This window comes from Diabrotica undecimpunctata, chromosome 7 (assembly GCF_040954645.1).
Source record: "Diabrotica undecimpunctata isolate CICGRU chromosome 7, icDiaUnde3, whole genome shotgun sequence".
NCBI lineage: Eukaryota > Metazoa > Arthropoda > Insecta > Coleoptera > Chrysomelidae > Diabrotica > Diabrotica undecimpunctata.
Window position 1 is genome coordinate 45,412,873 of NC_092809.1, and position 72,089 is coordinate 45,484,961.

A 72,089-nucleotide genomic window follows, 5' to 3' on the forward strand; every position below is an offset into this window, starting at 1 on the left:
TAATATGTTGGAGAAGAAATTATCTAAGATCCATACGAAAATTCCGGGCTGAAGGAAGGCCAATCTTCTAGCAGAATGAAACATAGGTAAACTCAGGTCATACTCTAAAAAAAATTTGGTCAGATAAAAATATTTATATTAAACTCTAGGCAAGCCTTTATGGAAGTTTGGTCTACTGGTATCTCCCCATCTTCTGGTAAATGCAGTAGATTAATAATTTCTCACGTTGGCAGTGAAAAAGGATTTGTTAAGCATGGTTTGTTGGAATTTCAGTCCAAAAGCACAAAAGACTATCACAAGGAGATGACAGCTGATGTTTTCGAAAAGTATTTTGAGCAGATGATTGAACACATACCACCAAATTCAATTATAGTATTAGATAATCCACCTTATCATTCACGACTAGTAGACAGACTTCCAACGACTGCGTGGAAGAAACAGGATATTCTTGATTGGCTGCGGAATAAGTACACATAACACACATAATAACACAAATCTAAGTTCAAGAAATACGTAGTTGACAAAATGGCGGAAAGGCGAAACATCACAGCCCTTAGACTTTCACCCTACCACTGCGAAATAAATCCAATTGAACTCATTTAGGCACAAATGAAAAGTTATGTGGCTAGAAAAAATACGTCATATAAAATACAAGCTGTACGTGAATTGTTATACGAGTCTTTAGAACATATTACAGAACAAAACTGGTAAGATGCAGTGGGACATGTAATAGAAGAAGAACAAAAAATGTGGGATCTTGATAACATAATTGATGCGAGCGTAGGGACACAACCGCTAATTATTAACCCTCAAGAAGACTCGGATTCCGAAGTTGATCCTATTTATTTTGAATTTGAATAGTTTTCTAATCGTAATTATATACGATAAGTAATAGTAGTTGTAATCGTAAGGTATTAAAGGGAAAAGGCGCAAAATGTCGCCTGTCAAAATGTTCAATGTGTTTTAAATGTATCCATTTTTTTTCAATTCCTGAAAAAACTAAAAAGCATTTTTGAAAAATTTAAAGGCAGAATGAAATATTTATTAGAATAAATAAAAAGTTTCTTTTGCATGAAATATTTTCAATTAAAAATTATAATATATTTTCTCTTTTATTTTCACCCTTGTTACATAACATATTAAAATAAACATTGTAGAAGTTTTCAGGGACTTTCTGCCCTCAGTAATAATGTAATCTTTCATTCTGCGTTTAAATTTTTCAAAAATATTTATTAGTTTTCACCGGATTCGAAAATAATGGATACATTTAAAACACATTGAAAATTTTGCCAGGCGTCATTTGGCGCCTTTCCCCTTAATTAAATAAATGTGTCTTTTACAAATGGCAAGAAACTTTTTATTTTTGAATAAAATAAAGTTTAATCTTTGTTTGTGTTGGCGCCGCTCTCTTGGGTGTGAAGTATTTCATGATGATGACAGATAAAATAATCTGTTATAGAGCTTTGTCCACGGATGTTATTGAATGTATTTATATTTTGGTCTTCGTGGTCAAACAAAGTGTCGTTTATTCTAAGTTCATTATTCGTGCAAAAGTTTGTCATCAGTCCTACATTTTTGTTTTTAGCATTCTCATTATGTTTTTGCTTAATTCCGGCTATTACTCAATTGTCTATTCAAACGTTAAAATTCCCCAATATTATCATCATCTATCTGACTTGATCTATTACTTGTTGTAATTCGTCATAAAAAGCTTATTTTCGTTCAAAATATTTATATAGTTTCAAAATGATATGGCGTACAACACGTGCAAATAATAAAATTGTTTTATCAAAATGGATCTTTTTTTCGGGCAACTCTGCCCCCCTTTTACGGTGGCCATAATCATCCTATCTAGAGAACGTCGCTCACAAGAAAACGGCCTATCACAGATCACAACTTAACGAATTTTGCTTCGTAATTTGGACCTATAACCATACCAAATGCAACTGATCCAGGAGCTCAAGATAACGACCATAGACAATGACATGTGTTCGCTGATAGGCTCTGGAGCAGTTGGAAACTGACACTAATTTTCGTTGAAAACTCTTCTTGAGCGATTAGGTCCATTTTTCGGTAAATGGGTACATCATCAAACAGAATTGTTAAATTTCGGACGTTACCAGTGCACCTTTCCAGAGCATCCAATGCATCTTTAACCCTAGATTACCGGACATTCGTAAATTTTACGATCCGCATACTTCTTTAAGTATTTTCGGCTACTTACGGTTACCTCTCGGCCTTGGGCCGCTCGTTACCTTTTAATTTAGTCGTTAGCCAGATAGTGTCGTGTGCAGTTGTACCATTTCAAATTTCTACAATATAGTTTTCATACCTTCATCGTCAATTTTACGAAGCTCCGGTATCTACGATAGTTTTATTAGTAGGTGTACATTTTTTTTGGCTATTTCCATCGTCTTCGAATAAATTTCATAGAGGTAAGTTGTTAGCTAATTATTTTATTTTGTATTCTTGTATTAAATATAAATTTTGGATTTCACTATTTTACTTGGGAATACAGCCAAAATTTTAGTTTGAAATTAATTTATTTGTCCTTTCGACTTTCACTTTGGAAATCATTTTTTGTAATCGGTATTTTGATAACGATTTTCCAAGTGGAAGTCGAAACGTCAAATAAATTAATTTCAAACTAACACTGTGGCTTTATTCCCAAATAAAATAGTAACTACATAAGATGCCCCAAAGAAATAGCTTCAGGACAGTATATATTGGATTTCAGTAAAATGCATTCCAAAAGGCCACTAACAGAAAAAGCTGGAAGAAGAGGCTGCGAGTATTATGAATGGTGAAGACTTTGACTTAGATTTGATTGTATCTCCTTGTTCTGATAAACCGACAGGGCAAGATGCCATTTCGAATATTGAAAAAGTATCTACGTCGATATATGCAAAATCAAAGTATGTAGTGGTCCCAACAAAAAAAAAGTTTTAACGGTAAGAATGGTCATAAGTGGTCGATCGAAGTTCCCTATAAATCAAGAAGGACAGCTGCAGGGAATTTGATTCACTTCGTATCAGGTCCCACAGGTACCGCTAAAAACTGTAATACTTTTAATGAACACTTCTTAGATTTTTTTCCAAACACGCTACTTGAAATTATTTTGCAACATACAAATGCAGAAATTGTAAGACAAGCTGAGAAACATAATAATCATGAAAATGTGTCTCAAATATCAATTGAAGAATTAAGAGCCTTACTTGCAATTCTTGTCCTTTCTGCCGCAAAAAAAGATGACCATTTATCTGCAAAATATATGTTTAACACCTCCATTTCAGGAACGTTTTACAGAGCGTGTATGAGTTGTAATCTACATCCACAATAAACCTTCAAAGTACGGGATTGAGATTGTTACGTTATGTGGTTCCTCTAGTAAATATATGTAGGATGCAAGTCCCTATTTAGGAAATAAAACTAATACCAATGGTTTGCCACTAGCAGAGCAATATGCCAAAGAACTAACAAAATCTGTCCATGGATCAAATCGGAATGTAACCATAGACAACTGGTTTACGTCAGTGAAACAAGTCGATGAACTATTACAGGAGCCATATAAATTAACAGCATTAGGTACTCTTCGTAAAAACAAAGAAGAAATTCCCACAGATATGTTGGCACTAAAAGATCGAAATGCAAAGTCTTCGATGTTCTGTTTTGATCAGAAGAAAACTTTGTTATCTTACGCCCCTTAAAAACAGAAATTAGTTTTACTGCTTACAACTTAAGAAACGGCAGAAGTATCAGAAGAAACAGGCAAGCCTGTAATTATAAAAATTACAATAACACAAAAACAGGAGTAGATACTTTTGACCAAATGTGTTCCAACATGAGCTGTAACAGCAAAACACGAGATGGTCGTTGTGTGTATTTTATGATATGGTTAATATAGCTAGTATTAATTCCTATGTCATTTACACATACAACACATTAAAACGAGGTAAAAAGCCCGTCTCTCGGTACCAGTATATGGTTAATTTGAGCCAGTCTCTTGCCAAATCATGGATGAGACCAAGATTCGCAACCGCTACTTTGCGTCGAAATATTCGTCACGATATAGCTCACATTTTTAAGATACCTGCTGCAGCAGAAGTTCTCACATATCAAAGAAGAAAAAGAAAAATTTGCTTTTATCGTCCAACCAAAAACGACGAATGACAACTACATATTACCAAGTATGCAAGCATGCGATATGCGGTGAGCATCATGGAAAAATTTGCACCGAGTGTTTAAAACATTAACCAATTCTATTTTTTATTCGTTTAAAATATGTTGTTATAGTGATAAAAACTCTCCTGTCCAGATTTTGAATATACGTTTTATAATTACAAGGCATTTTTTATGGGTAGTAAAATAGTCCGATGATCACGTGCGGCTAAACAAGTCCGGTAATCTAGGGTTAAGAAGTCTCTATTTAGTGTGTTTTTTAAGCTGGCGGTATCGTGAGTCGATACTTCTTTGAGAACAACGTTGAACAGGCCGTCACCGTCAACATCGAGCGCTATAGGTCAATAATTACCTACTAATTTTGAATTGGCTGACATGGCTAAAACGACATGCGGTTTCAACAGGACGGCGCTACGTGCCACACAGCTTATGCCACATTGGACAATTTAAGATCATATTACGTAAAGGTGATATAAACTGGAATTTAACCTCGTTATAATTGTTCTTGTTATTGTTTTAAGCTCTATGCAAATATGCTACAAACCACAGCGGCACTCTAAGCTGCCATAACCGATGTCATTTACCAAATTCAGCCTAATGTATGCATCAGAGTCATGAAAAATTGGACATTTCGGATAAGCGTCACCTATCGAAGAAAGAAATGAATTTAGGGATTAAAATACTAGATATGGTACAGCTTAAAATGAAACGAATACTTTAGTTAGACAAATAAAATGGGAACACTTGCAGAACTTCTCAAAACCGACGGAACACTACTTCTACAGAACACAAAAAAAAAAAGAAATATGGGAAATAATCATTGGACAAAAAAAAAAGAACTAATAAAACCAAAACACATTCAGAAGATAACATGTGCAGACTGCTTTCGATTCCTATTTGCTAAAGGTGACGATAATGAACTACCAACATCAGAAGTGACGACAAACGAAGAAATAAGTATTGAGGGGAAAGAGGTAAAGGAAGCATTAAGCATATTAAAAAATAGAAAATCACCGAGAGAGGACAGAATACCAAACAAACTCATAAAATACGGAGGATCAGATCTGACCAAACAACTATTAAAACTAATCAAAAAATATTAGAATAAAACAGAATTCCCCAAAAATGGAGATCATGCATTCTAATACGTCCCTTTAAAAAGGAAGACAAATCAGAAAATTACAGAGGAATTATTTTATTAAACACAACATTAAAATAAACAAACAAAGTGATTTACTAAGATGTAAATTGGAGCTGGAAAGTCATATAACAGAACAAGTGATGCAGCTTAAATAGCTAAGCATTACATTATCTAGATACGAAAAGCTCGAAACTGAAATGGTAGATCAAGTGAATAGAGCAAACAGAGCAGCAGGTTGTCCAAATGAAACAATATGGAAAAATACAACTATCGGGAAAGAAATAAAAGGCAGAATTTACAAAACAGTCATCAGACCAATAGTGACATACGCGGCAGAAACATGACCTGACACATAGAAGACCAAAAGGATGTTAGAAACAGCAGAGATGAAAACACTTGGAAAAATTAATGGTAAGATACTATGGGACAGAGTTATAAGTAAAGATATACGACGTAGATGCAAAGTGGAGAACATCAAGAACTCTATAAGAAATAGAAGAGTAGATTGGAAATATTATATAAGCCGAATGACAACAAATAGAGTACTAAAGCGGGCAAGATGGCAAGAGACGGTTCTCCAATTGAAAGACGATCAGTAGGAAGACCACGAGAACGATGGAACAACTTATTGGAGGAATATTAAAAAAACAGACAGTCGTGTCTACATAAAAAGAAGATGATGTAGAGAAGAAACTTAAAACAATTTTGAAAAAAGCAGGTTAAGATAATGCAGAGGAAAATTAATTATTTGACAGCAAGTTATTTTCAATGTAAAGTGGTTGAAGGAGAAAAAAGTTTAATACACAATCTTAATCCCAATAAGTATTACTACTCTACTATTTGAAGAATTTTCCAATATTATGCAAACCTCGAAATGCTACGCCCTATCACATAACACTAAGAGTAATCTATAATATTTACTAGAACCAAACTGCCAACATTAAAGTACATGATAAGTTGACAAGGGCAATGTCGATAGATATGGGTGTAACACAAGGGTGCATGCTGTCTCCGTTGTTATATAAGATGAAGAAGAATAGTTTTTAAGGTTATATTGATTAGGTCTACCATTTTATGCAAATGTCTCTTATTGGGTATAAACAACATTTATTCGTATTTATTTTCAATATGTTTTATTCAAAATATTAAAAAAACTATATTGACAAAATATTCAACAATTTATCCAAATTTGATGCACCTACTCACATATTTTATTAATCAGTACTCAAAACACATTAAAATTTTCATTGATAAGGTTCGTTTACTCACTCAAGGTATGCAATAGTGAACATAATCTAAGGAATATAATCTAATTTTATTTGAGTGATGTTGCACTTTATTATCTCACTGTCTTTGACTAGTTTATTATATAAAGTGTAAAGTGTCGAATTTGTGTTAGGTGAAAACAGGTAAGCAGAATTTTATTTGATTTACGTATAAGCATTAGATAAAAACTAATTTAATCTATTTAAAATTGTTGGTATTCTTTACTGCTTAGTCTGTTTATAACGTAATTAATAATTTTTGTAAAATATATATTTTTTTTAATTTTTAAAGGTGTCAGACATTAATAAATGCCTTGTTTTTTATCACTGTAATTTTTTATACCTTGTTTTTTAAAACGGCTTGCAATCTTAAAAACTTAAGTTGATAGTTGATAGTTGTAGTTTGACCAGCGTGGTAAATTCCCTTTATTATATTAAAGACAAATTAAAGAAGTAAATCTAAGTATTGAAACTTCACCTTTTGGATAATTGATTTATTCACCTCATTTTCCGTCTCAGGCGTCTCCTATGTTATCATACATTATGTGTTAATAGCTGATACAGTACGTTAAGTTTTAAATAAATATACACCCTATAAATCGCAACACTGCACCCCGTCAACTTTCCGCGAACCTCTGTTGACCGGTCGCCAATAATTTCGCCTTCAAAGCAGTTCAAAGCAGTTCTTTAAAGCAATAATAGCGTAGATTTTTAATTTTTTTTTTTTTTTTTATCAACAGGTCTTTCCGATTGTGGCTCACGTTTCTCGGGCAATCGCGGTTGTGTTTTATTTTCGGCGTATCCCTGTGGGGATTTTCCGCACTTCACTCGCGTCGTCTTGGCTGCTTAATGTCCGTTTGCCACTTTCACGTACCGCGTTAACTATCTTCTGTCTTCATTGGGTTGCTCTTGCTGGGTGGTCGTCTCGGATTGATACTGCTTTGCTTTGTCGCGTTATACTTCTGATAAACTGGTATCTGGTATGCGTTTGCTGCATCTCTTTGTCCAATGTTCATCTTCTGATTCTGGTTTCTCATCGCTTTTATTCAGTTTTATATTTTTTTCATCGTCTTTTGATTTTTGATGTCGGTGTATTACTAAGGTGGTGAGGTTTGTCCATAACCCTGCTATAATTATGTAGCTGCATCCTATTGTTTGATATATTCTTAACCCATTCAGTATTATTTCACAAGCATATGTAATTGTTCTATATATTAAATATACACCAATCAGGCCACTGGTGATATTTCCTAGTGTGGATAACCATCCTCATATTCTATTGAAAGTGGAGTGAGCGATCTCTTTTAATTCATTTTCGTCAAACATTTTGGTTAATGTATACCCTTGATTTATTGTGTCTTGGCCTGCTGTCCTTCTGGTGATTATGTTCTCTACTGCTTTTCTTTCTGATCCGAAAGTGACTATTCTTTGTGGTTCTTATATTTCTTGTTGTGTGTATATTCCGCCAGCTGCTAATGGTTGTAGTGGTACCATGTCTATTAATGATTCTGTTTCTACTGTGATTTCTGTTGGATTGACGGCCTTGGTTGGGTCTTGTGTCAAGCTGATCCATTGTTCTTCTACGTAGTACATCGGAGGTGTTAATAAATTTTGATTGGTTTAGTAGTGAGATCGGTAGTTCATGGAAACATTTGTTTGTTCTTCGTATGGTCACTGGTTTCGGTGTGCATTGCATTATGTAAAGTACTTCTCCTAGTACTCTTCCTGTGTACCCTGGCATGGTCTGCATGAGTTCACTGAGAGCGTTAGGTAGGGATGGTGCCATTAGTAATTTGTTTTTTTAAATTTCTCTCTTTGTTTGACATCGTCGCAGTACTGTGTCTAAGTATAGATTTTCTATTTCTCTTTGGTAGGCTTGTTCGGTGTAAAGGAATTTGCTATTAATATAGGTCATTAGGTCTACGTTTTGAGGAAGGAGTGGCATACTAGGATTTATTTTGTTGTTTACAAGGAAATTTACTAGGATTCGGGGGTGTTCTGTTTGCCATACTTCTGTGTTACAGATTATAGCCCTTTTGTGTAGCGTTAAATATGTTTTTATTTTGTTCTACTATTACCAGCTCTTCTAGGGATTGTTTATTAGTGATCTTTTCACCGTGCCCTCTATAAAGTTGTGACAATTGACTTTCACAACTGTTGTCTTTGTATTGTTCCCAGGTTATTTCGCCTATTGTAGAGTCGAAGCAATAGCCATTGATGAATGGGCATGTTACTCCCTCTCGTAGGTGGATTTCATTGTCTTCTATGCTTACTGTAGCTTGGTAGTCGGATACTGTTATTTTTACTGTTACTAGTATTACTACGTCTTTCAACGTTCTACCATTTTCTTGATATAGTATCCCGTAGCATTCGCCGTTTTCTTGAAGGCTGCCATGTGCTGTGATTGACGCTGAGGTGGTCCCATTTAATGTTATTTGCCCTATGGTTTTCTTGTAAAGTTGTATTGATCGGTAGCGGTGTAGATTTCGGCATTCTTCTGCTCCTATCTTCTCAATGTAATTGTCTAGTCCTCCATCGACTATGGAAGTGTGGCTGTACATCCCACAGTGGAACATGAGTCTATCCACCGTGATGAGGCAGGTCATTACTCTTTGCGTCTCGAATGCCTTCCTTTGTATAATCTGCACTGTGACATTCTCTTTGTTGTATGACGTCTCTGGTGGTGAACAGGGTTTGACTTCCCTTAAGGATATGGCGGTAATGTTTGATCTGTGGTCATTGCAGTCGTAAGCTATTAGTCCTTCTGCCTGGTTTGTTGTTTCTGCTGCCAGGAATATTATAGTTAACAATGTAATCGGTTTTGGAACTGTATCCATGGTTTTCTTTGCGGTTTCTGTAACAAATCGCACTGTTATTACTGCCCGAGCAGTCGCACTCCCGTAAGCAAACTTTAGCTAGCATTAGTACCTTCTACGCGTAAGTCCAAAGCGCATCTTAACCTATAATTACAAGTATAGCTGCTGATTGCAGACAGTTGTAGCGATATCTTTACATAGATCTGACTTATAAACTAATATACATTGTATTGCACATTAGTATGCCTTATGAACATAACTAATAAATAAAATTGATATCTAAGTACTTATTAAAAGATTATATTGATAATTGGGACTTTGTATTTTTAAACGATTACAATATACTATATATGGTCTTTCTGTTATATATACACCCTGTATAGTTGAGTCTTAATTTTCAACTTGTCATCACTTATTGTTTACACTATCATATGTGTACTGAATTCTGCTTTACCTGAAGAATATTTTAATTGACCCTATCTTCAAATGTATTCCTTAAAATTCAAGATTATTACTTAACTCTTTCCTAAAATTTTAAAATAAACTTTAATTCCATTTCCGAAAAATTTTCCTTAATATTTCCTAACAAATTTTGGTTTCCCTTTAAAATAATTACAAGATAGAATTGAATGAAACGTTATTCTCAATTTTCAAATGATTATGATATTTATGTTTCAAGGCTATTTAATTACATTTTGCTGTGGCTGCTAATATTTTATGTACTCACGTTATTGAAGAAATTTGATACTGACTAATATTATGAACTCTTGGTGTTTGTTATTAACTACATTTTTTTAATTGTTGACGATTTCTAAATTTGACCTTTAATTTTTCAGTGTTTTATAACACTTCCGTTCCTAGAAATAATGATACTTGCTATACGGTGGTAATGTGAATGTCATTAAAGGAAAGTTTATTTATAATAAGAACACAACAGACGAACGAGATAATCAGCTGAGCATATTACGTTAGTTTATTATTGTTGTAATGTATATTTTTGACTTATACCTAGTAATGATATCCCTCTATATCGGATTTCTTACTTTATTGAATTCCTTGTTAAAATTTTAGCATTATTCGAGCGGCCGTCTCTTGTAATACCAAACTTTTAACTTTTCTTTCTAGATAATCTGTTACGTGGTGCGGGTATTTCCGCAAAATTACTTTTTCTTGCATTCTGAGGTGTAAGATACTGTTTATTCGAAATCTTATGTCCTAAGAGTTCCTATTCTAGAAAACATGAACATATTTCTGTTCATCGATTTTTCTTCTCTTTTAAAAAAATTTCATACTTGTTAGTTCTTCTTGCATCGTAAATAAAATTTTAAATATACGGATCATAATAATAAAATGTTTAACCGTTTCTTCATTTTAATCCATTATGTAGTTACTGTATTGTCGTGCTGGAGCCTCAGGACTCTTAGCGGGTTGGGATTCAAGTACCACCCTAGCTTATCCTCTTAGCAGCCTCCTGCTCGACGTAGGTTTCAACATTAAGGTCGAACCATATGCAGTTTGCCTACATTCCTGTTAAAAAAATCTACTTCTGGCACTGTATTCGTATTCGCATGCGGTGCGAAATATGCTCTCGCTGTGCCTCTATTTCTGTGGCATCTCACCTGTGTCCATTGATTATTCTTTCTTCTTCGTTGTGATTGCAAATCTCCTCTGTTTCTATAAAATCTACTACGATATATCCTCGTATCATGTCTTTCATATTCACTTATATTTCCATTATGCGTTACTGTTAAAGGTCCTACTATGTCCATTGACGTAATTTCCCATGGTCTAGTAACTGCTGTAAATTTTTGTAATGGCGCTTTTCTGAAATGCGGGGAAGTTTTCCTTCTGTTACAAGAATCGCATTTTTGACAATAAGCTCAGCTGCAGGCCAGACGATATTTCCTCTATCTTTTTAAAAATTCGTCACCAAAATACATACAAAAAAGACTCCAACTGTTTAACAACATTTGGTTTTCCCAACAATTCCCATCACTATGGAGATAATCCTTAACGATTCCTATCAAAAAGACGATCAATCTCCAAACACGTTAAACTCATACAGGACAATCTCTCTCAATTGTACATTATGTAAACTTTTAGAAAAAATAATTAGTAAAAGATAACTTTGGTATATTAAACAAAATAATATTCTCGACAAATTTTAATCAGGCTTTAGACCAAATCGATGCACCATGGACAATCTTCTACTTATTCGATCCACAGTTATGCATGCACTATTCAACAAAAATGAAGTAATTGCAATCTCCCTTGATATCGAAAGCGCTTTTGACTCTATACCGATTTCTTTAATACTAAACAAACTAAGTCAGATCATACAACCTCAAACATCCTCACATCATACAACCAAAAAAGGGTCTGTTCTAAGCAGCATACTATTTTTCCTTAGTATAAACGATTTAAGTTCCTTCATAAATGATCCTGTACAATATGGAATATATGCTGACGACATAATATGAGTCTGTCATGGAAAGGTCACATCCACCACAAACACTTTACTACAGAACACGGTAACTAAGATAAACAACTGGGCCAGTCAATCTGGCCTTAACTTCTCCCCATCGAAGTCCAAAGTTATTCATTTTACCAGAAGACAAAACACGCAATCTCCAACCATTTCTCTGAATAAAAATTTTCTCCAAGTAGTAGATCAAATAAAGCTTCTCGGCATTATTTTCGATAAAAACTTTCCTGGAGACCACATATTCGAGAACTTAAGGTCAGCTGCCTTCAAAAAATAAATCTCCTTAAATCACTAGCTCATTATAGTTGGGGAGCCGATAAGGAAACACTATTAAAAATATACCGAGCTGTTATCCGTCCAAAAATTGACTACGGTAACAATCTCTACATGTCCTCAAGTAAATCAGTACTACGTTTACTAAATATAGAATACACGAAGAATGTTTCGAACTTCTACTTCATCCAAGACGACAACAACTTCTACTGCTGGTTTTCGCTAGAGTTTCAGCAAATCCTACAAACAATCTCATCTATAATAGACAACTACCAGTTACTAATAATTCTAGAATGGTACCGTCCACTATACAAATGTCAATTCCGTATTTATAAAATATCAATCTATTGTCCACCATCCCTTTCAGGGTCTGTCAAACTTCTCCATGGATATGCAAACTTCTGAATCTTAATATCGAGTATGATATGGTAAATTTAAGAAGTTAAAGAAAATAAATATATAGAGAATATAACTGATTGTTAAATAAAATAAAATTAGAATTGTAATCTCAAGTAAAATCAACTGTTAAAATAAGGTCTTAGTTAGTACAGTATTGCCCAAAATAAACATTACTGAAACTGAAATATAAATTTTTCTTTGTGCGCGCTGTCATATTCATATTAACTAGTATAGACCTGTCAAGTAATCCTTAAACAATTAATTATTAAGGACTAATTATTGTTAAAAATTGTGTTAAGTACAGAGGAGAAAGTGTTTCTTGTGGAGCAATATTTTTGCTCATACGGAATCGGCCGATGTAATAGTGCAAGTCTGCAATTAATACGTGTGTGATCAATTCACACAACGGTTTAATAAACGTTCTCCAAGTAATGCTGTAATTTTGAAGGCTTTTGAAAAGTTTAAAAATACGGGTAATGTATTGTGCCAATGAAAAGGAAACTCAGGATGTCCCAGGACAGTTAACAACAACGATAACCATGAACGTGTTTTTGAGCGAATCTTGAAAAATGCGAAAGCCATCCAGACAAGAACAGAGTTGCATCTTGGCTTAAAACGAACTTCCTTGCAAAGAATCCTGAAGGAGCTGAGTGCATTTTCGTATGTGATTTAGGTACATCAACAATTACATCCCAGCATATTTTCATTTGTCAGGCCATGAAATCGTCGCACAAATCGATTTCTGGGCTTTGTTATGAAGCTATTTTCTCGCGATAAAAAAAAATCTACTTGCTACAACAAGATTTGTGCTACAGCAGAAAAAATTATTTTGTACTTGAGGGACCTGATGGAAATTTTCCAAACTGATTTATTTGCTTATACGCTAAAAAATTTTTCAAAATTTATCTAGGGTCTATATGTCTTGGGACGAAAACGTCACTGGTGAAAAAAAAAATTTTCTTTCAAGAAAAGAAAATCCTGCACACAAAAAAAATATTTACTGGATACTTTACGCTGTTTTTTGGAATGCCACTAGCAAAAGCAAGATTTCAACGATATAGAAAAACTCGAAAAAGCTTACAGAAAAAGTGCCTTAATCATCACTATCTTCCGATATTTTTTCCTAAACCGGAACCCGCTGTCACCACTGTAATACTGCCGGGAACGACCGCTGTCACCACTGTAATAAACGCTGCTGTTAATAGTTTAATATCCACGTCTAGAATGTTAAGGGAGACTTAACTCTGGGAGCGGAGGAAGGCTTACTGGTCCAACTAGTCCGAACGGTTGCGATTCTGCCCTCACGGATTTACAATGGGGTAGGAAAATTTGGATAAGGGGATGAGGGACGTTCAGATGCAGGCTCTGTAAAGAGTTAGAGGTTATTGGCTTGAGTTAGAAGCCGGAGAGATGTACAAAGCGAAAAGTGTGATCTCTTCTAGTCTCTACCTGAAACGGGCCGGGAAAGAACAAAGCCAATTTTCAAACTTACTATATATTAATAAATCGTAAATCTACAACTAAAACAACAAGATATACGAGATAGCTAATTATGGTTTTATCAAATTTTGCGAAGGGAGACGAGAAGAGACTTTACCAAAGAGTATAAAAGGCGGACAACCTACTATTAATTGGTTTTTCCCATTGGTTAGTATTTATGTTTCGTTACCTTAGCGTATTTAGGCCCTAGCTAAAGAATACGCCATGTAGTCTGAGTGAACTCTGGGAGTACTGTACGCTATCACGATTTTAAGAGAGACGAAAATTCGGTACTTATATTCTCTACCTTCCCGTCGGATACGATGCCGCGCTAACTGAGCTGATTCACACCGGGACGGCTAATCGATTAACACCTCCTAGGTCGCCTAGCACTCCCTGTCAGGCCCGGTCGTCCGAACACTACTCCCTGGTCCGGTCGCCCGAACACTACTGCCTGGCCCGGTCGTCGAGCACTCACTGCCTAGTTGCGTCAAGTACCCCCTGGTCCGGTCGCCCGAACACTACCGCCTGGCCCGGTCGTCGAGCACTCACTGCCTGGTCCGGTCGCCCGAACACTACCGCCTCGTTGACCAATTTTTTTCCTTTTTATGTACCGCGAATGCGTACCCTCAATTACCCGTCACAGTCCGAAGTCAAGCGTCGCGTCTTACCGTTTTCCCCTAGAGTTTTTGCTGATCGTGCCATCCAATTTTTAAAAATTCGGAGCTTGTGTTAAACTAGGTCGAATTGTTATTCTTTGTTTAATTTGAAATGTATACGTTAAACTGTGTCGAATTTTTTTATTCTTTATTTAATTTGGAGTATATAATGATTATTTAATTAATTATAATTATTTTTTCTAGGCTAACTACCCCTTATTTTGTTTCTTTTATTTTCTTGCTATGTTGACTTGTTACATACCGGGCTAACTGATTAACGATTGCGTTTGGGGGGTGGGGTTGTTTTCCTTGGGTATGTGGCTGATACGTTACAGAAGCGTTGCTAGAGAGTTAGATGGTACTGTAACAAAAAAGTGGAAAAAGCACGGCACAAGAATTTTAAATATTCGAAAACGCAGCAGCTTTATTCAGACGGCTGACTACTTTCGAAGAATGAAGTTTTGTAAAACTCTAATAACGAAGGCTAATGATGAACCAAATTTTAGTGCGAGAAAACCAGCACAGAAGTGTTGTTTACCGAACTCAACGTCCTCAAAAATTAACATCTGCACTGGCATTTAAGGAGACCACATAATAGGTCCATTTTTTATTGAGGACAACTTGAATAGTAGAGTATACCTTGATTTGTTACAGAATCGTGTTCTTCTCACTACTCTCAATCTTCCTGATGTAAATCTGGAGAATGTTTGGTTTCGTCAAGACGGCTGTTCAGTTCACAACGCTCGAATAATTAGGGAGTATTTATAAAATATACTTTATCAAATCGAGTTATTAGTGAAACATGCGATATTAAGTGGCCTGCGTGATATCCAGATCTTACACCCATGAGTTTCTTTTTTTTTTACGACATTCAAATACATCACCGACGATCATCCTGAGGCTAGAGCCCAAAATTTGGATAACTTAAAAAATCGAGTAAGAGAAGTCTCCAATTCTGTTACAGCACAAACTCTTTCATCTGTCTGCAAAAGTTTTTATAATAGATTTGGATACTGTTTAGTAGCAGAAGGTCAAATATTTCAATTATTTCTGTAGGGCATAAATAAGTATTTCTTATTTTATTAGGAATTATTTTTTATTTTCAATAAAAGTATTTTTTTGTTTAATTTGTTTAAAGAAATGCGCTTTTATTTTTTAATTCAACCACAAAAATTGTTTCACCTTATTAAGAACCGATACAAATGCACCGCTTTTTAAAGGTCAATGTATTTTTATCGAGTTTATGTTATAACATAAGAAATGAACCGGGCATATTGATGAAAACAAAAATCAAAGGACGGAGGTGTATATCATATGGATTATGTGTTACTAACTGTCACATTGTCGTTCAGGACGTATCGACAAATCTGCCGTCGCCAAACACATGTTGGGAAGCGGAGAACATCGGATACTGTTTGAAGAAACGGAGATGCTGGATATAACATCTCAGTACTACCAACGGTTATATCGGGAAGCGGTGGAAATATATAAGCATCCAAACAATCGGATAAAAGAAGGACTAAGAATTAACAAAACATGGATATTGATATTAAAATCCGCAAACAACCCTCCCACTAATCACGAAAAAAGAAAAGCTACAAACGACGACAAGCCCCTTCACGCCGAAACCAGTGGAGGGGAGGCGAGTAGTAAATATAAATATGACCTCCGTAGTACAACACGGCGTCAGTTTCAGCTTACAAGCGAAGCAGTAACATCTCCAGAAGATGCCAACCACTAGTGTTGGCGAAACGTCGTGAACTAATCCCAGAATACAGCCGCCTAACAGCCCGAACAAACAGTCAAACATTATTCCATGTGTTCTATCAAGAGCTGATACGTGGGAGTCTCAGTCATTATTTTTTTAATTACTTCTTGATTCTAGTTGACAGTTGTGCGGTAGTTTGTCCTCCCTAAGTGTACCAGTAGTCTTGTAATTATTTAGGCACAAAAAATTGAACAATGTGACACTCGTAAATAAATTGTCCAAATAAAATATTTACGGCAGACCAGGATTTGGTAATATTTCGAGCATTATAACAAAGAGCTGTATTTTTACCAAATAGCTCTTTGTATTCAGACACAGTATATCGATTCTTTCCCTTGTACATGTCAAAATTTATCAGGTATCTATCGCACGTATATATCCACTAGATCTTAAAGTCAAATCTAATCGGTTTTTCTCTGATACATTACATAGCTTCGCTAACGAGAGTATTTTTCATACCTCCACGTAAATCCCAATAGTGTGTTTTTGAAGGTTTAACGTCGTAACCGCTGACAAGCAAAATCCCTATGAAACATTTAATTTCTTCAGAATTTAAATAAGGAATCAGGACAATTCTTGAAAGAAGCATATTTAGTTGACTCGGTTTGTAGTAGATTAATTACATCATTATCAATAAATTCTTCGAATGTATTTAACAAGACATTTCACGACAATTTTTATAGTTTGGCTATAAAGAGTTTAGTTTGACACCCTGATAAATTGTCCACAGTACCTCCAGTATCCTCGTCTGCAGAATCTTCGTCTGTCAAAACATGACTTGGTTTGTGATTTCTAACCGGTGGTTCTATGAATATTTCCTCTGCGTACTCAATGTAATTAAAGCTTCGTGCTATATATATATATATATATATATATATATATATATATATATATATATATATATATATTAGAATTATTTCGACCAAAAATTAATTTATAAATAAGTTCGAATTATCGGGTAAAGTGGTCTGTAATGAAAATCTTTCGTTTTTCTAAATTACTCAATATTTCGCCATTTATTTAACAGCTTCTTCAGGAGTAAACTAAAACAATTTGAACATTACAAAAAATGGCGTACAAATACATTTTAAAACACTTACAGAATTTAAAAGATTTCACAAATAAAAAATGACATTGAAGTATTTGAAATATTGAATGTCAAGGTTAAATTGTCTTAAGCACGTTCGTTACAGCTATACGATAAAAAATTAAAATTATTTCAAATGTAAAAATAAAAATAACAATAAAAGAAAAGTAAGAAGAATAATATTTCTTTGATGAATTATTAAGGTTAGTTGTTATTAAGATGAATGTTGGCTATTTTGAATATTTATAAATTTTTTTCAATATGTTACAATATATGTTACTTAACTGTCCAGTGTCCGTTTTATAATTTAAAGTGTTTTTATTTTTGTTAATGTAATAATAATTTTTATTTCTTGAGATGTATTACATTAACAAAAATAAAAACACTTTAAATTATAAAACGGACACTGGACAGTTAAGTAACATATATTGTAACATATTGAAAAAAAATTTATAAATATTCAAAATAGCCAACATTCATCTTAATAACAACTAACCTTAATAATTCATCAAAGAAATATTATTCTTCTAACTTTTCTTTTATTGTTATTTTTATTTTTACATTTAAAATAATTTTAATTTTTTATCGTATAGCTGTAACGAACGTGCTTAAGACAATTTAATCTTGACATTCAATGTTTCAAATACTTCAATGTCATTTTTTATTTGTGAAATCTTTTAAATTCTGTAAGTGTTTTAAAATGTATTTGTACGCCATTTTTTGTAATGTTCAAATTGTTTTAGTTTACTCCTGAAGAAGCTGTTAAATAAATGGCGAAATATTGAGTAATTTAGAAAAACGAAAGATTTTCATTACAGACCACTTTACCCGATAATTCGAACTTATTTATATATATATATATATATATATATATATATATATATATATATATATATATAATATATAATATATATAATATATATATATATAATATATATAATATATAATATATAATATATATATATATATATATATATATATATATATATATATATATATATATATATATATATATATATATATATATATTAAATGGCCAAATATATGGCCTAGGAAGACAAATTCGTTAAACTTCCCGTGCTCGAATCGGTATCAAGAAAGTGTTATAAATCATTTCAGCATATCCCAGCCTCATCAGACACTTGGGCTGATACAAATTCAAACCTGGAAAGTACAAAGAATGTCTCCTAAATCTTCACCACCGCAGTGGTTAGCGTACAGAGGAGCCACCTGCTTTGGCGGCCATCAACGAAAACGATATAATAATATCGTTTCCTGTCCTCTGTGCTATGTGAAATATGTAAAGGATTAAATCTTCTAGTGTCAGTCCAGTTCTATTTTTTCTAGAGTTGCCGTGAAAATCTTTGAAATACCTAATTTTCATTTATTTTCAAGACTGCATCTTTTGAAGATTTGTTTCTGATGTATAAGGAGCAATATTAGCTTCAGAAAGTTGTCGTTCGACAGCGGGAGTATTAGAAAGGGTGGAAAGCTAAAAATCTTCATCCGTGCAAATATTTGGTCCCTATGGAACAATGCCACTTATTTTAAAGCCCTTTTGAGCTTTTTTTATGGTAGGTACATGAACAAATGCGCGATTAAAAATTCCAGATACTTCAAATGGTGTTATTTTCTGGTGAACATTTTATCTCATAAAGAGTGAACATTTATTTTAATAGGCAGATTTTAGCGGCCCAAAAAATGTCACATCCAGTGACATAAGGATTCCATTTTCACGGCAAAATTCATAAGCATATAAAGAACAATGACTGCTGTGATTATCAAGCAACAGCAATGCTGGGCCTTTAAAGTAGATGCGTGTTTATTAAAATCCTCCTCCTCCGAATTGCCTTCTCTGTTGAGGTTGGCGATTAATATGGCAAATTTTATAGCATTTATTAAAATGCTTAAGCCAAATCAAGAATAACTCTTCATTCATCCAGCCTTTGGCTGAGCATTCATATATTGCGCCTACTGGTCCATTGCGTTTGAGCTGGAAAAACTATATTTAAATTTGTAAAAAAAGGCCTTCTTTATGTTTCCATAAATTACCCGCCAGATAATTACACATCCTATGGGTATTTTGATTACATAAAATTGGTTGAGATGACCCAGGTGAAAGTCCTAGTGCAGATTTCTTTGTCAAATACGTTTAAAACGAGTAGAGAAAACGTAAAATGTTATCAGATAAAATACCTGCTGCGTCAATAATGATGGAAAACAGGCACCCTATCTTTAATCAGCCCTTTAAAGACCTAATGCACCTCCTTGTGGAGGTGCAATAGGTCTTTATGAATGCTACAAACGTCATCAGCACAGCTAACCTAAATTTAAAAGTTGTACATTGTGATAATTGAAATAGCTAGACAATCTTTTATGTACTTAATTGCTCATTATCAAAATTTTTAGGTCACAGTCAACATGTCAATCATTACAACCAGCTCATTAATCAATTTTCTTGTAATAATAGCAACGATAGTATTTACTGCTATTATATACATAAAATATAAATATACATATTGGAAAAGGAAAGGTGTAGTACAACTAAAACCCACATTTCCTTATGGAAACCATGGAAGTACTCTTCCTCAAGGAATTGCATTAGGTAGGATAGTACAGAAGTTCTATGATGAGTTTAACAGAAAAGGACTGAAGTTGGGAGGTATGTAGATATAAACTAAACGAAATAAATTACTGAATTATTTTGTAAATGTTTTTATTTAGATAAAACTTTGAATAAAACACATTGATTTGTATTAATGAGTAAGGGTATGTTCTTGCGTTTAATTTGTTATTCTCAATATTGTAATAATATAAAAGAACAGAGTTTTACCTTGTCGAAAACTTTTTTAATATCGATATACATGATACTCTACTGATTTCTTATTAATTTGCTTTATGGCGAATGATGCATATCTAGGTACACGATATTACAGTATGAAAACGTTATTGTTCATCTGCTAAGCTTATCCTCTGATTTATTCGTTTTTGCCAAATTTAGTAGGTTCAGTAGTTTCAGGATGCTATTTAACAAGTCTAATCTATCAATCTAGCCTTCTTCGGTCTATCTTTCGACATAGGCCTCCCCAATCCTTTTCCATTCTTCTCTGTCTGTTGCTACAGTCATCCACCTAGAGCCCACGTGCTTCTTGATATCATCTGCCCATCTCATTTGGGGCCTTCGTCTGCTTCGTTTATATTCCCACGGTCTCCAACGTATAAGAATTTTGTTAAATCGGTCTTCTTTTTGTCTTATATTGTATCCGGCAAATCTCCATTTCAATTTTGCCACTTCTTGTCTAACATCCCTCACTGTTGTTTCCTCTCTTGTCCACTCGTTTCTCTTTTTCTCCATTAGTCTTATGTGCAAGATTTGTCTTTCCATTGCTCTTTGGGATTTTATAATTTTGTCGATGTTTGCTTTTGTAAATGTCCACGTTTGGGAACCATAAGTGAGAACAGGTAGTACGCATTGATTGTATACTTTGGTCTTAAGATGCTGTTGATATCTTTTGTTTTTAAGAATGTAGCTTAGTTTGCCAAATGCCGCCCATGCCAGTCTAACTCGTCTTTTTATCTCTGCTGTTTGGTTTTCTTTGTTAAGTTTTATAGTTTGACCCAGATATATATAATCCTGAACTTGTTCTATTTCATCTTATTCGATCCTCATTGTGATGTCTTCATCTGTGATTTTGGTGATGATTATGATTTATGATTATATGATTATATTATTATTATGATATACTTATGATTTTGGTCTTGCTGTAACTCATATTAAGGCCTATCTTTCCAGCTACTACGTCCAGTTCTTTCATCATTTCAAATAATTCTTCTTTTTTATCGGTTATCAATGCGATGTCATCGGCGTATCTTAGATGGTTCAAGCGTTGTCCACAAATTTTTATACCTTTTTCTTCCATTCTAATATTTTAAAAATATCTTCCAGAGCCTGATTGAAAAGTTTCGGTGATATTGTGTCACCCTGTCTCACGCCTCTATTTATTGGTATTGATTTTGTTCCTTCATATACTTAAATTGTTGTTTTGGCTTGCTTATATATTGGCTATTAGTTCCATATATCTGTGGTCAATTCTGCTGTTAATCAAAGAACTTTTCACTGCCCAATGTTCGACACTGTCGAAAGCCTTTTAAAAATCTATGAACGCTATATATAGAGGAATGTGGTATTCATTTGCTTGTTCTATAAGTATTTTCATACTTATTAAATGGTCACTTGTGCTGAATCCCTTTCTAAAACCAGCTTGTTCTTTCGACTGGTATCCGTCGAATTTTGTCGTCAATCTATTGGTTAAAATTTTTGTTAGGAGTTTATACATTACATTGAGGAGTGTTATAGGACTGTAGTTTTTTATATCTGCTTTATCCCCTGTCTTCTGTAGGATAATGGTTACGGATTCCTTCCAGTTGTTTGAAATTCTTTTTCCTTTTAATATCTTGTTAAAAAGGGAATGTAGAGTATTAATTACTTACTTTTCCACCATATTTCAGCATCTCTGTAGTTATTCCATCTTTTCCAGGCGATTTGTTGTTTTTCATTTCTTTCAATGCCTTCTTTATTTCTGATTTGCTTATTTCTGGCTGTAGCTCTGAGTTGACATTTTTTATTTTAGCCTTAATTTCGTTTTTAATTTCTTCTGGTGGATCCTTTTTTGTTTTATATAATTCTGAGTAGAAATGGTGGATTATATTTATGATGTCATCTTTAATGTTTGTAATAGTAGTGTAAATTTAAAATTCCGACTTAAATCCGCCTTTGCGTCAGCAGAAATGTTGATTTTAAAGGTGAATCGTTTTTGCTCAATATCTCCGCCATTTTTTACTTTTCGACAAAAATAGTACAGACTGAAATTATTGCAAATGCTATTTTCCACAATTTCTTTTTAACAAATTTTTTTGTGCGGTTGATATTTTCCGAGTTAAGGGAAAATAGTAGAAGGGGGGAAGAAGTATACTATTTTGAGAAACAATATAGCTAAAGACTATTTATCGATTCAATATTGAGCATTATTATAAACATTCTTTATGCTTTAAGCTTAAATTAAAATTATCAACATCCCTCAAAAGACATATGGTATGAGGTATTTTATCCAAGAACATTATTTTATCGGCACTTGTTGGATTTCAAAGTTATTGAAGATGAAATACAAGTCATTATCATGTGAAATTTCCGATTTGTTTCATATACCAAACACACACTTAAACCAATATGTTCTTACTAGGTCGGTGGATCCTTTAACTAACACAAAATTCAGTCTATTCTTGATATTTAATAAAGATGGTAAAATATACATAAAATTTAGTTGAATCAGTTGTTTATGGACGGATATTTACACTTTCAAAGCAATAAATAACCTTTTAAGCTTTATTTATATTATTTTTTATGTATAATAATTGAATTGGATATTGGAGTAGCACACTTCAATATAAAAATACTGTCGATTTATGAATATTTTAAGGTAACAATCTAAGAGCACTTAAAAAATGTTGAGTTTCTCCCATACATTTTATTAGGTATCAAGTATTCATCTTGAGATTTAGCAACATCTTAAAAAATTTTAAAATCGTAAGATATAAGACAATCATGAAATCGTCAGATTTGTCTTCAATTCGTGAGATTTCACGATAAATCGTGAAGAGTGACATTGGCATCACTCAAGAGTCAGTTGGAGGTATTGGAAGTATTAGTGACAGCTACTAAGCGGGGTGAGGGCGTATGCGCAGTTTTCTGCAATTGGCGACCACTTATAGGAGAGTGGTCTACGATCGTAAACCGCGCGACTACCAAAGGGTTAAAACAACAATCTATTATAAAAATACAAAGATAATACGATGAATGTGGTAATGTTGGAAACCTTTCTACAACAGAATATCCTAACATCAGCTTACCATTTTCTTGTAGTACAAGAAAAATTCAAATTGAAAATAAAAACTGAGCTTTTCGAGAAATTTGTTTTTACAATTAATAATCAAAATAATAGTATTCTTTATTTTTAACAGTATCACTTCAGATCTATTGTATTATATTGGTATATTTTTCAAACTTCTTCCTGTGCCCTGCTCGATTATCGTGCTTTAGCAGTGGCGCACCCGGGAGGGGGGGTTTGGGGGTTAAACCTCTTTCCTCCCAGGGCCCTATTCCGACACTGTTACTCACACATTTTAAGGACTCAAAATGGAGGTAACATCATAAAAAAAAATTCGGTTACCAACCAAACCCCCCTCCCCCCTGAGTGCGCTACTAACTGTTAAATGGGCTATACTAATCTTGTTGACAGCAGCTCGAAAAAGGGATGCAGAGGATCTTCTAAACCATTCTCTTAGGTTTTTGAGCTATGACGTTCGTATTCGACCTAGTCCCATTCTTCCGTCTCTCTTCTTCTCTTCTACTTCTTGGAGATCTCTCGATCTGTTTAATTCTGAAGCTGGCTCTGTGTTAATTTCCTGGGAGGTAGATTGCCAACTATCCCTCCATCTTTTAGGTGGTCTTCTGGGAGGTCTTGCCTCGGTACGAACTCTATCTACGTAACTTACCCACAGAATTCTCCTATACACCCAAATTTCAAAGGCTTTAGCTTTTCTTAGAAGTGTAGGTATTCGATAAAGTCCAACCTTCGATACCATATAAAAGAAAAGTGAACACATAACCTTACTAATCCAATTTTCAGTCTCAAAGTAATATTGTTTTCACATACGATTTTCTTTATCTTAAAAAATTTAACTCTGGCTTTCTCCATACGTATTTTAATTCCTGTGCATATGTACCAGTTTTCATTTAGATTACAACCAAGATCTCTCTCTTGTCGTTTCATCAGTACTGAAGATCGTAATTTCTTTCAATATTCCTAACAATTTTTCTCTATTGGTCTCTATCTTCAGCTGCTCTGAGAGCTTCGCAGAATGAGTTTCCAGCTGAATTCTTAATTTGGTCGAACCATCTAGTTGGTGATCATCCTCTTGATATTTTCCCCGAAACGTTTTCAGAAACAATTAATCTCTCCAAATTATCGTCACCTCTACGAACCACGTGACCGAAAAATTGCAGAATACGTTGCAGACATATTGTGGACAGCCTTTTTTTTAGTCTCGAATTGGTTTAGTATGGAAACGTTTGTCCTATGAGCTGTCCAAGGTATGCGCAGCATTCTTCTCCAGAACCACATCTTAAAAGCATCAATTTTATGGCGCTCACGTCCACGAAGAGTCGAAGTCCCTGCCCCGTATAGAAATATTGAGAATACAAGGGCATTCACCAGTATCGGCTTGATATTTTAAGAGATAGATCTTTTCAAACTTTAGTTAGGCAACTCATCGCATTTTTGCCATACCAATACGTCTCCAAACTTCTGCTTCACAGTTACCATCGTTAGTTATACTAGACCCAAGATGGACAAAACTGTCCATTATCTGGTATTCCTATAACATGTTAGTCAGTTGAATAGTATGGAATCTGTTGATCACCATTATTTTTGTCCTAGCTTTATTGATTTTCAGACCAACTTTATTGCTTTCATACTCAACTCTTCGCAAGAGATTAAACATTTTTTGCTGATTAACTGTTATAAGTGTAGTGTCTTCAGAATCTTAAATTTAAGATTTTCCTACCAGCCATTGTTACTCCACCGGCCCATCCATCTAAAGCCATCCTCATGACATGTTCACTATAAATCTTGAATAAGTCAGGTGACAACACGCATCATTCTCTAACATTTCTCTCGGTCTTGAATTGGTTTGAAAACTTCAGATCTAGTCGTACTGTTGCTATATTGGACGTACAGATTTTTAATAAGTGTCATCACGTGCATTGGTGTGCCCATGTCTATTAAAATGGACTACAGATTTATCCAGGTTACACAATCAAATGCCTTTTGGTAGTCAACGAAGCATATAATCATAGGTACTTAAAATTCTCCAGACTTATTAATGAGGATTTGTTCCCGTGTACCTTTACCCTTTACAAACCCCGCTTCTTCCTGAGGTATTTGTTGATGTAGATAGGTTGTTAATCTGTTTTTGATGATATGCAACATCTAGCATGTGTTATTAGTAACAGTGTACGGTAGTTTTCACATCTGTTAGTAGTTCTGGTAGTTTCACATCTAATATAAATTGAGGTACACCAATCAGATGGCCACTTTCCTGAATTCCAAACAGCGACACAGATAGAATGGATGATATGTAATCCTTTGTTACCTAGTAACTGTAGTATTTCACCTGGTATTGAATCAATGCCTGGAGATTTATTTCTCTTAGAGATTTAATTGCATCTTTGATTTCAGCGAGTAAGACAGTAGGTTCTCTAGGGTAGTCAGAGGGTCATTAATTTTCTGCTGTTACCTTGTTATTTTTAAATAGCTCGCCACAGTAGTTTCGCCATGTTTCCAATATTTCGTTAGCATCGGTCGTTAGATTACCTTCCTTATCTATTACAGACCACGTTTGAAATTTGAATCCCTGGTAAGCTTTTTGATCTTCTGAGGTTTATTTCGATAGCCACATTTCTCTATATCTCTGCATATTTGAGAGATAAAATCAGCTTTCTCTTTGCAGCACTGTTTTCTGATTTCTTTCGATAACGCTCTGTGATTCATCGTTTGTTCCGTATTTAGTTTTACATTCTTCTCTGCGTTGAATCACAGTGCACGTATTATTGAATATCCACAGCTTACGGCCCATGGAAACCGCTGCCTCACAGTCTTTTGCAGCCCTGATTACCTTATATTTTCGATAGAACCTAGTCCTCTCAGAGTCACTATCTACTTGGCCTAGAGAAACTAGGTTTTGATGGAAGTCATTGATTTTTGATGAATTTAGAGACATGACTTTTCTTAGGGGTCTTCTTTTGGGGACTTTAAAACGGAGTCGAATGTTCAATACCAGGAGTTGATGATCGCTTCCACAGTATGTGCCAGGATATGTTTTACAGTTGGTGTAAGTTTCAGAAGGTCAACTTTACTGACAATCATCACCTTTGTCTTTGTAGTGTTGTGATTTTTTAATTTGCATTAGATTCAACACTTTTCAAACCCTTGAATAAAATATTGATTTTTTTAGGTGTATATATGGGTTTAAGTCCTCAGTTGGTAGTGGTAGATCCAGAATATGCTAAGGATATTTTGACCACAGATTTTCAATACTTTACAGACAGAGAAATATATATTAATAAAAAGAATCCTATAACGGTCAACATACTTTCACAAGAAGGTGCAGAATGGAAAGAAACCAGAGTAAGCAAAATATTTGTACTTGTACTTTATTTAAAGTGAATATTTTTTTATTTAAAATAAAAATTTATAAAGTACTAAAGACGGACAGAATAATAAGTAAATCGTCTTAAGTGACTTTATTTGGAGTAAACTACAATTTCGATTCTAGTAGATCATTTGACCAGTGTCTTTTTAATAAAACAATTTAATTCCGAGGTTAATTTTAAGTAGTTATCTTACATGCCGTTATGCAAAAAACAAAGGTATTAACATTTGAAGAGCTTCTTGCAAAATAGTGGTAAGCCACAAAATAATAAAACCGAGATATTGATGTTTAAAGTTTTAAAAAAATCTAGAAAATATTGCTTGAAATGTACAAACCTTAACGCTTGTTATTTAATTATGTTATTTATTAAATTCCATGTGCATTTATTATTTCACATAAAAAAACACATATTTACATAAAAAAGATGTTTATTCGAAAAAAATGTGGCTTAACATATTCTTAAATTAAAAAAATCGTAACACAAAAAAATAAACTAAGTTATGTTTCTACAATGTCCACTTCTTTTCTTAAGCTTTTTATATTTTCCAGTTTATTTTTCGCAATTTTCAGAGGATCGTTATATTTCTTGAGAATGTTTGACAACTCTATTGTTACAGGTCTGCCTTTCCTTAAGATATTAACTTCTTGATAGTCTCCATTGATAGTGTGTTTGACAAAAATTGACCTCACTTTTTCTAATTTAAATTGAAAACTGTAAATTTTTGCAAAATTTAAGCTCTGCTTGTCCGGAAAACGTGCATTTTTATTAATATTATTGAGAAGAGGTTCAAAACTGTAAAAATCATTTTGGGTCATCTGGGTAACAACAAAAGGGTTCTTTTTATTTGCTTTGGTAATAATATCTACCCAACCTTCTGGCGAATAAATAATGGGTGCACGGTTTCTCTGACGCTTCTCAATTTAAGCAAAATCTCGGTCTAATGGCATAACAGAATGACCACTAACCAGAAAGTGATGCGTTATTTGTTTAAATTTCTTTTCCCTGACTAACTGCAACGAAAAAGCAATTAACTGCCAATTCTTGTTCTGACCAGGACAGTTATCGGTAAAAACAACGAGTTCGTCATAATGTGACTTGTTCTTCAAAAATTTCATCACAACAGAAATAACCTCATCTGCTCCACGCTTAGCTTGATCTTCGGTCCATAAGTACATGTGTCCTTTATCATTGGTACAGTCGTGAATCCCTAAGTTATAAAGCCACAGTTTTCTGCAGTAAAATGCAGGACCGATGGTTAATTTTGGCAGCGGCATACTTTGCTGTAAGTCAAACGAGATTACCAATTTTGATTTGTTTGTAACACATTCGTTTTTTTCAGTTTTTAGCAAAGTTTGCATTGCGTCAGCTCGAGCAATATGTACGTTTAAGAAAGTAGTTAGCTCTTTTTCTTGTTCTTCGTTATTAACGTCTTTTGATGCCTGAATTTTATTAGTCGTCTCATCACAAGTCTTACACGTATCAGAACGAGGTAATTTAAACCCTATGTTATAATGAGTACAAAATATTTTTCTGTACGCACTTTCTTTAACTGGCGTAATATTCATTTCTCTACACCATGGCACATAAAAATCTGTATATAGTCCTGTAATTGCCATATCACAGTTCAGATATTCTTTTTTATATTTTTGGCTCTGCTATAGTGACTTTGGTATTTGGGAATGGATTCAATATGAGTTTTGACTGATTGAATCTGTTCCTCTGAATGTTTATTAGGTCTGTTTGTGTGCTTACCTCTCTTATAAGGAATAGGAACCATAGCCCCGAGTGACTTCATTTTAAAAATATTTTCACTTCTTTCACGAGATTTTTGAAGACCATGAACACTTAGGAATTCAGTCTTGCATACTTTAATTTCCATCTCCCCTATATTAACCAAATATTCAGCGGTAAATTTTCTTCTAGAAATGTTGCGTTTTTGTTTTTTCTTATACGATCTATTCGTATTTTTTACTCTGATACACCCAAAGAGATAGCTATTTTGAAGGTCGAATGAGCCTAACTCTCAAAATTTCTTAAATAGATGTTCATGATTACCTTGCAGTTTCTCCCTACATTTATTTTTACATTCACACGGTTCGCCAATTTCACGTGAACTAAAAATCGTCTTGGTTTTCTTCGAAGTATACTGCTGTCCAGAATTACGACTTCTTTTTCTGTCATTTCGATCATAGTGTTCCTCATTTCTTTGTCTCTATCTTGTTGGTTTTCTCTTCCCCGGATTTACCTCCTTATCTTCAAAAAGCCTTGATATTGGTTCCTGCCATTCATCCTAAAATACAACCAAAAATGACTGCATTAGACTCTAGAATTTGCGAATATTTCAGAATTTTCATATCAACAACTCGATAAACCACATGGCATACCATTTTTTTCCATGTAATATACACGAAATATTTTTGTACAAAAACATGGTAAGCCAAAAAATCAGAAAAAAAGCTTACCTCGCTAGATTGAGACGAAAAATCATCGCTACTGGGCCTAAAGTCTTTATCTGCTATACTATCATCACTATCATCAATAAAATTTACATTTAAAGAGCTATTTTCGCTTAAAACCGCTCTTAATTCAGCACGTGCACCTGATGTCGACGCCATTTTGGTGTGGCTTACCACGGTTTACGCGAAAAAGTGAACAGAAACGGACTATTGCATAAACACGATTCATCAATAACTCCGCCATCTATTGCACTAATTACGAAATAATTTTTGTGTGGCTTAACATAGGTTTCTTTAAATACGTAATGCAATAAAATAGAATTCTGTAAAATTGTGGCTTACCAATATGTTGCAATAAGGTCTTCATTTATAAATTACTGCAAAATTAAGGATCTTTTGTTTTTTGTCTAAACTGTATAAGAAACGTGTAACCAAAAACGAACAGCTAATATAGCTCTAAAGGTAGAAAAATGGAAGAAGTATTTTGAAGAAATATATCAAGTTACATATAGAGATGAAGAAAGAGAAACAATATCGAACACAGAACAAGATAAAGAAGAATTGACCTATACAATAATAAAAGAGAAAATATGCAAACTTAAAAACGAGAAAACAGCAGGTAAGACGGAATATGTACAGAAATTATAAAATACGGTGGGGAGGCACTATACAGAAGGATTTCTGAACTAATAAAAAATATATGGAGTAAAGAAATAAAGACCGAAGAATGGAAAAAGGAAATTATAGTGACAATCCCAAAACAAGGAGACCATAGAATATGTAAAAACTACCGAGTAAGTAATTTGCTGAATGTAACATATGAAGTAATGACTGGTATAATTAGAGACAGACTAACAATATATACAGACAAACCATAGGAGATTACCAGTACGGTTTTAAAAAAGGAAGATCCACAATATACGCTAAAACAAGTGATAGAGAAAACATACTACTACGAAGGAGAAACACATATATTTTAAACAGGCGTTTGACAAACTAAACAGAAGAAACATATAGCGTTTTAAATTTTTTTTTAACTACGAAATATTTATATGTTAAAAATTTCTAAAGACGCCCCTGTTTGTCTGTTAGTAAAGATGTATTAACTGAGAATATTTTTTTGCTTTTGTTTACATTAAAATTCCCCTATTCTCTGTATGTATTGTGAGGTAAAAAATTCCAGTTACCCAATTTAAAAGTAGATGTTTCGAGATGTTTTTTTTTGTCGGTTCGTTGCTAAGAACGAGGTCAAGTGGATGGTAGATTGTTTGTTTAGGTTCGTAAGACCACAAACTGGTTGGAGACGTGAAAGGAAATTTATTTGGCGTTGAATTAAGATAACATAGAGAAGTCAAGCAAGAGATTTGAGACTAGATAGATGTTAGGGCGATTTTGAATCGCGAGTCGATTCAATTTTTTTGTGTAATGTCTTAAGACCGGTTAAGATGATAATACTCTTTGCATAATGGTAGTTTAGAACAGAGTAATCATCATAAGATTTGTGCAGTACACCGGAACTGAAGAAATTTTGGAAAATGATTATATAGGATGTCCCACCAGCTTTATTGTCGTTTGCCTGCTTGATCCAACCCCGTTTACGTCTTAGATCGTCGTTCCTAAAGTATGGAAATGGTTTCCTTGGTTTCTGTGGAGAATTTGTCCTTGCAGCTCCAATCCCAGAGATAGCAAGTTTTTTTTAAAGTTAAATGGAAAAGTTTGTGAATCAAGGTAACAATTAACATTTTAATTTTTTCCATTTTTCCAAATTAGACAGACATTTTTTTGCTAAAAGTAATAATTGCTTTCATTAAAATTTAAAAGGATTTGTAATAATTAATAAGTTGTAAATTTTATGGTTTAACTTAGCTGTCATTTTAATTTTTTTATTTAATGCTACCATATGACAGCTAACTTTATTATTTTCGATATTTATTTGTTTTGTTTGTTTTAAAAAAAGGTTAATCTCTGTGCGGTAACATTTGTAAGTTTTTGTAGTATCTCCAACCCCTGGAGTTTGTATACGGGCACATGTAAGTTTTTTTATTCTGTATTTTGCAACTATTTATATAGTATATTTTTGGTGCAATCTGTATTTTTGATAACTGTTTGTTAGAGACACAAATAAATGTTTAATTTATTGCTCCAACCATTTTGTTTATTTTAGTTTAGAAAAATCTCCTAACCTTTCTTTGTGTGTTTACTTTTTAGGAAGGAAGAGCCCTTTCTTCTTTCCTCCAGCAAGTTTAGGATCATTCAAAGCGGCGCCCTTATTCTAAATTGCTAGAAGCCTTTCCTTGTTATTTTATTTGCCCAATTGTCCAGGAGATTTGTGTAAGTACCCCTTTATTTCATTTTTTTGTAGCTGCCCAAATCCGAACCCTTGTCGTTCACTTATCCGCGACCCCAGCTCTCCAACAACCCCCTGAGTGCCGTTCGCACCAGTAACGATTGTTTTGCTTGCCCTATCTTCGCCCCTATAGTTTCTGTACCCAATTTTCTACCCCTATGTTCTTATCCTGAGGTAGGCAATATTTATATCACTACAAACATGATCTAAGACTTACAAGAGAGTAATAATATACCAAATAAAATTATAAAAATGATAAAAATGACAATTTGAGATTCCCAAGCAACAATAGACCCCGGAGGAGAAAGAATAGAAATAACAAAAACAAAAACATGGAGTAAGACAAAGAGATGCTCTATCAACGGTACTATTAATTTATTTCATTACGAGACAAGATAATAAAAAAACTGTCAAGCGCAGGAACGATAAACAAGAATGCAGTACAAATAATAGGATATGCGGACGATATAACCATAGAAGCAACAAGTAAAAAGGCTCTTAAAGAAAACCGTCCAAGAAATAGAAAACGAAGCCAAACTAAGAAGACTGGAAATAAATGTAAATAAAATAAAATACATAAACGTAAGTAAGAAAATAAATGACATAAATGACAGAACTTACAATAGATGCGCACAGTTTTGAAGTTGTTGAAACATTCAAATATTTGGGAGTACTAGTCAACACAAGAAATAAAAGTGTAGATATAAAAAGAATAATTTAAGCACGAAATATAGTGTTCTATAGAAATAAAAAAAAGTTTATAGGTAAGAAGATAAGCCGAAACACAAAAATGAAGAAAGAATATGAAAAAAAAATACTGGGAGAAAAGAGGGAAAACGAAGAGAATGCCAGTCAATGATACAAGAATGGATGGGTTAAGAAAACATAGTTAAAGTAGTAAAAGCACACAGAATTAGATGGTATGGACAAAAAAGAGAAATAAGAAGAGCAATCCGTTAAGAGTTATAACGGAGTGGATACCACAAGGTAAAAGAAACAGAGGCAGAGCTAAACTGAGACAGAGACAACAAGTGGGAGAACACTTAAATAGTATGGAAATTAGAAATATAGAAAAGACAATCAAAGAGAGAGACAATGGAGAAAAGTAGTGGAAATAGAGGCAACAAGAACCGCGATGAGAATTTGAAACTCGACATTTCGGCACCCATTTTGGAGCCATTATCAAGAGAGACATGGTTCCGTTCGAGGTCGAGGTCTCAATCTGCCTACTCCCCTCACTCAAGACGTACCAGTATCGTGTTCTATATTGTCTCTCGGCACTGAGGTCTCAATCTGCCTACTTTTCAGTGTCGAGTGACGACCAGTCTTACCTGTGTAGCTGTTTTTATACTTTTAGTATGCCGGGAACGGTATGCGCAAAAACGATCTGAGTGGTATGGATTGGGAGAGGGATCGCTGAAGCACCATGTTTCCGGCAGTCGTTTATCGTCCTCGTACGTGATTAAGCTATTAGGCTGTTTTTCATTTTCGAAGGCTTCACGAATGATTATCGATTTTAAGGAGCGGATGTGAGTGATGGATTTTGCTTTTTCTAAATCGATTTTGTGGCCTGTCTGAATATGATGTTAAAGTAGTATCAGAATGTTACAAATATAGAATGTTCGTAAATACGGTTATGGATTCGTCGGTTTGTCTGTCCTATGTATCTCGTAGATACCATGGTCTTCATTGGGGATTTGGTCTTTTACGGATCTGACGAGATTGGACGACAACTTGGAGTGAGTAGTGAAGATGGTTTTGATGTTAAGGGTTAAAAGTTCTATATATATATATATATATATATATATATATATATATATATATATATATATATATATATATATTGTACCGTTTTTAAATAAAACGAGCGGTTTTTAATTTATATAAATATATTTATTTATAAGTTTACAGCACGAAAATATCTTATCAACTCAAAACTTCAATCATCGTTACTTATATATATATATATATATATATATATATATATATATATATATATATATATATATATATATATATATATAAGTTATTATGTACTAGAATATTCTGGAGTAGTCCACCTCTAATTATTCGTTTGTTTGTTGGGTCAAGCTCTCCCGCGGTCGAAAGTTCTGGTCACTTCTAGAAGGACAGATCATCCTCATCTCGAGATGCAACCGTGATATGGGCTACGTCGAATGCCAGTTTCTTAACACTGCTCTTCAGGATGGCGGAATCTACAGGACTCGCCAGCTCTGCATGAACCCCTAAAGAAAAACTAACAGTTCACTGACTTTGAAGGACACGATGTCTTCGGGTTAATGCAACACACAGTAATTCGTACGCCGGTTTCTCCGAAGTACACGATTTTATTCAAATTAGTTAGAGCGCGCTATATATTCTCTTAGGTTGCCCTGTCTGTATACGACTTTCTGGTCACCATATACAGCAAAGATCAAGGATCATCTTCTAATCTCAGTACTCTTCCAACTTTAGGCTGCTGATTTTTTAACTCGTCCAAACAACCGACCTTTTTATAAAATACGGATGAGATTCCTTCAGTCGTCTCAAGATCTTGGGCAACACAGTGGGCTAGAGAGACGTTATGCAGAACACTTAAAAGATCCTGCTGAACTTCTGTGGTCACGCAGAATCTAGCACTCTTTCACTCTGCATAATTTGACATAAATTCATTAAAGCTTGGTCGCCGATCATCTTTGATCTTATGTTGAAGGATTCGAGCTTCTTTTGTTTTATTTAAGCCAGCATAAGGTGCAAGACGGTTTATGTGAACTACTTTTGGTTTACCTTTCGACAACTTCTTAATTCGGTATATTACGTCATTTATTCTCTTTTTAATTTCATACGGACCCTCCCATTGTCTTTGCAGTTTGGGAGACAAGCCACGAGAACGTTGTGGATTATAAAGCCAAACAAGATCACCTGCTTTATAGCTTTCATTCAAGCATCGAAAATCATATTGATCCTTCATTCTGTCACTGGGTAACTGGATATGTTGTCGGGAAAGTTCATGAATGTTATTCATTCTTAACTTCAGGCGGTCGACATAATCTTAGCTTGCAACATGTTCTTTATAAAGTCTGTAGCCAAACTCTAGGTCACAGGCCAAACGAACTTCACGACCTAACATCAGGCAGGTTGGAGTCTGGCCTGTAGTTTAGTTCACGGCCGAGCGGTAGGCCATTAGTAATAAATGAATGTGCTGGTGCACATGTGCTTAAAAAAGAGAACCAAAATAATAGTAATCAGCAATCAACCAATCAGATGTAAAATAGATATCGACATTATTATTGAACGAGTAATAAAAATAAAATACTTTTAAACTAAACCGTCCAACTTTGTAGACCTGGAGAGAGAAGTGAGAGATCTAGTTGCAAAAACAAATAGACTGGCAGTATCTCTTAACAACACGACATGGCGAAACAGACCCATTAACATTGAGATAAAGTCAAGAATTTATGAATGTAAGATCAAAAACGAAGTATGCATCAGCAAAAAAAATCCGATACGGCCACAATACAAAGACTGGAAAGGGAGTATATAAAAGTACTGAGAATAATTACAGAAAATACACTGAGAGATCAAGAAAGGGGAGTGATCGAAAGTCATTAAAACAAAATATAGCGTACAGCGTATAAACGATTGGACGCTAAACAGAAAAAGAATGGAATGACCACATAAACGAAATGGGAAGAAGATCGTCTAGTCAAAATAGCCAAAGATACATAACCAATCGGTAGAACAAGTATCGGACGACCATTTGAAAGATGCAGTGATAAAATTGTTACGAAGAAGAAAAATTAGAAGCCAAATTAAGTGCACTGTTTCTACAGATAAATATTTTCTTGAATTACTCTATAAAAAGAGATCAAGTCATTATTAACCGCTTGAGAATTGGTGCCAGACCATAGTTTAATTAAAATGATCAGCTACTAACATTACAGACAAAATTAATCGTGACTGACTCAAACCATGATAACAAAAATTATTCCAATAGTGATAAATTATTTAAAAAATACAAAATTGTACTGTTCTATTTCATGTAATAAAGTTTTAATTATTCTACTTGTAATCTCACCAATAACCTGCGTGGTTGATGTGGTATAAATAAAACAAAACTTTTATAATATTTATAAGTTTATTCCCACTAATTATGCAACACCAGTATCTTATATTTGGTTATTGCGTTATTAGTCATCTGCTTAACTTACTGACAAGAAAAACCAGGTTTTTTTGTACGGGCGATAAATTACAGTTCTAAAACTCTGAAAACTGGCCTTGACTCATAAAATGTATTAATTTTAGGCCAAATTTTCAAATATTTTTACATCAGCAAAAATGAAATATTTCTTTGAAACTCTAAGAAAATCCAGTGAAGAACTACGGACTAACTTAAAACCATTTGTTGATAATGGTAAAGATATGGATATATTTGAAATGATAGCATGTTACGCCACGGATATTATAGGTAAATAGTAATAATTTTTTAATATTATTATTGATTTTAATATAATTAATTCTCTTGCTCTCTTTAAATTAATGAAAAATACCAACTGTTAAACTTTCCAAATATTTGATAATCCGCGCAAGCAAAAGGAAAGTGTAAAAATGTAAAAAAAAAGTTTGTTAATTGCAATCAATATGCATGAGGAGTGCTTGTTGATAGGCTTTTTGTAGATATATATCTCTCTCTTGTCGTTTCCTCATTGCTGAGGGTCGTGATTTCCTACAATGCTCTCAATGTCAATTCTCTCCATCTCTTGCGATTTTGGGCTGCTCTCATGGACTCGGAAAACGTCTCTCCAGTGGCTTTCTGTACTTGATCTGACCATCGGATAGGTGAGCGTCCTCTGCCTCTACGTCCTTCTACGTTTCCGCATACAATTAATCTTTCTAAGTTGTCATTGTCTCTTCTCGCAATGTGGCCAAAAAACTTTAAAACATTTGCAAGACACTGAGAGGAGAGTCTGGTCTGAATGTTTAGCTCTTCGAGAATCGACTGATTGGATCTGTGCTCCGTCCACGAGACGCGTAGCATTCGTCTCCAGCACCACATTTCGAATGCGTCAATCCTTTTCCTATCCTCTGATTTTATTGTCCATGTTTCGGCACCGTATATATATATATATATATATATATATATATATATATATATATATATATATATATATATATATATATATATATATATATATATATATATATTGTTTGAGTTTAGTTCTTGAACCTTAATATATATATTTTTTAGTAGATTTTCTTGGGCTTTGGATTATAAAAAAGATTGTCGTGATATTAGGCGTTCTGAGATTTTTTTTGTGTTTTTAAAGTAAATTAAAATATATCTTGTTTAAATTTTTGACATATTTTTTATCATTTGTTCCATTATTATTCTTTTTGAATTGTATAAACTCTAGGAGATCCATCTTCTTCCTGTTGTGTTCACTTTTTAGGATCTTGGTTTTGTTAAAATCAAATTTATGTTTCGTTTTCATGTTTTGTGAGGGAGGTTGAGATTTTTTGTCATATTTGTGAGAACGTATTCTTGAGTTAAGTAGCTGACTGGTTTGTCCAATATATGCTCCATCGCAATTCGAGCAAGAAATTTCATACAAAACAAGCTATTTTTTTAATAGAGGGGTTTTTGTTTTTAGTCTTGTAAAATTCTTTTTCAAAATATTTTGCCCTTTATGAGCAACCGTAAGGTTATGTTTAGACAGAAGATTTGCAAGTTGTTCTGATAAACCTTTTATATAGGGGAGATACAAATAGTTTTTCTTTACCGTGTTGATTTTATTGTTATAATTTTTATTGTAAAATGTATGCAGTCGTGATTTGAAAGTGCTGTCGATAAGGTGGTGTGGGTATGAATTAAGTGTTAGTGTTTTTTCTTGCTTTTTTAATGGCCTGAGGTCTATTGATAGGATCGGATAATCTGATAGCTCTATCGGCGAGTCCGATAACTATCGATTTCTTTTAAGACAAGGGATAATGAGAGTTGAAATTCAGATATCTCGACGACCAGTTTTTTTTGGTATACCATGAAGTAGTTATAGTACTGTTTTCTCTATGTAAAGTCAGGTAGTAGTCAGGCAGTTGAGTGCAGCACCAGGGGATACAATGGTTATTTTACTAAATGAATTCGATAACTTTTACCAAAAACTAAATTTCAAATTAGAAGTTGAAAAAAATTGTCAAATTCATTTTCTGGACCCGGGGTTTGGGTGTAGGTTGGCGTGGGGGTTAGCGTGAGTATTGGCGTAAGGATTGGTGCGGGGGTCGGCACAACAATTTCTGACAGTAGGATTTTGAGTGGTAACGAGGGTAACGGTATGCCGCATTCTCTTTTATTAAGACAATTTGACCATTTTTCAATTTCTATGGCTTCTCGGATAATTCTTAGTTAATAAAAGCGAATGGGGACCATGATTCTGGAGTTTTTAAAATCAATTTTGTGACCTGTATGACGATGGTGTTGACCTAGAGCTGAAATTAAATCGGAATTGCGAACAGAAATGGAATGTTCATAAATCCTATTTTGGATTTTACGATTTGTTTGGCCTATATAAGATGGAAAGCAATCTGCAAAAGTAAGTCCGTTTTGTTCATTTGGAAGGTTGTCTTTGATTGATCGGACAAGAGATGCAAGTTTTTGATAGGGGGTAAATATTATCTGTCTTTTCCTTGACTTAAGAATTTTGTCGATTTTGTCAGTGACACCTTTGATGTAAGGAAGAAAAGCTTTTGTATGATAAGGCTCTTAGTCTTTGGGTTGAGATTCAGTGGGAGATTGACGTCTGTGGATTCTCCTATTGATGTGATTTAAGCGGTAACAGTTTTGGATGAGGACTTGTTTTAAACTAGAGAGCTCAACGTGTCTACTTGCATCATTACAAATGCGTATTGATCTGGAGACAAGAGTATTAATGACTGAATTAATTTGTAAAAGTTGATGAGAGTTGGCATGTAAATAACGATTGGTGTGGGTTGGTTTTCGATAAACAGAGTGATGAAAACCTTGGGATTGGTTTTCTTTAGGATAACGTCGAGAAACGGTAGGGATAAATCAGTTTAAACCCCAATGGTGAACTGGATGCTAGGATGTATACCATTCAGATGGGTTTGAGAAGACACCAAAGCATTGCTGCCATTTGATTAAATGACGAATGTATTGTAAACATTTCGTAGCCAACATGTGGGTTTAAACATTAATGTGGATAGTGCTCGGATCTCGAAGTATTCTATCAAGATATTGGCAATTACTAAAGATAGTGGGGAACCAATTGAGGCCCCATTAATTTGTCTGTAGAATTGATTTTGGAAGATGAAATAAGTGTTGGACATATAATATTTAATAAGAGTTAATTGGTCTTGCTGGATACTGTATTTCTTTTTCAGACTGATTAGAGTTTCGTCTAGAGGAATGTTTGTAAAGAGTGAAACGGTATCGAACCTCATTAAAATGTCTGACGGTGAGATAAGTTATTCAACATAGATTCAAAATAGAGCGCTCGAAAAAAAAATTACATGTCTCGGATTTTACTGGACCAAATTTGCAATTTCTTTTTTGAAACTGGAGTATAACGTTCAAATAATAATAACATTGATCGTATTTTCATGGAAGAATTGAGAAGATCGTATTTTTATTGTCACTACGTTGTCTGTTGAAGTCAAATCTCTAGTAATGAGTTTGACGTTTTGATTGTTTATTTAAAAATATTTCTATTAAAAATTGATGAATCCCTAGATGAGAGTCTTTGTAATATATCATACTACACATTTCAACTGTCAAACTTGTCTATAAACTGATGAAGAAACAAGGTTTATTACCGTTATTTATACGTTTATAAGATTTCCCCCGCCTTTAACCGTTGCCTGTATTGTTTGTGTCGCTATGAAGGGCACCTTAGCGTGAAGATGTGCTCCTGTTCAATCGTTTTTGTATAGTCACCCAATAGTTTAATGGGAAGGTTAGGAAATTGAGTGAATGAACGAACGGTGAGAAAATTGTCATGTATTTAAAGGAAGTGTAGGAGTTAATTGTTTTCACGTATTCAACTAATTGTCTGACTAAATAGGTATTGAATCTAAGGCCACAAAAAAAGATTTCCCCTTAGGGGGCTACTTTCTGCCCCTCTTATACAGTATTCTGTGATAGTTTATTTTAGCAAGTCCTCATTGCTTTAATTTCTTAAGAAACAGTATACACTGTATAAAATTTAACTATTATTAACACATTCTTAACTTTTTAGGAGATGTTGTCTACGGTATTGAAGCTGGTAGTTTTAAGCCAGAAGGTGCAATTTTCCGAAAAATGGGCACTGAGTTATTTGAAAAATTTACGTTTTGGGATGAAGTTAAATCGTTTCTTACAATCTGCTATCCAAACATAGCAAAAATATTAAAGATTAGTGCATTTCAAAAACACATTGGAGATTTCTTCATTAAATTTTTTAAGGAGGTCATGGAGTACAGAGAAGCAAATAATATCAAGAGGGCTGATTTTCTGAACCTGTTAATAGAAATGAAAAAGGCTGGAGTAAAGCTGACCGACGAAGAGATGGGTGCTCAGGTAGGTTAGGTTTTTTATAGTATAGAACAGAAATTAGTAGTTTGTATATAATTCCAACTTTTTTTGAGATCTTTTGTGTCTAGCTTCATTTTCTGTAGTTCATACAACAATATTTCATGCTGGACTCTATCAATAGCCTTCTGATAGTCGATGAAACACAGATTTACTTTTTTTTTGGTGATCTGCACATTTTTTAATGAGTGTTTGAATTGCTCTTGTTCCCAAGGCCTTTCTAAATCCAAAATGAGAGTCGCTTATCTCTATGTCACATTTTTTATATGTTACTAAAAATATGTATTATATGTGCTTACCATCCATTAGTTTTATTACATCTCTTTCTATTTCATCTGGTCCACAAGCTATCCAATTATTTGCCCATTGTATCGCGTATTTCACCTCTACGTCTAGGATTGGGAGTCCTCCCATCTCCCTTGTCAACGTCTGCTGCAATTCAGTTCTGTCATTCGCAGAGGATTTTTTGATAAATTCCTCCCACATTTGAATTCGTTCGCTTCTTTCTATAATTATTTTTCCGTTGTTGTCAGCTAGAGTGGGTATATTATATTTCTTGTTATTATTGGAGGTTTCTTTTAATTTTTTGTAGGGGTTAAATGTATTATGTTTGTTGTCCAGGTTTCCTATCTCGTCTTTTCTTCTTTAATTTATGAATTTACGGTTCTTTCTCTCTTCCCGTGAGTTCTAAAATATTTTCCATTATCCATTTTTTCCGTTTCTTAAGTTGTTCTCTTTGTACTCCAACTCTGGTATTTTTTATGGGTTGCCATATATTTTCTATTTCTTCATTTTCTGTTATGATTGCTTTTTTTAGGTCTTTATTAAATTTGTTTGTTACCTTTTCTTTATTAGCTTCGTTTCGAATTATTTCAATTTTTCACTTCTTTGGTTTCTTTCGGCGTATTGTTTTTAGTTTTTGTCTGAGGTAGACAACGACTGGATTGTGATCTGATCCTACGTCCACACCTTGGTAGGTTTTTGCACTTTGGATACTTGATTTAAATATATGATTAATCAAAGTAAAATCAATTTAATTTCTTAATATCTTTTGATTACTGTCTTGAAGTGATTTCCCTGTATGAACTCGCCTGGGAGGTAGTTTAAGCTAGGTGTTCTTGGTGTTCAAACTTTATATCGTTCTTTTTGGCAAAATTTTATCACCTCTGTCATTGCGTGTGCCTAATTTGTATCTTCCAATGATATCTGCTACTATTTCTTTGCTGATTTCTGCATTAAAGTCGCCTAGTAAAATATTTATGTGGTGTTTCTTGAGACTTTTTGTGATGTCCGCTTCCTCGTTATTCGTCCATATCTTCCAATTCTTCAACCTCATTATCTTCTTCGTCTGTTGTGGATGCGTGTACTTGTATGATATTGGGTACAGTGTTTTTACATTTAAGTTGTAGTAGCGCTATCCTTTCGGAGTAAGGGGTGAAGTTTTCTAGAAATTTATTGTTTTTTTTTGTATGATAAATGCGACGCCTATAATGTTGAGGACAGTTGTTGTCTCCTCCAGAGAAGTAGATAAGATGGCCATCAATTTCTAGTTTACTTGTACCATACTATTGCAATATTGTAGTAGTATTCCCACTTATTTCTTGAATTACATCATGGACCTTCTCTGCTCTCAGTTGACTTCGAATTTTTCATTTTCCAATTTTTATCGATGTTTTCATTAGAGCAAGTTCGGATATTCTTCGCACTCCTGCTTCATTTAAGAAGCGCATGTACTCAGGGCCACTGTTGCTTTTACTTGCCATGGTTAATGATTTTCTTAAGATATCCATAAAGGATCTCTAAAGCAGTAGTTTTTTTTGCTTTCTGCATCCTAATGCCGTTGACCTTATTGGTTTTTCTTCCTTTAGAGTTTATTTCTCCAATTAAGTGCAACAAAGTGTCCCTACTTCAGACCACTCTTCCACCTTCTCAAGGAAGCTGTTGGTAGCTTTAAAGGGGACCATTTATACTGATGGTTATTCGATAATTTCATCATATCTGGCTCCCCTTACTTAGTTTAGTGTGCAGTCTAATGCAGTTATTCGGGGTGTGGCACGTAAAGCCATAAGTGAAAGTTGGGTGTCTTATAAGGAACAGTTATTAAAAACCGTCTCCCGTCTATGACGCTCGATATGGCCGTTCTCTACTCTATTAATTTCTCTATTAATTTTTTAGTGAACTTCGTTTGACCACCACCTCTCTTTATTCTGAAACTTATTTCTTTACGTGTTCCTAAGTATTTCGATAGCAATAACATTTTAAGAGGAACAACGAGATTTTCGTCTAAAAATGATAATGAGACGCCACCGTGCTTCGAAAGGTTCGTAAATCCGTCTGGGCTTGTGTGCATCGACACAGTTACCTGAAGCAGGGTTAAAAATACAATTGGCTTTGAAACAATCTGATAGGATCTCCCTCAAAAATACCAGTCAATATTATTATAATACCCCGATAATATCGACTAAGTCGTTGTTTATTCGACATGAACAATATGAAGAATTTATATAACAACTTCATTCCTCGTATACCTTGTAGATCTAAATAAGCAGAGACCAACAGTAAACATATTTATGAGATACACATCGTCAATTATAACGACAAACACTGTGAAACAGATCAAAGAGCTGATTCAATAGTATAGATTGTCTCAAAGTGACTAGTCTTAGTCAAAGAAGCATACTTCTTTGCAAACTTGTATTAAAATAAACGTCACTTTTTACTACTTAGCCTAATCCATCTTTTGTGTTAAGGGTAGCTTAAGTACCAATGCCCACTAACGACCCTGCCTGGCTTTCTTCTGTCAGTGGTTCTCCAACATAAATAATATTTATGTTTTATAATAAAATAGAAATTAAGAAATGCCTTTTATTTGTGTCACACAAGCAGTTTATTTTTAATTCTGCAGTATGTGCTAGCGATACAAACCATTAGTTTATAGATTTAAATAAAATCGAATAAAATAAAATTAAAATATAATGAAACATTTTATTTATGTATTGTTTCGTTCAAAAGTTAAGGGGGGAAGGACTTTTAAAAACCGCACTGTATATGTTGGCAGTAACAAAATGTAGAAATATCCGAAATAAAACTAATAAATAAGTTGAAAATAAAAGAAGTCATTGTATTTAATTTCGTGTGTAAGTAATCGTAATTGTACACCATTATATTTAGTTTCTTTTTCTGTCAATCTCTGTGACATTTAGTTTCTGCTCCACTATCATCATCATCATTATTATCGTCACTGTCATCACTATCTCTGTTATTTATATTTATAATAATTGGTTCGATATCATCCAACAAATTGTCAATTTCCCACTTTTTTTTTCTGTTGCTATTACGTGGTTTATGTAGTTTTTCCATTTCTCTGGCGTAATGACCTGATACGCTGCTGTAATTAAATTTCGCATTTCAGCTTCTTTAAAATTCGCGTGGCGTCCAGCTATATACCGTTTCACTTCACTCCAAACAATTTCGATGGGATTGAGTTCACAGTGATAGGGTGGGAGCCTCAGAATCTTCACATTGTGCTTTTTGGCAATATCTTCTATTATGTACCTGTCATATTTTGCTTTGAAGGCCTTGACTACATCAAGTAACTCATAGCATTGGCATGGTCGCATTTCACTTAGTCTTCTTTAAAAAATAGGTCCTTGGACAGAAGCCATTCGTGAATATATTTTTTTAGTGTTGAACTGTTGGGAATTTGTTCTGACTTTCTGCTGTCATAGGAGGCATTGTCCATTACAACAGTTTTTTCTGGCAAATTTAGCATTAAGTTATTTTCGAACCAATTTTTGAAGGTCGGTCCATCCATTTCGCCGTCGTAGTCCTGAGTATTTTTTGATCTCTGATTGAGTGAGCTCTGATCCATTAACAAATCCACTGGTAGATCCTGCGTGCAATAAAACGAACCGTGCACCACGAGCTGTTGGAGCTTTTAATCCTGTTGTCAGACCACGAACAATTGTTTTATCAACCCATTCTTTTTTCAAACTGTGCCCGATATTTATCCATGATTCATCAAAATACACTATGTTGTATCATTCTGCACGGTATTTACGAATTGCGCATAAATAACGATGACACCACGACATGATTTCTGGTTTTTCAATCAAAATTAAATTTTCGGCCACGTTTTATAAACACAAAATCCATATTACTCAGCAAGCGATGTAGCGTGGCCCGTGAAAAGTTGGGTAAAATTTCTTCGACATTTACAACAGCTAATATGGTGTTTATTGTTGGTGGTATGTTGTTACGAAAAAATTGATGAACTATTCTACGAATTTGGCCCCTGACACCTTCATCGTACTTGTTGTCAAGAGAATTACCAACCTTTCGCTTCTTGGGCCTGCTCTTTGGAGAATGTAATCCAGCAAGTGATGAATATTCCTGTCGTATGCGAAACAGAGTCTTTTAGCAAACACCACTCATTTCTGACACTTTCCTAATTACACTTAATACAGAATCGTTGTTATCTTGATTAGGATGATAATTAATAATATTCATTAGTATCTGCTTCTCTGAAAGTTTTAGAGCTTTCCACGTTTCCGTTGAACAATTTCCTTCATTTTGCGGTAAAAATTCGGCGTCAAATATAACAATAGCCAACAACAGAAAATAACAATAATTGACAACAGCAAATCACAACAACAGTCACTAACAAATAATAACAATAACAAAACAGTAACAAGATGGTACAAATAATCGTAACTCGAATATGTTTACGCGCTCCGAAGAACAAATAAAGACTAATTAAGGCCCCGGATGTATCAAGCTTTTAAACATATTCTGTACAAGAATTACTCTAATTGCTTCTTAATTACTGAATATCTTAGAAAAAAGTATTTGCAGTTGATATCAACCAAAATTAAAAATTCCTTACACATTATGGCAGTAATTAGCACCGCAGGGACATAAATAACATTTTAAATTTGGCAGTTAGTAGAAATTACCGGAATTATTTTAAACTTTGAAACAAATGTTTATTTAATGCACATTTTATTATACTACTGCTACTAATAAAAGATCAAAGTTGATAAGTTACTATTAAAAACAAATAATGTATAGTATTATGTAAAATTATTAGCAAACGATATTTGTAAATTATATAAAATTGTACGTGAGGACTTGTTGAGAACTCCTGGTTTATTCGGTTTATTTTGAAAGATAGACAATAGAGAATGCCATCGCCCACTGCATAAAACTGGCAATGTCTTGGCGAAATTCCCATAAGGTTAGCATTGCATATCTTACCCTTTACAGACTAGTCACTTTGAGACTATATATGGTGCTTATCTGGACCACCAGAGATTTTTTGAGACGAAGAGTTATAAATCTGCAGTTACTTGTTTAAACTCAGAATTTATGTGATGAACAAACGATGTACCTTGCATTTAGATAATAAATAGTATACATAGTAGATATATATATATATATATATATATATATATATATATATATATATATATATATATATAGATACAGAATTTATGTGATGAACAAACGATGTACCTTGCATTTAGATAATAAATAGTATACATAGTAGATATATATATATATATATATATATATATATATATATATATATATATATATATATATATAGATATATATATATATATATATATATATATAGTAGATAACCGACAGTATATGTGTCGTATATGTTGGTAAAACCCCGGTGTTCTGACAAGTATTGTTAAAAAAATGTTGCATAGTAATTTCACCAACGTGAAGAACAGTACTCTCCTGGTTATTTACTTACTCTGTATGAACTCAAAAACTTTAACTACTTCTTCGTAACTTTGTAAATAAAGCTTCCGTCCTTCGGCGACGTGCAACCGAATATACTAAGAGCAAAATTATGGAAAACAAGAAGGGACAGAATAAGAAATAACGTCATATGGTAACAATGTGGCGTACAAGATGTAGTGAGAAGGTAAGCAAAAGTGAAGAGAATGGTACAAGCATGTAAAAATAATGGAGGTGCACTAGAAGAAAAACTAGTTGACAAGCGACCACCGGAGAAACCATTAAAGAGATTGAAAGATAGCTGACAGTCTGCCTCTCAAGAAATTCTTCAGCAGTGGAATTAATAGATCGTCAGATCTACAACAAGTACACTCAGACGAAGAATCTAAATGTGCTTTTTTCTAAACAATTTAAGGTGGCTAGTATTTTTTTGGCAATGCATAGAAACAGACTATTGGTAATATCATTCATTTTTCACCGCATTGTTTAACTAGATCCTAGATCCTAGAGTATTACTAATTTTATTATCGAAAATTTAGGCATTCCTATTCTTCGGAGCTGGATTTGAAACATCATCGACGACTACAACTTTAACATTTTTGGAGCTTGCTCTACACCAAGATATTCAAGACAAAGTGAGAGAAGAAATTCAGGCTGCTTTAAAAAGGCACAATGGTCAAACATCTTATGAAATGTTAAAAGAATTGACTTTTTTGGATAAAGCTTTTAACGGTAAAGTATTAATTTATTATTATACCTTATAATATTTAATTTGGTCCCAAGTTTTGACGCAAATTAACAAATTACTTATGGGCCTGGAAAAAAAGCAAAAAAAATATCCTGTTTGTTATATTAAACCATCCAGGCAAACGACAGTTGTTGTTTTGAGTAGTAGGTATGAGTCTTGAACAAAAACCTATATATTTCGTCCAGTTAATTTTTTGGACTTTTGGTTAATTATTAACATATTAAGGTCAAAAAACAGTAAATTTTTACTTTTTTATTGATCAGCAAAAAGTGAAGAATTTGAAACAAATTGAAGATTAATAAACTTATAACCCATATAAAAACCTTCAAAATGGCGTTATTCAAATGCTTTTATCCTTATTTGTTGAGCTGTTTGTGCTTAGAAAGTTGCAAAATAAGTACGAAATTTCGTTTTTTATAAATGTTTATAGATTTTTTAACGATAAACTTACAATCGTCATATTTCACGAAATGTTAGGTCTTATAGTGATTAAAATATAACCAAAATTTCAGAGCGATCAATTAAATTGTTTAAAAGTTATTTTATTTGTTTTTCCAAAAATAATTTTTTTTTAATAAAAAATAAATTTTTTGCAACAGTATAAACAGTTACAAAATGGTGAGGTTATAGTAATTCCAGGTATAGTCTATATGAAAGAAGAAGGATTATTCTATCAACAATATTAAAAAAATAAAGAAAAAGTGTTGTTCCATTCTTCTTGTCAATCTTTCAATTAACCTTTATTTTTATGTAAAACGCTTACTTTATTAAGCAGATATTAAAATGTATCTACGAATACATAACATCCTGTAAATTTAAATTATAAGAAGTTTTAGGTATTCAAATCAAAAATTGTAAATATGTCAAAAATTGAATGTGTATACCAACATATTACTTCCTGTAAATTTATATTATAAATAGGCTTAGGTAATAAAATCAAAAATTGTAATTAGCACAAATAGTCTGGCTAATTGGCTATGCCAAAGCCATTATACAATAAAAAAAGCGTAAATTGTAAATAAATAACTAAAATAGCCGAAAAAAAACCAATTTTAGCGTTTTTAGATACCATTTTAATAGGGTGGACATCAGGTGTAAAAGAACAAAAAATACAAGATTGAAGATTAGGTTAAATCATTTTTTCTTCTTCAGGTTCCTTCTCCTATCGGAGGTTGGAAATCAACATCCAACATATTTCCAACATCCATCAACATATTTTAATTTTATTGGCCGCGCTTCTGAATAATTCTAATGAGCTGCAACCGAACCACTCTCTCAAATTTCTTAGCCAGGATATTTTACGTCGTCCTGGGTTTCTCTTCTCTTGTATCTTCCCTTGCATAATTAACCTAAGTAATACGTACTTCTCGCCCCTCATTTTATGACCCAGATATTGAATCTTTCTAATTTTAACAGTTTTTATGATATCACATTCTTTCTTCATTCTTTGTAACACCTCTATATTAGTTACTTTTTCAGTCCGCGATATTCTGTGATTCTCCTGTAGCACCCTATCTCAGAGGAGTTTAATTTTTTTATTTCAGACTATTTTATTGTCCACGCTTCCATGCCGTATAGTAAAGTAAGGTTAAGTAATTTAAAAATGCTCAATTTCATTTTGATTTCATATTGCAAAAGTCAGTTTAAAATATACATAAACAAATTGACATACTTGCAACTACACTTGTAGTACTGACTCTGATTAAAATGAATAGAGTCTTTTTTATTTTATTAAATTTTTTTAATATCAAGTATTTTAAATGCTAATACATATATGGAACATTTTTAGAAACCGTAAGGAAATATCCACCTGCAACTGCACTAACCAGGAGGTGTGTCAAAGACTACAAATTTAGAAACAGCGACATTATGATCGAAAAGGGTACTCCAATTATTCTTCCTGTCATGGGATATCAAACAAATCCAGATTATTACCCTGATCCTCAAAAATGGGATATAAACAGATTCCAAGATAAAAATGAAAAACATATAGGGTATTATCCTTTTGGAGATGGACCGCGCAACTGTATAGGTAAAATTTGTATTAATTAATTTTTTCTAAACAAGTTTTTATTATTATAAATAAAAACATGGTGGTCAGAATGCCTGTTCACTATTATGTTTAATATGCATACTAGAAAAAAAATTACTGTATAGGAAATCGACATAAACGTCAAATATGATTATCATTATCAATCAGCCCTGATTTTTCCAATAAAAAATATAAGACTCCTCTAGATATTTTCATCTCATTCTTCTTCAAAGAAATTCTTTTATCCACCTTTATTATTTTAACATGTTCCGCCAATTTCCATTTTTGCCTTGTAATAATTTCGATTTTGCTCAACACAACATTAATATCTTCAGTTTTCGTTGTATAGTATGTTATAGTCGAATAGAGAAGCACAACGGAGAGTATACATACCGCAAACTTTTAAAGTAGTTGTTAAAGCTACTTTTATTTAGAAGATATATCTTACCCATGACTGGATCTGCAAAATCATTCTTTTTTCACTTCCATACAAGCTGTACTCAAGAAACCTCTACATATTTTGTAAAAATCATATTTCAATTCATCATTAATATTTTGCGTGACTCTAATTCCTAGATCTTCTTCTTAAGGTGCCCTCTCCATTACTGAAGGTTGGCTATAACTACAGCAAATTGCTCTCTATCTTGAGCTGTTCTTAGTATCGAATGTTTGTCCATGCCTGTCCAGTCTCTTACATTTTTCAGCCAGGAGCATTTTCTTCTTCCTGGACCTCTTCTTTCTACCATGTTCCTTTTCACTATCAGTCGTAGGAAGTTGTATTTTTCTTCTCTGTAAATATGTCCTAGATAACTCGTTTTCCTGGTTTTTACAATATTTAGGAGTTCTCTCCCAGTCCCCATTCTTCTGAGCACCTAGTTGTTGGTCACGTGCCCTGTCCAAGAGATTCCTAGATACATGTTGTAGATACAAGTCCTAGATACAAATTTTGTAATATCTTGAGGATCAATTGTTCCAACATTAGTTTGTCTCGCATATTGTGAGGCCATCTAAGTAAGCAATAGATGCTTATAGTTTGTGATCATTTCGATATGCAAATTTGTTATAACTATTTTATTGCTTTGGAAAAATTTATTTAATTCCACAAATTTTAGTAAAATCCATTCCAAAAAGCAATAAAAAGTTACCATTTAAATTCATTCATTACTTTTTGTTTTATTTTACTTGCGTCGCGTTAAGATGTTGATGTTTATCGCCCGAGAAAGGTTCGTTTCATTTCAACGTTTGTATATGTTACACGAGATACTCACGATAATGTCTTAAATAGAATGATCATACCATCAACTAAAATTATCGTATATTTTACGATTATGGTTAGTTATGGACAAAGTTCAATCGTATGTTGCGGACAATGTTAAAATTATCGTATAAAACGATAATTATCGTACACTTGGCAAAGCAGGTATGTTGAAACCATTTACTAACCATTCAAAACGTTGGGCGGCAATGTGTAACCGTTGAACGACCCATCAGTAACGGTTAATGCCAACCGGTAACAATATAGCTACCTCCGAAAGTTAGGAGCCAATGTAGAACAATAAAACTTTCTTTGGGAGCTAATTGTTAGGCTCCGCACTCTGCCAGATGACACTATTAAAAGTACCTAAAGAATTGTTTATATTAATATTCAGTATGAGACTCTCCAAAGCCTTCTCTATATAATTTTCAAAATCGGTCCACTTAGCCGAATTTATATTCCATTTGGGCAAGAAAGATATTGGGCAAGGCTGACCTGAGACATTCTTAATGGTAATAGAGTGATGGTCGCTACCATAAGTATACTCGAGAACAGTCCAAGAGAGACGTGGAGCTAGACCTGGATCACAGAAGCTTAAATTTATCACGGAGGATTCTCCAGTGCAGATATTAAATCTTGTAGGTGATCCATCGTTTAGGAAATTTAATTGAAGATCTTGCATTACCTTTTGTAGAAGTTTTCTCTGTGATCAGTACGGAAGGTAAATATATAAAAATTGGAACGGGAGCGCCGATCTTTATAACTATAGCTTCAATGTTACTATTAACAGGAAAAACATTTGCAGCGAAAAATTTTTTGACAAGTGTCATAACTCCACCTGAAAAGAAATTATTGTCATGTACTCTATGTCTAAATATTTTAAAATATTTGGAATTATAGTTTTTTTTTGGGTTTAAATTTCTTTCTTGGAGACATATTATTTTGGTAGATAATTCAGATATAAGTTTTTGTAAGGTTGGAAGTCGATGAAAAAATCCATCTATATTCCATTGCAGTAGTTAAGTGAATTATGTTATATACCAAAAATATAAATTTACTTGCTAACCTGAAATGACTGGCACTCGGTGTCAGAGATGTCCTTATATGATGATTTTTCTATATGACTTGTTTCTGGAGACGTAAGAATATCATTGATACTACGTTTCGGCTGAATATCGATATTAATTACTTTGCAGCTTTCCATGGTGTTAACTTCTACTTGACCATTAGCAATATTAGGATTGCTCAGATTATTTACTAATTTTTCTTGGACGGAAATTTCGTTTGTTTTTTTGTTTGTTTGTTTGTTATAACAGGCCATAGTTTCTTGAGATAAGAATATTCGATATGTCGCATTATCGAAGTCTAAGGTGAATGAGTCGGGTAAGGAGATATTATGGGGACTGATATATATTTGTTTTCTGAAACTCAAAATATGATTAAATTCGGGAAGAGAAAAACTGATTTTTAGTAAGACAGGAAAAACCATATTCAGTCCAATACTTTGTAGATAATCAATTAACAGACTGTATGGTATTGTTGGACATACGTTTGAAAAAACAATACGTTCCGCTGGTGAAATTAGTCTTCTAGCTTGTACAATATTGTTCTGGATTTCTATTTGTCCATGGTTTTGCATGAATTCGTTTAGGATTTGTTTGTTTGCATAGTACATGCAAATCCGATTATTGGATAGTGGGAGAAAAATATAAAATTTTTAGATGAATTAGGTTACCCAAAGAAATTAAGTAAGCGCTAAAGACAATGCTTGATGTTTTGAGGAAAATTGTGTAAAAGCTGCTAATGAATAGGTTTTATTTGTCTGTAACTGCGATACCTGTGGTGTGTTAGAGACACTCTGAGTATTAGGTTCCATTTTTTATTTTAACACGGGACAGGTGTTTAAAAATAATACGGACCTGACTAGTAATCAAACAGGTAATAAAATTGGAATAATGTTTCTTGAGTCGTATCTTATTGATACTTGTTAAATTATCACTTAACTATTTATAAATAAACTGATATAATTACTACATAAAATTTGCAAATTTGTTGAGACCAAAATAAACATGCCTTTCGGTGGCTCATTCAGGGCCGAACTCATTACGTATTTTTATAAAATTAAAATTGTATTTCAACCTACCAATATTCAATTCCACCAATTTAATATTTAAATAAGACAATTCAGCATAGCAACAAAATAAAGTCATAAAAACACAACCTAAAAAGTCAATGTTAACAATCACAGCCACCTAAAGTAACTTTAGGTGGCTGTGCAACAATATAAACTTTCATGGTACAGTAAATTCTTTATTTGTTACATAAACAACAGCGCCCCTATGTGCTACTTACACGCGCAGAAACAAATAATGTGACCAGTTTTTCCTATCTTTTATCCAATCTCTCAATATAATTAGTTTTTTATATGTATATTTTATGTTTCGTTTTCATTTTAGGATCAAGGTTTGGAATTATGCAAGTAAGATTGGGATTAGTATCTGTATTACGTGACTACAAAGTAACGGTTAGTCCCAATACGAAATTACCGCTCAAATTCCACGAACAGAGCCCCATTCCAAGACCCAAAGAGCGAATTTTGTTAAGATTAGAAAGCATTAAAAAACAATAGCAATTTTAAGAAAAATATAGCTTATTTAATAAAGTTGATGATTTCTTTTTATATTATTATATTTTTTTATTTTCCTTTCAAGTTTTAATCTACATATATATATATATATATATATATATATATATATATATATATATATATATATATATATATATATATAAATATATATATATATATATATAATATATATATATATATATATATATATATATATATATATATATATATATATATATATATATATATATATACCTCTATTGGATATCACAAAAAATATGGGACTATTTAAGTAACATTATGTAACAACAGTTAATCGACTAAAGCTAAATAATCCTGTGAAACAGAAACACTGTATAATAGATGAAACCTTTAAAAGATTGAGAATAGATGAAATCTTGGTGAAAGGAATGTACATAATCAAAGTAAAAAAGCTAGTCCAAGAAACATCAACCAAGAAATAAATCGAAAATGCAAGGCTGATAAACAATATTACTATCACAATATATGTAAAGAAATTGAGAGCCACGATCAAAACAATTAGTTAAGAGATGTATTATTTAAAAAATATATACCACACAACAAGAGACTTTAAAGCCAGAACTTGGAGCGTTGATGGCCATACAGCCATACAGGAACTCTGAGAACCAACCGAGATCGAAAAAATATAGCAGAGGCATGGAGATTATATTGTCAGGATCTATATGAAGATGATAAATGACACAACCTTGTTTACTTAATCCCCGAAGAAATAGAAAAAGAATCTAATATACTGGAAAATAAAATATGACGAGCGAATATGGAGAAAAAAATATCTGTTAACTTAAGTTTAACCAAGCATTAGGTAGAGATATAGTAACATCAAAAATGCTCCAAGCCACAAAAGAAACCAGAATAAAATTAATTCATATTAGCAATAATATATAAAAAAAGGCAGCTTTCATGAATGTGGCAACTATAGAACCATCTCTATAGATTTACCAGGTAGAGATATTCCAGAACACTTTCTGAACATAAGACAAATAATAGAAAAATCTAGAAAATTTAATATCCCACTATTCATTTGTTTATTTGTTTGATAGATTATGGCAAAGCGTTTAACAGGGTCAAATGTTAACCCTCATGGCAGATATTAAAAAACAGTTATTTTCATAACACTTATTTTCAATTATGACTGAATTGTACAAACACACCACTGAAACAGTCAAAGAAGTGGACACACTCTCAAACAAATTCCATCAAGAACAAGGTGTCAGATAAGGATGTATTATGACTCCATAATTATTTAATATATCTTCTTTGTATGTCGTGCTTATTTTCATGCGTTGGCTTTTATCGTATAAACCAGCTGTAGAAATGTTTCTCGGTCGGTAGCTAGATGAAACAAGTCCTCAACCGCTCGATCTGTCATTTGTCTAATGTTACGCAGCCAGGACAGTTGCTTTCTTGCGACCCAGCGTTTTTCTTCGATTTTGCCCTGAATGATCAACCGAAGTAAGCGATACTTAGGTCCTCTCATTATTCGATGGCTTGAAGCACACTTATTGTATGTCCGTGAATGAGTAAATCGGTTTTGAATGTTTAAGCTCTTGTAGCACTGTGTTACATTCAACATTAAACTTTGTACAATTTGTTTATGATACGTCATTAAATGGACATTGAGATGGGTAATAAAAATAAATACCTCACCACACAAAAAAATTAAAGAAGAGTACTTTAAAAAAAAAGCATGGACATACAATAGTTGGCAATAAAAGTATGGACATACAATAAATGTACATCATGATTTTGATTTAATAATTGGACGTTTTAGATAAATAAAAATAAAGAATAAAAAAGACAGTCAAGATTTGATTTCACGTACAAAGCGTCTATGTATCTGTTTATACGTATTTCGCCTTAATAAGGCTCATCAGAACAGCCATTCATAGGCGTTCTCAACGTGAAAAATAAATCTTTCCTGTCTTTAAGAAGCAACACAAAAATGGCTTCGAAACAGACGCAATAGCGACATCTAATAATAAATACGAAAAATAAAGAAATGGTAGAATATAAATGTATTTATTTATGTTAACACAATAAAGAACGTCAACAGTTTATTTCACTTTCAGAATTACTTTTCATTGGAACTCTGTCTTGCAAATTGACCATGCTCGGTAGGGAATCTATCGCGCCTTTGTAGTCTTTGGGTATAACTCTAACATTGCACAAGTATAATAGATCTTTTTTTTTGACGATGGATATTGGCAGTTGCTTGGAGTATTTTTTTTAATGAGACTTCTTCCTAGATAGGTGATTTTCTTGTACTCCTGCGTGTGGCTGACACATCCAAATGATAGAAATCTTTATCATACAAGTTATAATAATACTGTATGGTGAAAGGCTTACTTTTTTTAAAACGAAGCCACTTAAGTTTAAGCCACTTAACAGTTTTATTATTCACATTTAATTTTGTGTTCATAATCATGAGAGTGATCAGAGCTTGAAAGTCAAACATGTCTTTGTAGCCTAGAACGTTTGTTTTATATGGCCCTGGTTTGATTCTCGCCATTTCGATAAGGAGGGCCAATTCTCGTGTAGAATATACTGATTTGTGTTTTCTAGCCCTCTCGATAGTGGCATGAATTGAATCTGCTTCTAAATATGAGTGGCCACTTTCCATGAATTTTAAATCAATCGTATCTAGCAGTTGTATTGTATTTACCGCATATAATATGGTTGCTGCCATATTTTTGTTGCGATTCTAGCAGCCGCAAGTATCGGAAAATGTGCTTACATGTTTGACAGTACGAGGAATCTGAAGAGAATCAGTTTCTCTCTTTTTATCAGCTTGATGGTCACTTTCTAAAGCGAACTTCTCTGAAGCATTTTTATAACTATTGCAGAGAGACCACTGATCTTTAACATTCTCGAGTCGATAGCCGTAAAGAGCGGTTTGTTTTGATATTGCTGTCGGTGCGAGTTTGAAAGTGATCGCTATTGTGTTATTTTGTGAATTTGTTTAGTGCAAATTAGGCCCATAATTTCTTATTTCAAAAAATCTAAGTATGGAAGAAAACGCTATTGGAGGTCATAGACCGCCCGATGTATTACATTCCGTAAACACGTCTGAAAAAACTAATATTGATGATAACGGGTCAGTAAATACTTTAATTGATTTTGAAAACCGGTATAAACCCAGCGATAAGGCCCCATTCTTTGTATATATTGAACACAAAAATAAAAATATCGGTAGGTTATTTCCAATGAAGGTAGGACATTTTTTATTAAATGATTCGTCCATTAAAAATGATGTACTTGATATAAAAACAGTTGGCATTAATAGGGTAAAAGTCATTTTTAAAACTTATTTTATAGCAAATAAAATAATTAATCATGATTTAATAAATAAAAATGATCTTATAGCGTATATTCCAAAATTTTATACACATAGAAAGGGCATAGTCCATATGGTTGATACTTTCTTTTCGGAGAATTATTTAAAGGATGCGATAATATCCGAGAGACAAGTAGTAAATGTTCAAAGGATGCAACGAAAAGTAACGAACAACGATGGCACAACTCAATTAGTAACAAGACAAATGATAATTGTAGAATTTTTGGGCAACGAGGTTCCACAAAACATAATAATTAATTTATGCAATTTTTCAGTAGATCCATACATACACCCGGTAGTGCAATGCTATAAATGTCTCAGATATGGTCACTCCTCAAAACAATGTAAATCTAAGGACAGTAGATGTAAAAAATGTACAGATACCACCCATACTGTAGAAACTTGTAATGAAAATAATCATTGCATATATTGTAAAACCAACGATCACACCTCGTTGTCTAGAAAATGTCCAATATACGAGAAACAGAAAAAAATCAAAGCAATAATGGCATCAGAAAATATAACATTCAGAGAAGCAGAACAATTACATAACAATCCAAGTTACGCAAAAATAATAACTAATAATAGATTTTCTATTCTAAATAACACTTTTAATTTTCCCAGTTTACCTACCTCGTCTAACAATGTCCCTAATTTCACATTAAATAAACCGGCAAGGAAAACTATTCACACATCTACAAATAATAAACGTAAAGCAACTTCTCCACCAATTTTACCCCATACCTCTGCGTCAACTTCTAGCAAAAGACCTACCCCTAAATCTAATCCTATAATACCCAATCTCTACAGGGACGAATTTATTGACTATAAAGAGAAACTTATATTACTTGTCACATCTCATATTAATCAACTTATGTATACCAATAATCAATCTCAACCTATATGCAATTTAGAAAATGAATTAAGAAAACTTATTTCTAATAATTTAGAAGAAACAGGTAATAACACAGAAACGGATAATTTAGCGACGAGTGATAATGAAAGCATTCACTCGTATTATTAATTTCCAAATGCACAGTCAACTTACTGAATCTTCCTTAAATATTTTACAATGGAATTGTAGATCGTTAGTAAGTAATAGGGATAATCTCATAAATTATATTAATAATTCTCATGTAGATATTATAATTTTATCCGAAACTTGGTTGAAAATCCAAATAGACTTTAAATTAAAAGGGTATAATTTTGTTTCAAAATGCCGTGAAAGTGGCTATGGCGGTGTAGGCATTTTCATACTAAAGGGCATTGATTATCAAATAATTAACCTTAACTATAATTTTAATACCGGAATAGAAGTGTGTGCAGTCTTACTTAACAAAATTAATATATCTTTTGTGTCTATATATATATATATATATATATATATATATATATATATATATATATATATATATATAACCATCTGACATCAGACTAGAAAAGACTGATTGGATACATTTATTTGAACAATTCGATTATAAAAATCGGTAAGATAGTTTTTCATTTTAATTCGATTATAATAAAACAGTTTTTTGTGGTGATTTTAATGCCCACCATTACATGTGGGGTCCGATCCCGGATGACCGTAATGGTAGAATATTAGTCGAAAGCATGGATTTTTTCGAATTAGTTTCTCTAAATGACGGAACACCTACTAGAAATGCCGCGAGTGGCAATCATTCTGCCGTTGATTTGACTATCAACTCAGCCTCATTAACAAATCGTATAAACTGGTCAGTATATCCCGACACATTGGGATCCGATCATTTTCCTATTAAAATAGAGCTTAAAATTAATCCTACTTCTTTCCTAATTAATCCATCAACAAAATGGAACGATTGCCGCGCTGACTGGAAGCTATTTCAGACAGATTTAGAAAAACAATTATTCACATTTTTATCATCTAATAATCTTTCTAACGATGAGAAGACAGCCCTACTCTTTCAGACTATCTCTCTAGCTGCTTCCAAATCTATGCCCATAAAAAAACCTTTTACTCCTTCAATTCCAAGGCCTTACTGGTGGGATGAGGAATGTACATTCATAATAAAAAAACGATCAGAAGCATTGAAAGCGTATCGAACCCAAAGTAACCATAATAATTACATAAACTATAAAAATATAGCAGCCCAAACCAGACGATTATTTAAAACAAATAAAAAAAGTAGTTGGATAAATTTTTTAAATAGTCTAAACAAAAGCACATCTCTCTCAAAAGTATGGTCAACCGTCAGATCAATTTCCAATAACTATCAGTACAACAAAAAACCTCAACTTTCTGAAAATCTCATTAAACAGATGTTAGACCAACTTGCTGCTTCATCTGCCTCTGGTAATGTTAGTAGGATTAAAGAATTTTTTCGTTTTAATACTAGTGTAGATTCCATGTCAAAACCTTTTACTCCTTTAGAACTTGATTTCGCATTAAAAAAAAGCAGAAATACAGCCCCCGGTTTGGACGGTTTTACTTATAAGATATTGGACAAATTTCCGTCAAATGCCAAAGATGTTCTCTTACAAATCTTTAATAGTTGGTGGTTGAAACAAGAATATTGCGATACTTTAAAAAATATTATCATATGCCATTTCTCTATTATCATGTGTGACAAAATCCTTTCAAAGGCTTATAAAATTTAGATTAGAACATTTTATTGAAAGTAGTTCAGTTTTTCCCTACTCACAGTATGGATTTCGTAGAGGTCGAGGTACCATTGATGCTCTCATACATTTAGTTACGGATATTCAACTCTGTTTTTCAAAAAACGAATTTATGCTATGTTTGTTTCTAGATTTAAAGGGTGCATATGACGTGGTTGATTTGGATATATTATATTCAAAAATGGTGGGGTGTGGTATTGATAAGAGATTATCTGTAAATATAATAAATTTGTATGTGAATAGAAAAATATACTTACGGGACCATAGAAATGTATTACACGGTCCAAGAATATTATATAACGGTCTCCCACAAGGCTCAATTCTAAGTCCTTTATTATTTAATCTTTATACTGCAGATCTGCATGGTTTGATGAATGAAAAATGCAAAATAATTCAATATGCAGACGATATATGTTTATATACCAGCCATAAATCCTATGAAGATTGTATGTTGAATCTAAAACTTAGCTTTAGTAACATAGATAAGTGGGTGAAACAAATGGGTTTTAGTATATCACAAGAAAAATCTTCGATTGTATGTTTTACTACACGTAGACAAAAAGTCACAGGCAAATGTCAGATAGGTGATTATAATTTCCCCTTACAGAAGAGTATAAGTATCTAGGCATGATCCTAGATAAAAAACTCTTGTGGTCCAGCCATATAAAGTACGCAAAACAAAAGTGCGAGCGTGGAATTAACCTTCTGCGTTTCGTTTCTAAAAAAAGATGGGGTGCAGATCAAAATATCTCTTTAATGTTTTATAGATCCTACATACGATCAATTCTGGATTACGGTTGTGTTCTTTCCGGTTCAACATGCAAAACAAATCTATTAACTCTTGACAGAATACAATTTAAATCAATAAAAATTTGTCTAGGAGCTATGATGTCTTCACCAAACCAAGCAGTTCTAGCAGAAGCCCAGGAACCACCTTTACACATACGTAGGCAAATGTTAGCCAACAAACGTCTAATAACATACAGATCGTTTAATAAAACTATGGTTCACAAAATAGGTTTACTTTTGACAGAAAATTTAACAAATTCTTATTGGAGAATAAAAAATTCTTTGTTTGATGGAGCTTTTGTTTGACACCTGTTGGAAGAATCGGACCATCCTTTGAATGGTATTTCATGAGTATCAAACCATGTCTCGATCTTGAATTGTACGATATCTGAAGCCCATTTTAGACAAAATCCTCCAAAGACTAATGCGGCTACAGTTTATTTGTGTGTATCATCATTAGTAAGCCGTTGTTTTAAAGCATCTAATGTAGGTATCCGTTGCTCTTCGTACATTGTGTAAATTTTTCGTCTTATTAAGTCCTTATCACTTTCGTCAATACATTTGGTAGAACCGGCATCCTTACGCTTCCTTCTTGACTTAATGGGATTTGATGTAATTCTTTTCACTGTGGTTAGAGGTATTTTCGTTAAATCAGATATTTCACTGGCAGCAGTATTAGCAGTAAGTCCTCTTGTAAGTAAAGAACTATATATTGTTTTTACGATTTCTCTAGCGTCAGCAGACAAATGCTTTTTCTTTGCTGGAACACTGGATCAATGTTTTTCCACGCACGCCACATAATGCTGTTTTATAGGTAGAAATAGGTATAACACTGGTAACACTTGTAACACTTTCAACTAAATGAAACAAAATGTATATTTAAAAATTTCTCATCGGTTTTATATACTTTTACAAATTATACAGAATATAGGAAACCTGTATAATTATTCCAGGAAATACTTAACGATCAACAAATTCATTGTGGTCATTAAAAGATCAACCATTGATAGTGAAACTCACTGTTAAAATGTTTACAACTTTATGAAATAAAATGTATTCTAATCGTTTTTATAATTTTATATGATTTTTTAATCGTTTTTATATTACCAGGAATTTATTATACAAACAAGATAACGAAACTTTACAGTAGCTTCAATTTTACCTGAATACTTACCTGCTCTAATGTTGACTAAGCTGGGGTACTTGCGGTCGGGTTTTATTGCAGTCATTAAGCACTTAACCATTTTTCGTGAAATAAACTATAACTCTGATTTAGCATTTGTGTTTTAATTAATAAATTAATGGTTTAATTTGTTGTCCTAAACTTCTCCAATCTATTAGCTTATATGTTCCTGCTAAAAGTCTCAGATATGTTGATCTGTTTTATATACCTTTTCACCGTACAAATTATGGTATGCACTCACCCATTGAGCAAACTCTGAAAATTATAAATATTAACAATTTAGGAATATTTGGTGTCTTCTTGGCTTCATTTAAAAATCGGATAAAAAGAGCTTGGCAAGCTATAGGTACTTTTTTGTTTATTTTATTTCATCTTGTTTTATACATAATTAATATTTTGTTTTATTTTTAATCAAGATTTTAATTTCACTTGGTTTGTAAGGAATTAAAGAGATCGATTTTTATACTGTATGTTAACATATATTTTTTTTTGTTATGTGGGTAATCCCGAGTATTAATAAATAAATAAACAATATCCTTCCACATACATGATAGATCTACCGTTTCCGGTAGAAGATAGATCTACATAAGAGATGCAACCCTGCCTACATGAACCTAAATATCTCGAAATTTTCTAGTAGCTGGGAGAAGTTAGGTCATAGAGCGATTTTTCCACCTAATAATGTTTCCGTTACTATATCCCATTCTAATATTGGGTAGCAGCAACATCAGTACCAAGATAGAGCGTAACGGAAATGATCCTGGATCGGTCAATTATTGGATACTAGAAATTTTAGCGACTTATAGACTACGATGGATAAAGCAACTGGAAACTACTCCATTACTCTTCGATAATCAAATCACTATAACAAATAAAATACAAGCTAAGGCGCCCAGTCCCCGGCAGACTTTTGCTAGTCTTAGGGTTCTAAGAATCCCCGGTGGTAAGCTGGTAAATTACATAATTTTAAAAGAGAAATATTTAGACTAAACATCAATATTCCCGAAATAAGTAAAGTCAGATGGATGAGTAAATGCCTCACAAGCAACAGGATGAAATACTATTCTTAAAACGACAATTAGCAGACCCATTAAAATAAAGTCCGTCTCTAAAGATCTTTTAACTCATGCATATATATTTTGCGTATCCTGTTCCAAACAAAGATTTTAGGAAAGCGTCACGTTGGGAGGTGAGGAATATTATGGCTGCGCAATCTTAGAGAGTGGTTTAATTGCTCATCTTACCAGCATTTTTCAGCAGCTTTAAACAAAGGACAAATATCGAAATAAGACGTTACCTTAAGAAGAACAATCACTCAACCATAGAGAATATTTCTTTGAGATTGTGAAAGTCGGAAAGTCCGGTATTGAACATGAATGTGAAATAGAAAGTGGAATTAAAAAATTTTTGTATTGAACTCAAATATATAAACTATAAAGCATAAGACGAGATAAAATCAAAAACAAAAGAAAGCAGAAAAACTTTGTGACCCAAAAACTTTTAATTTGCGTACAACAATTCATTACGGTCAAGTTGTAAAACCTAAAAAAAAAGTTTTCACCAACTAAGGCTTATAGTTATGGCTTCTAAATGAGAATATATAAATTATTGGAAACTCTACACTAAAGAAATAATAAATTTCAGTACAAAATTAAATATAAATGGATGGCCAAGTGAAAGAAGGTGTTAAGTTACAAAAATTGATTTTTAAGATAATCAACTTTTAGTGGATGATGCTGGCATTGTTTTATTAAAAACAATGGAACTATTACATTATAGTGTTTGTATTAGGACATAAGTAAGTAAGTTTTTTTATATATCAAGTCTTTTATATCAATGTACATAACAACTTCTTCTATTATTACCAAATACCAAAAGGAATAGACTTACTTAAATAAAGAGTTAACTACAAAAAAATAATTTATATATTCACAAAAGCAGTAAAAGATTAAGATTATTAATAAACTATTAAAAAAAAATATTATTTGTTTTGTATAAAAATTAAGAGGTCGCTGGTTAAATGATATTGGAATAATATTGGAAAAAAATGCAATATTTTGACTGTAAATAAAAGTAACGAAAATAAAAAATATTCAGTTGTGAATAAATTACGAGAACTAACTAGCTTAAACTCATTACTGTTAACTGTACAAAGAACATCGACTCACCTTTTGAAATATTGGTATATTCGTAGCCAGTGGAGGAGCGTTGGTATTACGTCACGACGCTAAGGGACGCACGACAACAAGACTCAAAAGAAGACACTCGATACACTCGATGTTTTAAGTACGCTGTCTCGTGATGAAGTGTTTCAACACTACATCACGCTACTTCAAAAATAACAAACGAAGTCAAATTTTTTGAACTAAGACTAAATGTGTTCAAGCCAGTTTAACAATGAGATTTTACGAAATAACAGGAAACAACATATTTTAAAGCAAATAAGTTGCAATATACCATTAAATTAAATCATATTATAGTACAGTAAAAGAAAGTAAAAAAATGTAAAAATAAAAATAAATACTCCAAAAACGAATGTTTTTAGGAACAGCTGAAAGTATACGTATAAAGAATAGACATGAAAAGAGCGATATACTAATAAAGAACTAAGTAAGAATAAAATATGAATTGACAAATAACCAGCGGACATATTTTGACCACAGGACATTGTTGGATGCCATCTGAAGCTGTGCTCAAATTAACAACGTGTACAATGTTATCCATTATAAAAGAATAGCGTCGAATTAGTAGAATTTTTCGACCTACTAAAACTAGAAAGACTGTCAAACACAATACCATTGGCCCTTTTTCCTATAAGAATTCCGTAGGGTGCGAAAAAACAAGAAGAAGAACAGCGTCGAAATCTCGGCCTGGTGTGGCATTTCAGTCTTTAATGATAGCCGAGAAGTAATCATATTTCGACGAGCTCCACGGTAGGAAAATGCCAGTTTGGTGAAAATTGTAACAATTGTGCCGGTGATAAAACACGACTAACACAATCAGAGAGGTTTTAATTAGAAGGGATATTATGCCGAGTAGAGTGTGGTATCCGTTCTTGTATGTGTTTAATACGATTGGAAATTTATGGGTAGAAAAATTAGCTCAAGGGACCGCAATCGTGGAGTTAGATCAAATATCGGAAGCATAAAAATTGGACTAGACTCGTTAAAAAAAGTGACTAGATCAATCAGCAGTAACGCTCCCATCGTGCGATAGATGTTCTTGTATGGAAATAACACCAGAAATGTAACACATACAAGTACAGAGGTCAGATGTTCAGATATTTCATCATCTCAGGATACATTAAAGTACCACAACGGTTGTAGAAGACGTTTGACTAGAAAAAAGACATAGAAAAAGGATAAACACAAGGGGACAAAAACAAAAATACGACTGATTTACGAATAATAGCCCGCTTTGTAGAAGGTTTGTCAAAGGGACGAGAAGAATAAAAAAAAAATAGGTAAGTCGTAGGATTCCATTTTAGGCCCAGTAACGTAAAAATGGAAGGTTCCTCTTTGTCAGCGAATAACATGTCAAACTATCTTAGTCAAAGCCTTGAAAATAAACGAGGATGGTTGCTGACATTGTTGATTTGTCTAGCGAAAAACCATCGAGCTTTAAAAGCTAAGCGAAGTGAGTAGATAAAATAGTTGTTCTTGTAGAGTTTTTAAGCGAAATAAAACAAAGAAGTACAGTTAGTAGCGGTAAGTAAATCTTGGAGAGGTTTAGAAAAATCCGATCTCCAGAGAACGCCTTTATAGTTCGAAAATTCCTTATTTACCTTAATTGCAAATAAAACAACAACGAAAATATCGAAAATGAAGTAAAGAACGAGATGCCCTTTTAGGACCAGTATAAAAAGCGTTGATTAACGATACACCTCGAACGTCATATAGATTGGCGTCGAAGCTATTACGAATTTTGGAGAAAAGAAGCGAAATAAAAATTTGTTTTTTAAAAACTGTGTGAGAGTTATAAGAAATAGTAGATTTCAAATCCGATTCAGGAACCGGCATCATATATGTTGATAAGTAATAAAATCTTCCAATAAAAGCATAAAATACATATAAAAATAAATACTACATACTTTCGCAAACATTATTACTTTCGTTGACGTTTTCTCGGTACTGGAGCATTTTTGTTTTATTCAAGTTCACGAATCACACGTTCCATGATGTTCTTCTGAAATATATGGCAACTGAGTAACAATATCAGCAATTTTTTATCTGATATATTTACAGTCTTCTCTAAAATTCTAGAAAAGTGGATATTTTCTGTGGGTGCCATTGGTTTATTCTTAAATATTAAAACTTCATGAAATTGGCTCGTGCAAAGAAAACTGTAGTATCTCAATCTTTGTATAATTGGAGTTACTACATTCTTCTGAATTATTCTATACCTATCTGTAACATAGAGTATTCTGGAAACTCTAGCAGCTGTATACTACCTGTTAAAAATAGAAGTCATAACTGACAAAATCCCTATTTTGAGATATTGTATGTTTTAGATTTGATTAATTGCCATCAACTGTAATGACTCATTTAAAATCTTGTTACAACATAGCAATATATTTTTTGAGTACAAATTTAATGAGTGCGTGTAATTTTCATTCAGAGTATATGAAATTAGACTTTTGATAGATGCGACATTTAATCCTAACAAATCATAAAAATAAGGTAAAGTAAAAATCTTAATCAAAGTTATAGTTTATTAAGATAAATAAAATAACATAAAGTCAAAATCAGTTTTTTAATCATCTAAAGCTTCAGGTTCCATTGAAGTAGGTAAATTATTCCAAAACGTTTGTGTGCTTTTAGGCATGTGTCTACACAGTTTGAATATAATTAGTTGTTTTCTTTCAGTCGTTATGCCTCTAGGAATGGACTTGAGTGAAGGTTTTGTCATTCCCTGTTTTGCAATCTTTGCATTTACATTGTTTACTTCACTTTCTGTCTCTGAGTAGAAGCTGGTTTTATACGAAAAAGTATATTTACCTATAAAAAAAATTACTTGAACCATTTGGTTTAGGTATGGCCTGGGATTAATTTTATTCAGTTTATATGCAGAAGTACCATCTTGTTATTCAAAAACGTGAGCTAATTCCATAAAAATTACTTTAGCATTACTTGCTGCATTTGCTACTGCATCCGAAAAGTCTTTAAAATCGTATATTTTACCCATTTGCTTCATGAAGCGTTCCACTTGGTGGTAGAATGAGTCCGCAGCCATGAAGGTATGGCCAGGCTCCAAATACTTAGTACTTAATTTTTTAAGTGCGATATCCTCAGAGTATACAACAAACGTAAAGAAAGTAAACAAAGCCTGGATTTTATTTTAAGCAGAGCAATTGTCAAGCCACATTATAACATTTTTAGCATCTCGGTGAGAGAAAATAAATTTATAGAATGTGCTGGAAATATCTGACTTACTCTATCCGGCTATTCCTTCGTGCCATAAAATTGCAGTTGGTACTGTTGGCTTTCTAGCAGTGACGACAAAACTTTCATTAAAAGCAATTATTCTAGGTGTAAAAATAATCTCCTTAAACATTTCCATTCTCAAAAGCATTATGACCTAGAACATCACAACAATATAAAACATTTATAATTAATATAATATTTTATTACCTTTTGCAAATCCGCATTGGTAACTACCATTGATGTATCGTTCCAGTTGCTTTTTCAGACGAGTCAGTTTGATATTCTGATCTGGCAGCAGTGTATTTATTTTGATGTACACCAAAGTTGGTGCATTCTTCAGAATTATCACCAATGCATCCTTTTTGTGAAACGTGGATTTTTTGAATGCAAGTCAAATGATTCACATAACCAGCACTCTTCGTGTCCTAATTTTACAAAAATGAAATATTTAAAGTTGAGACAACTTCTCGATATAAATAATACGAAAACTTGATATTTGGATATTTTTCAATAAAATTCTGGTACATGATTTTTATTGTGATGTCACTGGGAAGATAACTTCCTTCTGGTGCGTGTACCCGACGGTAGTGTGGTTCTGTGGGTTTGAAAGTTTCTATATCTTCTTTAATAATATTTCGATCTATTTTAATTTTTCCTGTCTTTTCTTGTTTATTTCTGTTGACCGTCACTTTTAAGGGTTTGAGGTGAGGTGAAGGTACTTTTGTTTTAGTAAGGGCATCTCTAATAACTCTGTCATTTTTCTTTTCATATCCCAGCGTTCCCATAAAAAATAGTATGCAGACACTTTGTTTGCATCCGTCATTGTCTTTAAGAAAATATAAAAAACTTTTCGACCTTCTAGACACAACACTAGCTGTGGTTTTCCGTTTGGTTACTTGTTCAGATGCGTTATTAAAAATAAAATTTTTCTGTTCGTCTTTTTGCAATTTCCAAAATTCTCCATTTATTTCTGTTAGTCTCGTTTCTGTAATAGAGATACAATATACAAGATGGTTTTACACCGTGCTTAGCAATTGTGCCTGTTAATTTTTCATTTTTTTTTCTTTGCTAGGCTCTCTTTAAATTTCTTTCGTTTACGGATTTCCCCTGTTTTAGTCAAATTATCCTTTTTTTAACAAAAAAATAAAGCATATAAGAGACTTCAAGCAGCGCAGAACGAGGTCAAACCTGGAAGACTATGAAAATCTTAGACGAGAAGAAAAAAGGACGTTCAGAAGGAAAACGAAAGAGCCATACGAAAACGCTCTAAACGAGATTGTTAACCGCCACAATAGAAAAGACTTCGCGAAAATTCTACCAGAAGATAAACAGCTGCAGAAAAAAATTCAAACCTAGAATAACAGCATGTAAAGACAGAGATGGTTCCATAATTAGTGACAAAGAACAGATACTAAACAGGTGGGCGAATCATTTTGAAGAACTGTTTAGCGATAGTCGTGAAGAAGACCAAATAGAAATTACTTTGCCTGAAATGGATGAAAACGCTCAAGAGCCGCCCCCCACCGAAGAAGAAATTAGAGAAGCCATTTCAAAAGTGAAAAATAACAAAGCTCCCAGTTTGGACAATATTCCTGCCGAACTCTTTAAGAATGGTGGTGACACCCTTTCTAACCACATGCATAAATTAGTAACCAAAATCTGGCAACGGAAGGAAACGCCTGCGGACTGGAAATTAGGTGTAATGTCCCCTTTTCACAAAAAGGAAGACATTATGGTATGTGATAATTATAGGGGCATCACCCTACCTAACTTGGCATATAAAGTATTGTCCAACGTATTGTACAGAAGATTGATCCCTTATGCTGAACAAATAGTTGGGAACTACCAGTGCGATTTCCGACCCAATAAATCAACAACGGATCAAATCTTCACAGTTAGGCAGATTCTTGAGAAAACGCTTGAGTTCGGAGTCGACACCCAACACATATTTGTGGATTTCAAAGCCGCATACGACTCAGTCAACAGACAAAAATTTCTACAGGCTATGGTGGAATTTCAAATGCCGCTTTATCTTGTTCAACTAACGGAACTTACACTTACAGGCGTAGAGAGTGTAGTCAGAATCCAAAACGACTTTTCCAGATCCTTCCATTGTAAAAATGGACTAAGACAGGGAGATGGACTGTCGTGTCTCTTATTTAACCTTGCACTAGAAAAAGTAATTCGAGAGTGGCATATTAATACGAATGGCACCATCTTTAATAAATCTGTACAAGTGGTCGGATATGCAGATGACATAGACATTATTGCTAGGTCCACAGAATCTCTGATCGAAGCATTTCGATCACTAAGGGCGTCTGCACTTAGAATAGGATTAAAAATAAACGCACAGAAAACCAAGTATATGTATTGTACTAGATCAGGCAACCAGATACCTAGACTATTAATTGATGATCTGGAACTGGAAGGTGTGGACACCTTCGTCTACCTGGGCTCGCTGCTGACCAAAGACAACAATGTCAGCGAAGAAATTAAAAGAAGAATAGTGCTTGCCAATAAGTGCTATTATGACTTGAGGAAACATATGGCCCCAAAACTACCCAGAAAAATTAAAGTTACCATATATAAAACACCAATAAAGCCAGTGTTAAAATACGGGTCTGAAATGTGGTCACTTACACAGAACGACCAAGAATTGCTTAAACGTTTCTAGAGAAAAATTCTAAGGAAAATATATGGAGGAATCCAAGAACAGGGTTTGTGGTGTAGGCGCTACAACTTTAAGTTATATAGAAGTTTTGGGGAACTTGATGTTGTAAAATGTATTAAATTAGCACGCCTTCGATATATAGGACATGTAATTAGGCGAGATGAATATGCAACGATCAGAAAAATTTTCGATCGAAGAGAACCAGTGGAAAGACGAGCCAGAGGAAGAATAAAACTTAGGTATCAAGATAACATAGAGGTTGATCTAAAATCCATCGGAGATAAAGCATGGAGAAGAGTTGCCAGAGACAGGGGCGAATGGAAGATTATTCTGAAGAAGGCTTTGGCTCATAACGAGCTGTAATGCCACTGATGATGATGAATATTTCTTGAATAAATGGGAGACAGTCTTCCTTACCGTCTTCTTCACCTTTGGAATCAGATTCTTCAGGAACAACATTTGCAGCTCTCAAAGTTATATCACTAATAATCTTCACTTTATTTCAACCATTTCTGTTTAATTTCGGTTCCTCAATTTCTTCCGTCTCTGAATCTGACAAAATAAAATCGGGGTCATTATCATGCTGAAGTTTAGGTTTCTTCACGACATGTCGTCGTAAACTATGTATTTTCTCCCTTTGTTGGTTATTTAAAATATGCAGCATTTTAAATGCTCTGCTATTTCTGGCCATTGTTACTGGTTTAGTTAATAAACTTTACTTCCAAACACTATAACAATAAGAATAATACCAGTAAATACCTGAAAATCACATACGCTGAATAACGCTTACAACCGTTCAGTTTTTAGGTTAAGCAACTAAAAAGGCGGGAACACTGTGAATGATTAGAATAGATCTTCCTGTTGTTAGAATATTTTGTCGAAACTACACAATTGTTAAGTAAATTTGTCGTAACTACAAATCGTCTTGTGAAGATACGACCAAAAATGTTAACAAATGGAGATTTGACAAATTGGCTCAACATAAACTGTAAAAATGCAGATCCGACAAAATTTTAAAGTGGAATAACTTATTTTTAAACAGCAGATAGGACTTTCATTCTTAACATATAGGTAGATTAGTGTTGGCGTTATAACCTAAAAAAACTCAAAATTGCAGATACGACTTCTATTCTTAACAGCTCAGTATAGGCAACTTAAAATACACAATTCAGTTTTATAGTATCCCAAATACCCTATCACATTTTCAACGATAACTGCATTAAGTTGAGTTACTGTTATCTTCACTGCATAATCATCATATTTTTTAAACAATATTTGTCGTATATTGAGTTACTACAGTTTTCTTTGCAAAATGTCTAAATAGTGCTGTGTCTTCTTTAAGTTACTATTGATAATTTTTGTGAATAACTTTTTGAGGTTATGCACCTATATAAATATTTGCTTGAGCTTTTTGTGAAGAGTGTTTGAAGTTGTATTATTGTTTGAAGAGTATATGAATAAAATTAAATTTATATTGGAGTTATCTAAGAAAATTATTGAACAACCTGACCTTGGTAAGTCTAGTTACAAATGCAATAATATTATTACTTCGGTGACACTGTTTGTTTATATCTGAATTCTTATAACTATCAGAAATATCATAAGATATAGCCATATAGTTTTTACTCTTATTTTTTGTTACAGGCTGTCTTTACCAATACCGGTGAAACTAACAGCAAAGATAGAAAGTGATTTTATCGTGATAATTGAGGTGTTGAATAAAATGATTAATTATGTAGAGGAGCAATGTCTTTTCAACTATCATGATAACGAAAATTCCGACTGTTCTGATGATGATTCCCATTATGTTCCTACTGATGATAATGCTGAATTAGACGATGAAAAGCAACATAGTAGTAATAAACCCAAACTAAAAAGGAAAATGACGACGACAAACACGAAAGGAAGAAAGCGTGTAAGAAATCAACAAAAGTGAAAAGACAATAAGGCTAAAAAAGAACTTATTGTAGGAAATAAACATGAAAATAGAGCAGGCAAAGTAATTCCATCTAGGACCATAATAGCACCATGCAACGAGAATTGCAGAAATGGATGCACGAAAAAAATTTCGAAAAACAAGAGGCAAAAAATATTTAAAAATTATTGGGGACTAGCAGATCATACCAGACAATGGAGTTTCATCACAAAATGTGTTCATCAAAGAGAAAAGAAACAGCTAATAAAGAAAACTGAGTCAAGGCACAATTTTTCCCGAGAATATAATTTTCTGCTTGATAATAAAAGAATAAAAATTTGTAAAACGATGTTTTTAAACACGCTGGGTATATCGGAAACCTGGATTACAACTGCCTTAAAAAAATTGCAGAAGGTGGCACCTTAGGTTGCCGAGAGGGGGCGTTTGGGCCTGTAGGACCCATCGCCGGCTCTGCGGACTTCTTCCTGTCCTCGGAATTAGACCGGGTGTTGACCATCTTTGCTTGTCACTGATAAAATGGTTTAATACTTCTACTGGTATAAAATAACGGTTACAGTGACAAGTATCTGTTATAGGTAACAGTTCCAAGGAGCAGTTACAAAATAACAGATCAAAAATAGAAAACAGAACAGGTAAAATAGTCTAAGTATTCCTTGACTTACGGAAGGAATAACTTAGTAAACAAGAAAAATAAAATGGTATAAAAGTACAATGCAAAGAAAATGTTTCTAAGTGTTTCTTGACTTACGGAAGAAACAACTTAGAATGAAAAGTAAAATACACAAGATAAAAGAATAGAAAAATGCAGAAATATTCCTAAGTGTTTCTTGTCTTACGGAAGAAACAACTTAGGACAGAAATACAGATAAATGAAATATGTAAATATGAAACAAGGTATGGAAATATTTCTAAGTGTTTCTTGACTTACGGAAGAAACAACTTAGAGTGAAAATAAACAAGAGAATCAAATATGGAAAAATAAGAATACAAATACTTATAAGTGTTTCTTGACTTACGGAAGAAACAACTTAGCATAAAATAGAAAATGAAAGAGACAAATGTATTAAGTATTTTCTTAACTTAAGGAAGAAAATATCTTAAATAAAATATCGGAAATAATAATGCAACAATGATTATGAAAATATTTCTAAGTGTTCTTTTGACTTACCTGAAAAGAATGGCTTAGACGCACAATTAAAACTTTATACTTCTCCTCTACCTATGGTACAAACGCGGTATTGAAGATGGATCACCTCTGCAAAGCTCTAATAAACCTTTCAATTTGTTACTATCAACAGGTAGAGGAGAAGTATAAAGTTTCAACTCAGTGGACTGAGTGTGAAGTTGACTACGACTGCTTTTTTTCAGACATAGAATTTTTGGGGTTTCTGCAAAATCGTATTTAAATTGAACAGTAATAGGTTCTTCTGGT

The 72,089-nt window shown here is 33.3% G+C and overlaps 1 protein-coding gene across 1 annotated transcript; it reads left to right on the top strand.

Annotated features, from left to right (window-relative positions):
- The first annotated feature begins 6,590 nt into the window (after window positions 1-6,590).
- On the top strand, window positions 6,591-52,675 carry LOC140445281 (probable cytochrome P450 6a13). The gene is made up of 8 exons (XM_072537210.1): window positions 6,591-6,729; window positions 19,961-20,213; window positions 26,624-26,796; window positions 35,931-36,093; window positions 39,875-40,194; window positions 46,500-46,692; window positions 48,498-48,740; window positions 52,452-52,675. The coding sequence occupies exons 2-8, from the start codon at window positions 19,973-19,975 to the stop codon at window positions 52,622-52,624; spliced, it is 1,506 nt and encodes a 501-aa protein (XP_072393311.1). The 5' UTR covers window positions 6,591-6,729; window positions 19,961-19,972; the 3' UTR covers window positions 52,625-52,675.
- The last annotated feature ends 19,414 nt before the right edge of the window (window positions 52,676-72,089 follow it).

Bases quoted from the DNA above. Each gene is read 5' to 3' on its own strand.
- LOC140445281 (XM_072537210.1), top strand. From the start codon at position 19,973: ATGTCAATCATTACAACCAGCTCATTAATCAATTTTCTTGTAATAATA. The intron at 26,797-35,930 runs GTAAGCAAAATA...TATTAATTTTAG, and splicing joins CAGAATGGAAAGAAACCAGA to GCCAAATTTTCAAATATTTT. The intron at 36,094-39,874 runs GTAAATAGTAAT...TTAACTTTTTAG, and splicing joins TTACGCCACGGATATTATAG to GAGATGTTGTCTACGGTATT.